This window comes from Lagenorhynchus albirostris, chromosome 10 (assembly GCF_949774975.1).
Source record: "Lagenorhynchus albirostris chromosome 10, mLagAlb1.1, whole genome shotgun sequence".
Lineage (NCBI taxonomy): Eukaryota > Metazoa > Chordata > Mammalia > Artiodactyla > Delphinidae > Lagenorhynchus > Lagenorhynchus albirostris.
Window position 1 is genome coordinate 80526838 of NC_083104.1, and position 68187 is coordinate 80595024.

Genomic DNA, 68187 nt, shown 5'->3' on the forward strand with positions numbered 1-68187 from the left:
GTTAGGCGACGGGGACGGTTTAGGGTCCAGGTGAGGGTACGACTACGCTTTAAGGGGAGCGTACGTGTGAGGGCGCGGGTTAGTGTTAGCGTACGGGTTAGGATTAGGGGACGTGTGAGGGTCAGGCTTCGGGGAGGGTAACGGTTAGGTTTCGGGCTAGGGTTATTGTTAGGGGACGGGGACGTCTTAGGGTCCAGGTGAGGGTACGACAACGCTTTAGGGGGAGCGTACGTGTGAGGGCGCGGGTTAGTGTTAGCGTACGGTTTAGGATTAGGGGACGGGTGAGTGTCAGGCTTCGGGGAAGGGTTAGGGTTAGGGTTCGGGCTAGGCTTAGGGTTAGGGGACGGGGACGGTTTAGGGTCCAGGTGAGGGTACGACAACGCTTTAGGGGGAGCGTACGTGTGAGGGCGCGGGTTAGTGTTAGCGTACGGGTTAGGATTAGGGGACGGGTGAGGGTCAGGCTTCGGGGAAGGGTTAGGTTTAGGGTTCGGGCTAGAGTTAGGGTTAGGGGACGGGGACGGTTTAGGGTCCAGGTGAGGGTACGACAACGCTTTAGGGGGAGCGTACGTTTAGGGCGTGGGTTAGTGTTAACGTACAGTTTAGGATTAGGGGACGTGTGAGGGTCAGGCTTCGGGGAAGGGTTAGGGTTAAGGTTCGGGCTAGGGTTAGGGTTAAGGGACGGGGAGGGTTTAGGGTCCAGGTGACGGTACGACAACGCTTTAGGGGGAGCGTACGTGTGAGGGCGCGGGTTAGTGTTAGCGTACGGGTTAGGATTAGGGGTCGGGTGAGGGTCAGGCTTCGGGGAAGGGTTAGGGTTAGGGTTCGGGCTAGGGTTAGGGTTAGGGGACGGGAGGGTTTAGGGTCCAGGTGAGGGTAGGACAACGCTTTAGGGGGAGCGTACATGTGAGGGTGCGGGTCAGTGTTAGCGTAAGGGTTAGGATGAGGGGACGTGTGAGGGTCAGGCTTCGGGGAAGGGTTAGGGTTAGGGTTCGGGCTAGGGTTATGGTTAGGGGACGGGGACGGTTTAGGGTCCAGGTGAGGTTACGACAATGCTTTAGGGGGAGCGTACGTGTGAGGGCACGGGTTAGTGTTAGCGTACGGGTTAGCATAAGGGGACGTGTGAGGGTCAGGCTTCGGGGAAGGGTTAGAGTTAGGGTTAGGTTTCGGGCTAGGGTTATGGTTAGGGGACGCGGACGTCTTAGGGTCCAGGTGAGGGTACGACAACGCTTTAGGGGGAGCGTACGTGTGAGGGCGCGGGTTAGTGTTAGCGTACGGTTTAGGATTAGGGGACGGGTGAGGGTCAGGCTTCGGGGAAGGCTTAGGGTTAGGGTTAGGCCTAGGGTTAGGGTTAGGGGACGGGGAGGGTTTAGGGTCCAGGTGAGGGTACGACAACGCTTTAGGGGGAGCGTACGTGTGAGGGTGCGGGTTAGAGTTAGCGTACGGGTTAGGATGAGGGGACGGGTGAGGGTCAGGCTTCGGGGAAGGGTTAGTGTTAGGGTTCGGGCTAGGGTTAGGGTTAGGCGATGGGGACAGTTTAGGGTCCATGTGAGGTTACGACAATGCTTTAGGGGGAGCGTACGTGTGAGGGCGCGGGTTAGTGTTAGCGTACGGGTTAGGATAAGGGTACGGGTGAGGGTCAGGCTTCGGGGAAGGGTTAGGGTTAGGGTTAGGGTTCGGGCTAGGGTTAGGGTTAGGGGACGGGGAGGGTTTAGGGTCCAGGTGAGGGTACGACAACGCTTTAGGGGGAGCGTATGTGTGAGGGCGCGGGTTAGTGTTAGCGTACGGATTATGATTAGGGGACCGGTGAGGGTCAGGTCGGGGAAGGGTTAGGGTTAGGGCTAGGGTTAGGGTTAGGGGACGGGAGGGTTTAGGGTCCAGGTGAGGGTACGACAACGCTTTAGGGGGTGCGTACGTGTGAGGGCGCAGGTTAGTGTTAGCGTACGGGTTAGGATTAGGGGACGGGTGAGGGTCAGGCTTCTGGGAAGTGTTAGGGTTAGGGTTCGGGCTAGGGTTAGGGGACGGGGACGGGGACGGTTTTGGGTCCAGGTGAGGGTACGACAACACTTTACGAGGAGGGTACGTGTGAGGGCGTGGGTTAGTGTTAGCGTACGGGTTAGGATTAGGGGACGGGTGAGGGTCAGGCTTCGGGGAAGGGTTAGGGTTAGGGTTCGGGCTAGGGTTAGGATTTGGGGACGGGAGGGTGTAGGGTCCAGGTGAGGGTAGGACAACGCTTTAGGGGGAGCGTACATGTGAGGGTGCGGGTCAGTGTTAGCGTACGGGTTAGGATGAGGGGACGGGTGAGGGTCAGGCTTCGGGGAAGGGTTAGGGTTAGGGTTCGGGCTAGGGTTATGGTTAGGGGACGGGGACGGTTTAGGGTCCAGGTGACGTTACAACAATGCTTTAGGGGGAGCGTACGTGTGAGGGCGCGGGTTAGTGTTAGCGTACGGGTTAGGATAAGGGGACGGGTGAGGGTCAGGCTTCGGGGAAGGGTTAGGGTTTGGGTTAGGGTTCGGGCTAGGGTTAGGGTTAGGGGACGGGGACGTCTTAGGGTCCAGGTGAGGGTACGAAAACGCTTTACGGGGAGCGTACGTGTGAGGGCGCGGGTTAGTGTTAGCGTACGGGTTAGGATTAGGGGACGGGTGAGGGTCAGGCTTCGGGAAGGGTTAGGGTTAGGGTTCGGGCTAGGGTTAGGGTTAGGGGACGGGGAGGGTTTAGGGTCCAGGTGAGGGTACTACAACGCTTTAGGGGGAGCGTACGTGTGAGGGCGCGGGTTAGTGTTACCGTACGGGTTAGGATTAGGGGACGGGTGAGGGTCAGGCTTCGGGGAAGTGTTAGGGTTAGGGTTCGGGCTAGGGTTAGGGTTAGGGGACGGGTAGGGTTTAGGGTCCAGGTGAGGGTACGACAACACTTTAGGGGGAGCGTACGTGTGAGGGCGCGGGTTAGTGTTAGCGTACGGGTTATGATTAGGTGACCGGTGAGGGTCACCTCGAGGAAGAGTTAGGGTTAGGGTTGGGGCTAGGGTTAGGGTTAGGGGACGGGAGGGTTTAGGGTCCAGGTGAGGGTACGACAACGCTTTAGGGGTAGCGTACGTGTGAGGGCGCGGGTTAGTGTTAGCGTACGGGTTAGGATTAGGGGACGGGTGAGGGTCAGGCTTCGGGGAAGTGTTAGGGTTAGGGTTCGGGCTAGGGTTAGGTTTAGGGATCGAGGACGGCTAAGGGTCCAGGTGAGGGTATGACAACGCTTTAGGGGGAGCGTACGTGTGAGGGCGCGGGTTAGTGTTAGCGTACGGGTTAGGATTAGGGGACGGGTGAGGGTCAGGCTTCGGGGAAGGGTTAGGGTTAGGGTTCGGGCTAGGGTTAGGGTTAGGGGACGGGGAGGATTTAGGGTCCAGGTGAGGGTACGACAACGCTTTAGGGGGAGCGTACGTGTGAGGACGCGGGTTAGTGTTAGTGTACGGTTTACGATTAGGGGACGGGTGAGGGTCAGGCTTCGGGGAAGGGTTAGGGTTAGGTTTAGGGTCGGGGCTAGGGTTAGGGTTAGGGGACGGGGACGGTTTAGGGTCCAGGTGAGGGTACGACTACGCTTTAAGGGGAGCGTACGTGTGAGGGCGCGGGTTAGTGTTAGCGTACGGGTTAGGATTAGGGGACGTGTGAGGGTCAGGCTTCGGGGAGGGTAACGGTTAGGTTTCGGGCTAGGGTTATTGTTAGGGGACGGGGACGTCTTAGGGTCCAGGTGAGGGTACGACAACGCTTTAGGGGGAGCGTACGTGTGAGGGCGCGGGTTAGTGTTAGCGTACGGGTTAGGATTAGGGGACGGGTGAGGGTCAGGCTTCGGGGAAGGGTTAGGGTTAGGGTTCGGGCTAGGCTTAGGGTTAGGGGACGGGGACGGTTTAGGGTCCAGGTGAGGGTACGACAACGCTTTAGGGGGAGCGTACGTGTGAGGGCGCGGGTTAGTGTTAGCGTACGGGTTAGGATTAGGGGACGGGTGATGGTCAGGCTTCGGGGAAGGGTTAGGTTTAGGGTTCGGGCTAGAGTTAGGGTTAGGGGACGGGGACGGTTTAGGGTCCAGGTGAGGGTACGACAACGCTTTAGGGGGAGCGTACGTGTTAGGGCGTGGCTTAGTGTTAACGTACAGTTTAGGATTAGGGGACGTGTGAGGGTCAGGCTTCGGGGAAGGGTTAGGGTTAGGGTTCGGGCTAGGGTTAGGGTTAAGGGACGGGGAGGGTTTAGGGTCCAGGTGACGGTACGACAACGCTTTAGGGGGAGCGTACCTGTGAGGGCGCGGGTTAGTGTTAGCGTACGGGTTAGGATTAGGGGACGGGTGAGGGTCAGGCTTCGGGGAAGGGTTAGGGTTAGGGTTCGGGCTAGGGTTAGGGTTAGGGGACGGGGAGGGTTTAGGGTCCAGGTGAGGGTACGACAACACTTTAGGGGGAGCGTACGTGTGAGGGCGCGGGTTAGTGTTAGCGTACGGGTTAGGATTAGGGGACGGGTGAGGGTCAGGCTTCTGGGAAGAGTTAGGGTTAGGGTTCGGGCTAGGGTTAGGGGACGGGGACGGGGACGGTTTCGGGTCCAGGTGAGGGTACGACAACACTTTACGAGGAGGGTACGTGTGAGGGCGTGGGTTAGTGTTAGCGTACGGGTTAGGATTAGGGGACGGGTGAGGGTCAGGCTTCGGGGAAGGGTTAGGGTTAGGGTTCGGGCTAGGGTTAGGATTTGGGGACGGGAGGGTGTAGGGTCCAGGTGAGGGTAGGACAACGCTTTAGGGGGAGCGTACATGTGAGGGTGCGGGTCAGTGTTAGCGTACGGGTTAGGATGAGGGGACGGGTGAGGGTCAGGCTTCGGGGAAGGGTTAGGGTTAGGGTTCGGGCTAGGGTTATGGTTAGGGGACGGGGACGGTTTAGGGTCCAGGTGAGGTTACGACAATGCTTTAGGGGGAGCGTACGTGTGAGGGCACGGGTTAGTGTTAGCGTACGGGTTAGGATAAGGGGACGTGTGAGGGTCAGGCTTCGGGGAAGGGTTAGGGTTAGGGTTAGGGTTCGGGCTAGGCTTATGGTTAGGGGACGCGGACGTCTTAGGGTCCAGGTGAGGGTACGACAACGCTTTAGGGGGAGCGTACGTGTGAGGGCGCGGGTTAGTGTTAGCGTACGGTTTAGGATTAGGGGACGGGTGAGGGTCAGGCTTCGGGGAAGGGATAGGGTTAGGGTTAGGCCTAGGGTTAGGGTTAGGGGTCGGGGAGGGTTTAGGGTCCAGGTGAGGGTACGACAACGCTTTAGGGGGAGCGTACGTGTGAGGGCGCGGGTTAGAGTTAGCGTACGGGTAAGGATGAGGGGACGGGTGAGGGTCAGGCATCGGGGAAGGGTTAGGGTTAGGGTTCGGGCTAGGGTTAGGGTTAGGGGACGGGGACGGTTTAAGGTCCATGTGAGGTTACGACAATGCTTTATGGGGAGCGTACGTGTGAGGGCGCGGGTTAGTGTTAGCGTACGGGTTAGGATAAGGGGACGGGTGAGGGTCAGGCTTCGGGGAAGGGTTAGGGTTAGGGTTAGGGTTGGGGCTAGGGTTAGGGTTAGGGGACGGGGACGTTTTAGGGTCCAGGTGAGGGTACGACTACGCTTTAGGGGGAGCGTACGTGTGAGGGCGCGGGTTAGTGTTAGCGTACGGGTTAGGATTAGGGGACGGGTGAGGGTCAGGCTTCGGGGAAGGGTTAGGGTTAGGGTTCGGGCTAGGGTTAGGGTTAGGGGACGGGGAGGATTTAGGGTCCAGGTGAGGGTACGACAACGCTTTAGGGGGAGCATACGTGTGAGGGCGCGGGTTAGTGTTAGTGTACGGTTTACGATTAGGGGACGGGTGAGGGTCAGGCTTCGGGGAAGGGTTAAGGTTAGGTTTAGGGTTGGGGCTAGGGTTAGGGTTAGGGGACGGGGACGGTTTAGGGTCCAGGTGAGGGTACGACTACGCTTTAGGGGGAGCGTACGTGTGAGGGCGTGGGTTAGTGTTAGCGTACGGGTTAGGATTAGGGGACGGGTGAGGGTCAGGCTTCGGGGAAGGGTTAGGGTTAGGGTTCGGGCTAGGGTTAGGGTTAGGGGATGGGGAGGATTTAGGGTCCAGGTGATGGTACGACAACGCTTTAGGGGGAGCGTACGTGTGAGGGCGCGGGTTAGTGTTAGTGTACGGTTTACGATTAGGGGACGGGTGAGGGTCAGGCTTCGGGGAAGGGTTAAGGTTAGGTTTAGGGTTGGGGCTAGGGTTAGGGTTAGGGGACGGGGACGGTTTAGGGTCCAGGTGAGGGTACGAGTACGCTTTAGGGGGAGCGTACGTGTGAGGGCGCGGGTTAGTGTTAGCGTACGGGTTAGGATTAGGGGACGTGTGAGGGTCAGGCTTCGGGGAGGGTTACGGTTAGGTTTCGGGCTAGGGTTATTGTTAGGGGACGGGGACGTCTTAGGGTCCAGGTGAGGGTACGACAACGCTTTAGGTGGAGCGTACGTGTGAGGGCGCGGGTTAGTGTTAACGTACGGGTTAGGATTAGGAGACGGGTGAGAGTCAGGCTTCGGGAAGGGTTAGGGTTAGGGTTCGGGCTAGGGTTAGGATTAGGGGACGGGGAGGGTTTAGGATCCAGGTGAGGGTACGACAACGCTTTAGGGGGAGCGTACGTGTGAGGGCGCGGGTTAGTGTTAGCGTACGGGTTAGGATTGGGGACGGGTGAGGGTCAGGCTTCGGGGAAGGGTTAGGGTTAGGGTTCGGGCTAGGGTTAGGGTTAGGGGACGGGGAGGCTATAGGGTCCAGGTGAGAGTACGACAACCCTTTAGGGGGAGCGTACATGTGAGGGCGTGGGTTAGTGTTAGCGTACGGGTTAGGATTAGGGGACGGGTGAGGGTCAGGCTTCGGGGAAGGTTTAGGGTTAGGGTTCCGGCTAGGGTTAGGGTTAGGGGACGGGGAGGGTTTAGGGTCCAGGTGAGGGTACGACAACGCTTTACGGGGAGCGTACCTGTGATGGCACGGGTTAGTATTAGTGTACGGTTTAGGATTAGGGGACTGGTGAGGGTCAGGCTTCGGGGAAGGGTTAGGGTTAGGGTTCGGGCTAGGGTTAGGGTTAGGGGACGGGGATGGTTTCGGGTCCAGGTGAGGGTACGACAACGCTTTAGGGGGAGCGTACGTGTGATGGCACGGGTTAGTGTTAGCGTACGGGTTAGGATTAGGGGATGGGTGAGGGTCAGGCTTCGGCGAAGGGTTAGGGTTACGGTTAGGGTTCGGGCTAGGGTTAGGGTTAGGGGACGGAGAGGGTTTAGGGTCCAGGTGAGGGTACGACAACGCTTTAAGGGAGCGTACATGTGAGGGCGCGGGTTTGTGTTAAAGTACGGTTTAGGATTAGAGGATGGGTGAGGGTCTGGCTTCGGGAAGGGTTAGGGTTAGGGTTCGGGCTAGGGTTAGGGTTAGGGGACGGGGAGGGTTTAGGGTCCAGGTGAGTGTACGAGAACACTTTACGGGGAGGGTACGATGAGGGTGCGGGTTAGTGTTAGCGTACGGGTTAGGATTAGGGGACGGGTGAGGGTCAGGCTTGTGGGAAGGTTTAGGGTTAGGGTTCAGGCTAGGGTTAGGAGACGGGGACGGGGACAGTTTCGGGTCCAGGTGAGGGTAAGACAACGCTTTAAGGGAGCGTACGTGTGAGGGCGCGGGTTAGTGTTAACGTACGGTTTAGGATTAGGGGACGGGTGAAGGTCAGGCTTCGGGAAGGGTTAGGGTTCGGGCTAGGGTTAGGGTTAGGGTTAGGGGACGGGAGGGTTTAGGGTCCAGGTGAGGGTACGACAAAGCTTTAGGGGGAGCGTACGTGTGAGGGCGCGTGTTAGTGTTAGCGTACAGGTTAGGATTCGGGGACAGGTGAGGGTCAGGCTTCGGGGAAGGGTTAGGTTTAGGGTTCGGGCTAGGGTTAGGGGATGGGGACGGGGACAGTTTCGGGTCCAGGTGAGGGTACGACAACACTTTACGGGGAGGGTACATGTGAGGGCGCGGGTTAGTGTTAGCGTACGGGTTAAGATTAGGGGACGGGTGAGGGTCAGGCTTCGGGGAAGGGTTAGGTTTACTGTTCGGGCTAGAGTTAGGGTTAGGGGACGGGGACGGTTTAGGGTCCAGGTGAGGGTACTACAACGCTTTAGGGGGAGCGTACGTGTTAGGGCGCGGGTTAGTGTTAACGTACGGTTTAGGATTAGGGGACGGGTGAGGGTCAGGCTTCGGGAAGGGTTAGGGTTAGGGCTCGGGCTAGGGTTAGGGTTAGCGGACGGGGAGGGTTTAGGGTCCAGGTGAGGGCACGACAACGCTTTAGGGGGAGTGTACGTGTGAGGGCGCGGGTTAGTGTTAGCGTACGGGTTAGGATTAGGGGACGGGTGAGGGTCAGGCTTCGGGGAAGGGTTAGGGTTAGGGTTCGGGCTAGGGTTAGGGTTAGGGGACAGGGACGGTTTAGGGTCCAGGTGAGGGTACGACAACGCTTTAGGGGGAGCGTAGGTGTGAGGGAGTGGGTTAGGGTTATCGTATGGGTTAGGATTAGGGGATGGGTGAGGGTCAGGCTTCGGGGAAGGGTTAGGGTTACGGTTCGGGCTAGGGTTAGGGTTAGTTGACGGGGAGGGTTTAGGGTCCAGGTGAGGGTACGACAACGCTTTAGGGGGAGCGTACGTGTGAGGGCGCGGGTTAGTGTTAGCGTACGGGTTAGGATTACGGGACGGGTGAGAGTGTGGCTTCGGGGAAGGGTTAGGGTTAGGGTTAGGGCTAGGGTTAGGGTTAGGGGACGGGGAGGGTTTAGGGTCCAGGTGAGGGTACGACAACGCTTTAGGGGGAGCGGACGTGTGAGGGCGCGGGTTAGTGTTAGCGTACAGGTTAGGATGAGGGGACGGTTGAGGGTCAGGCTTCGGGAAGTGTTAGGGTTAGGGTTCGGGCTAGGGTTAGGGTTAGGGGACGGGGACGGTTTAGGGTCCAGGTGAGGTTACGACAATGCTTTAGGGGGATCGTACGTGTTAGGGCGCGGGTTAGTGTTAGCGTACGGGTTAGGATTAGGGTACGGGTGAGAGTCAGGCTTCGGGAAGGGTTAGGGTTAGGGTTCGGGCTAGGGTTAGGGTTAGGGGACGGGGAGGGTTTAGGGTCAAGGTGAGGGTACGACAACGCTTTAGGGGGAGCGTACGTGTGAGGGCGCGGGTTAGTGTTAGCGTACGGGTTATGATTAGGGGACCGGTGAGGGTCAGCTCGAGGAAGGGTTAGGGTTAGGTTTCGGGCTAGGGTTAGGGTTAGGGGACGGGAGGGTTTAGGGTCCAGGTGAGGGTACGACAACGCTTTAGGGGGAGCGTACGTGTGAGGGCGCGGGTTAGTGTTAGCGTACGGGTTAGGATTAGGGGAAGGGTGAGGGTCAGGCTTCGGGGAAGGGTTAGGGTTAGGGTTAGGGCTAGGGTTAGGGTTAGGGGACGGGGACGGTTTAGGGTCCAGGTGAGGGTACGACAACGCTTTAGGGGGAGCGTAGGTGTGAGGGAGTGGGTTAGTGTTAGCGTACGGGTTAGGATTAGGGGATGGGTGAGGGTCAGGCTTCGGGGAAGGGTTAGGGTTACGGTTCGGGCTAGGGTTAGGGTTAGTTGACGGGGAGGGTTTAGTGTCCAGGTGAGGGTACGACAACGCTTTAGGGGGAGCGTACGTGTGAGGGCGCGGGTTAGTGTTAGCGTACGGGTTAGGATTACGGGACGGGTGAGAGTGTGGCTTCGGGGAAGGGTTAGGGTTAGGGTTCGGGCTAGGGTTAGTGTTAGGGGACGGGGACGGTTTAGGGTCCAGGTGAGGGTACGACAACGCTTTAGGGGGAGCGTACGTGTGAGGGCTCGTGTTAGTGTTAGCGTACGGGTTAGGATTAGGGGACGGGTGAGGGTCAGGCTTCGGGGAAGGGTTAGGGTAGGGTTAGGGCTAGGGTTAGGGTTAGGGGACGGGGAGGGTTTAGGGTCCAGGTGAGGGTACGACAACGCTTTAGTGGGAGCGGACGTGTGAGGGCGCGGGTTAGTGTTAGCGTACGGGTTAGGATGAGGGGACGGTTGAGGGTCAGGCTTCGGGGAAGGGTTAGAGTTAGGGTTCGGGCTAGCGTTAGGGTTAGGGGACGGGGACGGTTTAGGGTCCAGGTGAGGTTACGACAATGCTTTAGGGGGAGCGTACGTGTGAGGGCGCGGGTTAGTGTTAGCGTACGGGTTAGGATAAGTGGACGGGTGAGGGTCAGGCTTCGGGGAAGTGTTAGGGTTAGGATTAGGGTCGGGCTAGGGTTAGGGTTAGGGGACGGGTAGGGTTTAGGGTCCAGGTGAGGGTACGACAACGCTTTAGGGGGAGCGTACGTGTGAGGGCGCGGGTTAGTGTTAGCGTACGGGTTATGATTAGGTGACCGGTGAGGGTCACCTCGAGGAAGAGTTAGGGTTAGGGTTGGGGCTAGGGTTAGGGTTAGGGGACGGGAGGGTTTAGGGTCCAGGTGAGGGTACGACAACGCTTTAGGGGGAGCGTACGTGTGAGGGCGCGGGTTAGTGTTAGCGTACGGGTTATGATTAGGGGAAGGGTGAGGGTCAGGCTTCGGGGAAGGGTTAGGGTTAGGGTTAGGGCTAGGGTTAGGGTTAGGGGACGGGGACGGTTTAGAGTCCAGGTGAGGGTACGACAACGCTTTAGGGGGAGCGTACGTGTGAGGGAGTGGGTTAGTGTTAGCGTACGGGTTAGGATTAGGGGATGGGTGAGGGTCAGGCTTCGGGGAAGGGTTAGGGTTACGGTTCGGGCTAGGGTTAGGGTTAGTTGACGGGGAGGGTTTAGGGTCCACGTGAGGGTACGACAATGCTTTGGGGGGACCGTACGTGTGAGGGCGCGGGTTAGTGTTAGCGTACGGGTTAGGATTAGGGGACAGGTGAGGGTCAGGCTTCGGGGAAGGGTTAGGGTTAGGGTTCGGGCTAGGGTTAGGTTTAGGGAACGGGGACGGTTTAGGGTCCAGGTGAGGGTACGACAACGCTTTAGGGGGAGCGTACGTGTGAGCGCGCGGGTTAGTGTTAGCGTACGGGTTAGGATGAGGGGACGGGTGAGGGTCAGGCTTCCGGGAAGGGTTAGGGTTAGTGTTCAGGCTAGGGTTAGGGTTAGGAGACGGGGAGGGTTTAGGGTCCAGGTGAGGGTACGACAACGCTTAAGGGGGAGCGTACGTGTGAGGGCGCGGGTTAGTGTTAGTGTACGGGTTAGGATTAGGGGACGGGTGAGGGTCAGGCTTCGGGGAAGGGTTAGGGTTAGGGTTCGGGCTAGGGTTAGGGTTAGGGGACGGGGACGGTTTAGGGTCCATGTGAGGTTATGACAATGCTTTAGGGGGAGCGTACGTGTGAGGGCGCGGGTTAGTGTTAGCGTACGGGTTAGGATAAGGGGACGGGTGAGGGTCAGGCTTCGGGGAAGGGTTAGGGTTAGGGTTAGGGTTCGGGCTAGGGTTAGGGTTAGGGGACGGGGAGGGTTTAGGGTCCAGGTGAGGGTACGACAACGCTTTAGGGGGAGCGTACGTGTGAGGGTGCGGGTTAGTGTTAGCGTACGGGTTATGATTAGGGGACCGGTGTGGGTCAGGTCGGGGAAGGGTTAGGGTTAGGGTTCGGGCTAGGGTTAGGGTTAGGGGACGGGAGGGTTTAGGGTCCAGGTGAGGGTACGACAACGCTTTAGGGGGAGCGTACGTGTGAGGGCGCGGGTTAGTGTTAGCGTACGGGTTAGGATTATGGGACGGGTGAGGGTCAGGCTTCGGGAAGGGTTAGGGTTAGGGCTCGGGCTAGGGTTAGGGTTAGCGGACGGGGAGGGTTTAGGGTCCAGGTGAGGGCACGACAACGCTTTAGGGGGAGTGTACGTGTGAGGGCGCGGGTTAGTGTTAGCGTACGGGTTAGGATTAGGGGACGGGTGAGGGTCAGGCTTCGGGGAAGGGTTAGGGTTAGGGTTCGGGCTAGGGTTAGGGTTAGGGGACAGGGACGGTTTAGGGTCCAGGTGAGGGTACGACAACGCTTTAGGGGGAGCGTAGGTGTGAGGGAGTGGGTTAGGGTTATCGTATGGGTTAGGATTAGGGGATGGGTGAGGGTCAGGCTTCGGGGAAGGTTTAGGGTTACGGTTCGGGCTAGGGTTAGGGTTAGTTGACGGGGAGGGTTTAGGGTCCAGGTGAGGGTACGACAACGCTTTAGGGGGAGCGTACGTGTGAGGGCGCGGGTTAGTGTTAGCGTACGGGTTAGGATTACGGGACGGGTGAGAGTGTGGCTTCGGGGAAGGGTTAGGGTTAGGGTTAGGGCTAGGGTTAGGGTTAGGGGACGGGGAGGGTTTAGGGTCCAGGTGAGGGTACGACAACGCTTTAGGGGGAGCGGACGTGTGAGGGCGCGGGTTAGTGTTAGCGTACAGGTTAGGATGAGGGGACGGTTGAGGGTCAGGATTCGGGAAGTGTTAGGGTTAGGGTTCGGGCTAGGGTTAGGGTTAGGGGACGGGGACGGTTTAGGGTCCAGGTGAGGTTACGACAATGCTTTAGGGGGATCGTACGTGTTAGGGCGCGGGTTAGTGTTAGCGTACGGGTTAGGATTAGGGGACGGGTGAGAGTCAGGCTTCGGGAAGGGTTAGGGTTAGGGTTCGGGCTAGGGTTAGGGTTAGGGGACGGGGAGGGTTTAGGGTCAAGGTGAGGGTACGACAACGCTTTAGGGGGAGCGTACGTGTGAGGGCGCGGGTTAGTGTTAGCGTACGGGTTATGATTAGGGGACCGGTGAGGGTCAGCTCGAGGAAGGGTTAGGGTTAGGTTTCGGGCTAGGGTTAGGGTTAGGGGACGGGAGGGTTTAGGGTCCAGGTGAGGGTACGACAACGCTTTAGGGGGAGCGTACGTGTGAGGGCGCGGGTTAGTGTTAGCGTACGGGTTAGGATTAGGGGAAGGGTGAGGGTCAGGCTTCGGGGAAGGGTTAGGGTTAGGGTTAGGGCTAGGGTTAGGGTTAGGGGACGGGGACGGTTTAGGGTCCAGGTGAGGGTACGACAACGCTTTAGGGGGAGCGTAGGTGTGAGGGAGTGGGTTAGTGTTAGCGTACGGGTTAGGATTAGGGGATGGGTGAGGGTCAGGCTTTGGGGAAGGGTTAGGGTTACGGTTCGGGCTAGGGTTAGGGTTAGTTGACGGGGAGGGTTTAGTGTCCAGGTGAGGGTACGACAACGCTTTAGGGGGAGCGTACGTGTGAGGGCGCGGGTTAGTGTTAGCGTACGGGTTAGGATTACGGGACGGGTGAGAGTGTGGCTTCGGGGAAGGGTTAGGGTTAGGGTTCGGGCTAGGGTTAGTGTTAGGGGACGGGGACGGTTTAGGGTCCAGGTGAGGGTACGACAACGCTTTAGGGGGAGCGTACGTGTGAGGGCTCGTGTTAGTGTTAGCGTACGGGTTAGGATTAGGGGACGGGTGAGGGTCAGGCTTCGGGGAAGGGTTAGGGTAGGGTTAGGGCTAGGGTTAGGGTTAGGGGACGGGGAGGGTTTAGGGTCCAGGTGAGGGTACGACAACGCTTTAGTGGGAGCGGACGTGTGAGGGCGCGGGTTAGTGTTAGCGTACGGGTTAGGATGAGGGGACGGTTGAGGGTCAGGCTTCGGGGAAGGGTTAGAGTTAGGGTTCGGGCTAGCGTTAGGGTTAGGGGACGGGGACGGTTTAGGGTCCAGGTGAGGTTACGACAATGCTTTAGGGGGAGCGTACGTGTGAGGGCGCGGGTTAGTGTTAGCGTACGGGTTAGGATAAGTGGACGGGTGAGGGTCAGGCTTCGGGGAAGGGTTAGGGTTAGGATTAGGGTCGGGCTAGGGTTAGGGTTAGGGGACGGGGACGTCTTAGGGTCCAGGTGAGGATACGACAACGCTATAGGGGGAGCGTACGTGTGAGGGCGCGGGTTACTGTTAGCGTACGGGTTAGGATAAGGGGACGGGTGAGAGTCAGGCTTCGGGAAGGGTTAGGGTTAGGGTTCGGGCTAGGGTTAGGGTTAGGGGACGGGTAGGGTTTAGGGTCCAGGTGAGGGTACGACAACGCTTTAGGGGGAGCGTACGTGTGAGGGCGCGGGTTAGTGTTAGCGTACGGGTTATGATTAGGTGACCGGTGAGGGTCACCTCGAGGAAGAGTTAGGGTTAGGGTTGGGGCTAGGGTTAGGGTTAGGGGACGGGAGGGTTTAGGGTCCAGGTGAGGGTACGACAACGCTTTAGGGGGAGCGTACGTGTGAGGGCGCGGGTTAGTGTTAGCGTACGGGTTATGATTAGGGGAAGGGTGAGGGTCAGGCTTCGGGGAAGGGTTAGGGTTAGGGTTAGGGCTAGGGTTAGGGTTAGGGGACGGGGACGGTTTAGAGTCCAGGTGAGGGTACGACAACGCTTTAGGGGGAGCGTACGTGTGAGGGAGTGGGTTAGTGTTAGCGTACGGGTTAGGATTAGGGGATGGGTGAGGGTCAGGCTTCGGGGAAGGGTTAGGGTTACGGTTCGGGCTAGGGTTAGGGTTAGTTGACGGGGAGGGTTTAGGGTCCACGTGAGGGTACGACAATGCTTTGGGGGGACCGTACGTGTGAGGGCGCGGGTTAGTGTTAGCGTACGGGTTAGGATTAGGGGACAGGTGAGGGTCAGGCTTCGGGGAAGGGTTAGGGTTAGGGTTCGGGCTAGGGTTAGGTTTAGGGAACGGGGACGGTTTAGGGTCCAGGTGAGGGTACGACAACGCTTTAGGGGGAGCGTACGTGTGAGCGCGCGGGTTAGTGTTAGCGTACGGGTTAGGATGAGGGGACGGGTGAGGGTCAGGCTTCCGGGAAGGGTTAGGGTTAGTGTTCAGGCTAGGGTTAGGGTTAGGAGACGGGGAGGGTTTAGGGTCCAGGTGAGGGTACGACAACGCTTAAGGGGGAGCGTACGTGTGAGGGCGCGGGTTAGTGTTAGTGTACGGGTTAGGATTAGGGGACGGGTGAGGGTCAGGCTTCGGGGAAGGGTTAGGGTTAGGGTTCGGGCTAGGGTTAGGGTTAGGGGACGGGGACGGTTTAGGGTCCATGTGAGGTTATGACAATGCTTTAGGGGGAGCGTACGTGTGAGGGCGCGGGTTAGTGTTAGCGTACGGGTTAGGATAAGGGGACGGGTGAGGGTCAGGTTTCGGGGAAGTGTTAGGGTTAGGGTTAGGGTTCGGGCTAGGGTTAGGGTTAGGGGACGGGGAGGGTTTAGGGTCCAGGTGAGGGTACGACAACGCTTTAGGGGGAGCGTACGTGTGAGGGTGCGGGTTAGTGTTAGCGTACGGGTTATGATTAGGGGACCGGTGTGGGTCAGGTCGGGGAAGGGTTAGGGTTAGGGTTCGGGCTAGGGTTAGGGTTAGGGGACGGGAGGGTTTAGGGTCCAGGTGAGGGTACGACAACGCTTTAGGGGGAGCGTACGTGTGAGGGCGCGGGTTAGTGTTAGCGTACGGGTTAGGATTAGGGGACGGGTGAGGGTCAGGCTTCAGGGAAGGGTTAGGGTTAGGGTTCGGGCTAGGGTTAGGGGACGGGGACGGGGACGGTTTCGGGTCCAGGTGAGGGTACGACAACACTTTACGAGGAGGGTACGTGTGAGGGCGTGGGTTAGTGTTAGCGTACGGGTTAGGATTAGGGGACGGGTGAGGGTCAGGCTTCGGGGAAGGGTTAGGGTTAGGGTTCGGGCTAGGGTTAGGATTTGGGGACGGGAGGGTGTAGGGTCCAGGTGAGGGTAGGACAACGCTTTAGGGGGAGCGTACATGTGAGGGTGCGGGTCAGTGTTAGCGTACGGGTTAGGATGAGGGGACGGGTGAGGGTCAGGCTTCGGGGAAGGGTTAGGGTTAGGGTTCGGGCTAGGGTTATGGTTAGGGTACGGGGACGGTTTAGGGTCCAGGTGAGGTTACGACAATGCTTTAGGGGGAGCGTACGTGTGAGGGCACGGGTTAGTGTTAGCGTACGGGTTAGGATAAGGGGACGTGTGAGGGTCAGGCTTCGGGGAAGGGTTAGGGTTAGGGTTAGGGTTCGGGCTAGGCTTATGGTTAGGGGACGCGGACGTCTTAGGGTCCAGGTGAGGGTACGACAACGCTTTAGGGGGAGCGTACGTGTGAGGGCGCGGGTTAGTGTTAGCGTACGGTTTAGGATTAGGGGACGGGTGAGGGTCAGGCTTCGGGGAAGGGTTAGGGTTAGGGTTAGGCCTAGGGTTAGGGTTAGGGGTCGGGGAGGGTTTAGGGTCCAGGTGAGGGTACGACAACGCTTTAGGGGGAGCGTACGTCTGAGTGCGCGGGTTAGAGTTAGCGTACGGGTTAGGATGAGGGGACGGGTGAGGGTCAGGCATCGGGGAAGGGTTAGGGTTAGGGTTCGGACTAGGGTTAGGGTTAGGGTACGGGGACGGTTTAAAGTCCATGAGGTTACGACAATGCTTTAGGGGGAGCGTACGTGTGAGGGCACGGGTTAGTGTTAGCGTACGGGTTAGGATAAGGGGACGTGTGAGTGTCAGGCTTCGGGGAAGGGTTAGGGTTAGGGTTAGGGTTCGGGCTAGGCTTATGGTTAGGGGACGCGGACGTCTTAGGGTCCAGGTGAGGGTACGACAACGCTTTAGGGGGAGCGTACGTGTGAGGGCGCGGGTTAGTGTTAGCGTACGGGTTAGGATTAGGGGACGGGTGAGGGTCAGGCTTCGGGGAAGGGTTAGGGTTAGGGTTCGGGCTAGGGTTAGGGTTAGGGGACGGGGAGGATTTAGGGTCCAGGTGAGGGTACGACAACGGTTTAGGGGGAGCATACGTGTGAGGGCGCGGGTTAGTGTTAGTGTACGGTTTACGATTAGGGGACGGGTGAGGGTCAGGCTTCGGGGAAGGGTTAAGGTTAGGTTTAGGGTTGGGGCTAGGGTTAGGGTTAGGGGACGGGGACGGTTTAGGGTCCAGGTGAGGGTACGACTACGCTTTAGGGGGAGCGTACGTGTGAGGGCGTTCGTTAGTGTTATCGTACGGGTTAGGATTAGGGGACGGGTGAGGGTCAGGCTTCGGGGAAGGGTTAGGGTTAGGGTTCGGGCTAGGGTTAGGGTTAGGGGACGGGGAGGATTTAGGGTCCAGGTGAGGGTACCACAACGCTTTAGGGGGAGCGTACGTGTGAGGGCGCGGGTTAGTGTTAGTGTACGGTTTACGATTAGAGGACGGGTGAGGGTCAGGCTTCGGGGAAGGGTTAAGGTTAGGTTTAGGGTTGGGGCTAGGGTTAGGGTTAGGGGACGGGGACGGTTTAGGGTCCAGGTGAGGGTACGAGTACGCTTTAGGGGGAGCGTACGTGTGAGGGCGCGGGTTAGTGTTAGCATACGGGTTAGGATTAGGGGACGTGTGAGGGTCAGGCTTCGGGGAGGGTTACGGTTAGGTTTCGGGCTAGGGTTATTGTTAGGGGACGGGGACGTCTTAGGGTCCAGGTGAGGGTACGACAACGCTTTAGGGGGAGCGTACGTGTGAGGGCGCGGGTTAGTGTTAGCGTACGGGTTAGGATTGGGGACGGGTGAGGGTCAGGTTTCGGGGAAGGGTTAGGGTTAGGGTTCGGGCTAGGGTTAGGGTTAGGGGACGGGGAGGCTATAGGGTCCAGGTGAGAGTACGACAACCCTTTAGGGGGAGCGTACATGTGAGGGCGTGGGTTAGTGTTAGCGTACGGGTTAGGATTAGGGGACGGGTGAGGGTCAGGCTTCGGGGAAGGTTTAGGGTTAGGGTTCCGGCTAGGGTTAGGGTTAGGGGACGTGAGGGTTTAGGGTCCAGGTGAGGATACGACAACGCTTTAGGGGGAGCGTACGTGTGAGGGCGCGGGTTAGTGTTAGCGTACGGGTTAGGATTAGGGTACGGGTGAGGGTCAGGCTTCGGGGAAGGGTTAGGGTTAGGGTTCGGGCTAGGGTTAGTGTTAGGGGACGGGGACGGTTTAGGGTCCAGGTGAGGGTACGACAACGCTTTAGGGGGAGCGTACGTGTGAGGGCGCTGGTTAGTGTTAGCGTACGGGTTAGGATTAAGGGACGGGTGAGGGTCAGGCTTCGGGGAAGGGTTAGGGTTAGGGTTCGGGCTAGGGTTAGGGGACGGGGACGGGGACGGTTTCGGGTCCACTTGAGGGTACGAGAACACTTTACGGGGAGGGTACGATGAGGGTGCGGGTTAGTGTTAGCGTACGGGTTAGGATTAGGGGACGGGTGAGGGTCAGGCTTGTGGGAAGGGTTAGGGTTAGGGTTCGGGCTAGGGTTAGGTTTAGGGGACGGGGAGGGTTTAGGGTCCAGGTGAGGGTACGACAACGCTTTAGGGGGAGCGTACGTGTGAGGGCGCGGGTTAGTGTTAGCGTACGGGTTAGGATTAGGGGACGGGTGAGGGTCAGGCTTCGGGGAAGGGTTAGGGTTAGGGTTCGGGCTAGAGTTAGGGTTAGGGGACGGGGACGGTTTAGGGTCCAGGTGAGGGTACGACAACGCTTTAGGGGGAGCGTACGTGTTAGGGCGCGGGTTAGTGTTAACGTACAGTTTAGGATTAGGGGACGTGTGAGGGTCAGGCTTCGGGAAGGGTTAGGGTTAGGGCTCGGGCTAGGGTTAGGGTTAGGGGACGGGGAGGGTTTAGGGTCCAGGTGAGGGCACGACAACGCTTTAGGGGGAGCATACGTGTGAGGGCGTGGGTTAGTGTTAGCGTACGGGTTAGGATTAGGGGACGGGTGAGGGTCAGGCTTCATTGTAGGGTTAGGGTTAGGGTTAGGGTTCGAGCTACGGTTAGGGTTAGGGGACGGGGACGTCTTAGGGTCCAGGTGAGGGTACGACAACGCTTTAGGGGGAGCGTACGTGTGAGGGCGCGGGTTACTGTCAGCGTTCGGGTTAGGATTAGGGGACGGGTGAGGGTCAGGCTTCGGGGAAGTGTTAGGGTTAGGGTTCGGACTAGGGTTAGGGTTAGGGGACGGGGAGGGTTTAGGGTCCAGGTGAGGGTACGACAACACTTTAGGGGGAGCGTTCGTGTGAGGGCGCGGGTTAGTGTTAGCGTATGTGTTAGGATTACGGGACGGGTGAGGGTCAGGCTTCGGGGAAGGGTTAGGGTTAGGGTTCGGGCTAGGGTTAGGGTTAGGGGACGGGGACGGTTTAGGGTCCAGGTGAGGGCACGAGAACGCTTTAAGGGGAGCGTACGTGTGAGGGCGCGGGTTAGTGTTAGCGTACGGGTTAGGATTAGGGGACCGGTGAGGGTCAGGTCGGGGAAGGGTTAGGGTTAGGGTTCGGGCTAGGGTTAGGGTTAGGGGACGGGAGGGTTTAGGGTTCAGGTGAGGGTACGACAACGCTTTAGGGGGAGCGTACGTGTGAGGGCGCGGGTTAGTGTTAGCGTACGGGTTAGGATTAGGGGACGGGTGAGGGTCAGGTTTCGGGGAAGGGTTATGGTTAGGGTTCGGGCTAGGGTTAGGAGACGGGGACGGGGACAGTTTCGGGTCCAGGTGAGGGTAAGACAACACTTTACGGGGAGGGAACGTGTGAGGGCGCGGGTTAGTGTTAGCGTACGGGTTAGGATTAGGGGACGGGTGAGTGTCAGGCTTCGGGGAAGGGTTAGGGTTAGGGTTGGCGCTAGGGTTAGGGTTAGGGGACGGGGACGGTTTAGGGTCCAGGTGAGGGTACAACAACGCTTTAGGGGGAGCGTACGTGTTAGGGCACGGGTTAGTGTTAGCGTACGGGTTAGGATTAGGGGATGGGTGAGGGTCAGGCTTCGGGGAAGGTTTAGGGTTAGGGTACGGTCTAGGGTTAGGTTTAGGGGACGGAGAGGGTTTAGTGTCCAGGTGAGGTTAAGACAACGCTTTAAGGGAGCGTACGTGTGAGGGCGCGGGTTAGTGTTAACGTACGGTTTAGGATTAGGGGACGGGTGAAGGTCAGGCTTCGGGAAGGGTTAGGGTTCGGGCTAGGGTTAGGGTTAGGGGACGGGGAGGGTTTAGGGTCCAGGTGAGGGTACGACAACGCTTTAGGGGGAGCGTACGTGTGAGGGCGACGGTTAGTGTTAGCGTACGTGTTAGGATTAGGGGACCGGTGAGGGTCAGGTCGGGGAAGGGTTAGGGTTAGGGTTCGGGGTAGGGTTAGGGTTAGGGGACGGGAGGGTTTAGGGTCCAGGTGAGGTTACGACAAAGCTTTAGGGGGAGCGTACGTGTGAAGGCGCGTGTTAGTGTTAGCGTACAGGTTAGGATTCGGGGACAGGTGAGGGTCAGGCTTCGGGGAAGGGTTAGGTTTAGGGTTCGGGCTAGGGTTAGGGGACGGGGACGGGGATAGTTTCGGGTCCAGGTGAGGGTACGACAACACTTTACGGGGAGGGTACATGTGAGGGCGCGGGTTAGTGTTAGCGTACGGGTTAAGATTAGGGGACGGGTGAGGGTCAGGCTTCGGGGAAGGGTCAGGGTTAGGGTTCGGGCTAGGGTTAGGGTTAGGGGACGGGGAGGGTTTAGGGTCCAGGTGAGGGTACGACAACGCTTTAGGGGGAGCGTACGTGTGAGGGCGCGGGTTAGTGTTAGCGTACGGTTTAGGATTAGGGGACGGGTGAGGGTCAGGCTTCGGGGAAGAGTTAGGTTTACGGTTAGGGCTAGAGTTAGGGTTAGGGGACGGGGACGGTTTAGGGTCCAGGTGAGGGTACTACAACGCTTTAGGGGGAGCGTATGTGTTAGGGCGCGGGTTAGTGTTAACGTACGGTTTAGGATTAGGGGACGGGTGAGGGTCAGGCTTCGGGAAGGGTTAGGGTTACGGCTCGGGCTAGGGTGAGGGTTAGGGGACGGGGAGGGTTTAGGGTCCAGGTGAGGGCACGACAACGCTTTAGGGGGAGTGTACGTGTGAGGGCGCGGGTTAGTGTTAGCGTACGGGTTAGGATTAGGGGACGGGTGAGGGTCAGGCTTCGGGGAAGGGTTAGGGTTAGGGTTCGGGCTAGGGTTAGGGTTAGGGGACGGGGACGGTTTAGGGTCCAGGTGAGGGTACGACAACGCTTTAGGGGGAGCGTAGGTGTGAGGGAGTGGGTTAGTGTTATCGTACGGGTTAGGATTAGGGGATGGGTGAGGGTCAGGCTTCGGGGAAGGGTTAGGGTTACGGTTCGGGCTAGGGTTAGGGTTAGTTGACGGGGAGGGTTTAGGGTCCAGGTGAGGGTACGACAACGCTTTAGGGGGAGCGTACGTGTGAGGGCGCGGGTTAGTGTTAGCGTACGGGTTAGGATTACGGGACAGGTGAGAGTGTGGCTTCGGGGAAGTGTTAGGGTTAGGGTTCGGGCTAGGTTTAGGGTTAGGGTTAGGGGACGGTTTAGGGTCCATGTGAGGTTATGACAATGCTTTAGGGGGAGCGTACGTGTGAGGGCGCGGGTTAGTGTTAGCGTACGGGTTACGATAAGGGGATGGGTGAGGGTCAGGCTTCGGGGAAGGGTTAGGGTTAGGGTTAGGGTTCGGGCTAGGGTTATGGTTAGGGGATGGGGACGTCTTAGGGTCCAGGTGAGGGTACGACAACGCTTTAGGGGGAGCGTACGTGTGAGGGCGCGGGTTAGTGTTAGCGTACGGGTTAGGATTAGGGGACGGGTGAGGGTCAGGCTTCGGGGAAGGGTTAGGGTTAGGGTTAGGGCTAGGGTTAGTGTTAGGGGACGGGGAGGGTTTAGGGTCCAGGTGAGGGTACGACAATGCTTTAGGGGGAGCGTACGTGTGAGGGCGCGGGTTAGTGTTAGCGTACGGGTTAGGATTACGGGACGGGTGAGGGTCAGGCTTCGGGGAAGTGTTAGGGTTAGGGTTCTGGCTAGGGTTAGTGTTAGGGGACGGGGACGGTTTAGGGTCCAGGTGAGGTTACGACAACGCTTTAGGGGGAGCGTACGTGTGAGGGCTCAGTTTAGTGTTAGCGTACGGGTTAGGATTAGGGGACGGGTGAGGGTCAGGCTTCGGGAAAGGGTTACGGTTAGGGCTAGGGCTAGGGTTAGGGTTAGGGGACGGGGAGGGTTTAGGGTCCAGGTGAGGGTACGACAACGCTTTAGGGGGAGCGTACGTGTGAGGGTGCAGGTTAGAGTTAGCGTACGGGTTAGGATGAGGGGACGGGTGAGGGTCAGGCTTCGGGGAAGTGTTAGGGTTAGGGTTCGGGCTAGGGTTATTGTTAGGGGACGGGGACGGTTTAGGTTCCAGGTGAGGTTCCGACAATGCTTTAGGGGGAGCGTAGGTGTGAGGGCGCGGGTTAATGTTAGCGTACGGTTTAGGATAAGGGGACAGGTGAGGGTCAGGCTTCGGGGAATTGTTAGGGTTAGGGTTAGTGTTCGGGCTAGGGTTAGGGTTAGGGGACGGGGACGGTTTAGGGTCCAGGTGAGGGTACGACAACGCTTTAGGGGGAGCGTACGTGTGAGGGCGCGGGTTAGTGTTAACGTACGAGTTAGGATAAGGGGACGGGTGAGGGTCAGGCTTCGGGAAAGGGTTAGGGTTAGGGTTAGGGTTCGGGCTAGGGTTAGGGTTAGGGGACGGGAGGGTTTAGGGTCCAGGTGAGGGTACGACAACGCTTTAGGGGGAGCGTACGTGTGAGGGCGCGGGTTAGTGTTAGCGTACGGGTTAGGATTAGGGGACGGGTGAGGGTCAGGCTTCGGGGAAGGGTTAGGGTTAGGGTTCGGGCTAGGGTTAGGGGACGGAGACGGGGACAGTTTCGGGTCCAGGTGAGGGTACGACAACACTTTACGGGGAGGGTACGTGTGAGGGCGCGGGTTAGTGTTAGCGTAAGGGTTAGGAGTAGGGGACGTGTGAGGGTCAGGCTTCGGGGAAGGGTTAGGGTTAGGGTTCAGGCTAGGGTTAGGGTTAGGGGACGGGGAGGGTTTAGGGTCCAGGTGAGGGCACGACAACGCTTTAGGGGGAGCGTACGTGTGAGGGTGCTGGTTAGAGTTAGCGTACGTGTTAGGATGAGGGGACGGGTGAGGGTAAGGCTTCGGGGAAGGGTTAGGGTTAGGGTTCGGGCTAGGGTTAGGGTTAGGGGATGGGGACGGTTTAGGGTCCAGGTGAGGTTACGACAATGCTTTAGGGGGAGCGTACGTATGAGGGCGCGGGTTAGTGTTAGCGTACGGTTTAGGATAAGGGGACGGGTGAGGGTCAGGCTTCGGGGAAGGGTTAGGGTTAGGGTTAGGGTTCGGGCTAGGGTTAGGGTTAGGGGACGGGGACGTCTTAGGGTCCAGGTGAGGGTACGACAACGCTTTAGGGGGAGCGTACGTGTGAGGGCGCGGGTTACTGTTAGCGTACGGGTTAGGATTAGGGGACGGGTGAGGGTCAGGCTTCGGGAAGGGTTAGGGTTAGGGTTCGGGCTAGGGTTAGGGTAGGGGACGGGGAGGGTTTAGGGTCCAGGTGAGGGCACGACAACGCTTTAGGGGGAGCGTACGTGTGAGGGCGCGGGTTAGTGTTAGCGTACGGGTTAGGATTAGGGGACGGGTGAGGGTCAGGCTTCGGGGAAGGGTTAGGGTTAGGGTTCGGGCTAGGGTTAGGGTTAGGGGACGGAGAGGGTTTAGGGTCCAGGTGAGGGTAGGACAACGCTTTAGGGGGAGCGTACATGTGAGGGTGCGGGTCAGTGTTAGCGTACGGGTTAGGATGAGGGGACTGGTGAACGTCAGGCTTCGGGGAAGTGTTAGGGTTAGGGTTCGGGCTAGGGTTATGGTTAGGGGACGGGGACGGTTTAGGGTCCAGGTGAGGTTACGACAATGCTTTAGGGGGAGCGTACGTGTGAGGGCGCGGGTTAGTGTTAGCGTACGGGTTAGGATAAGGGGACGTGTGAGAGTCAGGCTTCGGGGAAGGGTTAGGGTTAGGGTTAGCGTTCGGGCTAGGGTTATGGTTAGGGGATGCGGACGTCTTAGGGTCCAGGTGAGGGTACGACAACGCTTTAGGGGGAGCGTACGTGTGAGGGCGCGGGTTAGTGTTAGCGTACGGTTTAGGATTAGGGGACGGGTGAGGGTCAGGCTTCGGGGAAGGGTTAGGGTTAGGGTTAGGCCTAGGGTTAGGGTTAGGGGACGGGGAGGGTTTAGGGTCCAGGTGAGGGTACGACAACGTTTTAGGGGGAGCGTACGTGTGAGGGTGCGGGTTAGAGTTAGCGTACGGGTTAGGATGAGGGGACGGGTGAGGGTCAGGCTTCGGGGAAGGGTTAGGGTTAGGGTTCGGGCTAGGGTTAGGGTTAGGGGACGGGGACGGTTTAGGGTCCAGGTGAGGTTACGACAATGCTTTAGGGGGAGCGTACGTGTGAAGGCGCGGGTTAGTGTTAGCGTACGGGTTAAGATAAGGGGACGGGTGATGATCAGGCTTCGGGGAAGGGTTAGGGTTAGGGTTAGGGTTAGGGTTCGGGCTAGGGTTAGGGTTAGGGGACGGGGAGGGTTTAGGTCCCAGGTGAGGGTACGACAACGCTTTAGGGGGAGCGTATATGTGAGCGCGCGGGTTAGTGTTAGCATACGGGTTATGATTAGGGGACCGGTGAGGTTCAGGTCGGGGAAGGGTTAGGGTTAGGGTTCGGGCTAGGCTTAGGGTTAGGGGACGGGAGGGTTTAGGGTCCAGGTGAGGGTACGACAACGCTTTAGGGGGAGCGTACGTGTGAGGGCGCGGGTTAGTGTTAGCGTACGGGTTAGGATTAGGGGACGGGTGAGGGTCAGGCTTCTGGGAAGGGTTAGGGTTAGGGTTCGGGCTAGGGTTAGGGTACGGGGACGGGGACGGTTTCGGGTCCAGGTGAGGGTACAACAACACTTTACGAGGAGGGTACGTGTGAGGGCGCGGGTTAGTGTTAGCGTACGGGTTAGGATTAAGGAACGGGTGAGTGTCAGGCTTCGGGGAAGTGTTAGGGTTAGGGTTTGGGCTAGGGTTAGGGTTAGGGGACGGGGAGGGTTTAGGGTCCAGGTGAGGGCACGACAACGCTTTAGGGGGAGCGTACGTGTGAGGGCGTGGGTTAGTGTTAGCGTACGGGTTAGGATTAGGGGACGGGTGAGGGTCAGGCTTCGGGGAAGTGTTAGGGTTGGTTTCGGGCTAGGGTTAGGATTTTGGGACGGGAGGTTTTAGGGTCTAGGTGAGGGTACGACAACGCTTTAGGGGGAGCGTACATGTGAGTGTGCGGGTTAGTGTTAGCGTACGGGTTAGGATTAGGGGACGGGTGAGGGTCAGGCTTCCGGGAAGGGTTAGGGTTAGGGTTCGGGCTAGGGTTAGGGTTAGGGGACGGGGAGGGTTTAGGGTCCAGGTGAGGGTACGACAACGCTTTAGGGGGAGCGTACGTGTGAGGGCACGGGTTATTGTTAGCGTACGGGTTAGGATTAGAGGACGGGTGAGGGTCAGGCTTCGGTGAAGGGTTAGGGTTAGGTTTAGGGTTGGGGCTAGGGTTAGGGTTAGGGGACGGGGACGGTTTACGGTCCAGGTGAGGGTACGACAACACTTTACGGGGAGGGTACGATGAGGGTGCGGGTTAGTGCTAGCGTACGGGTTAGGATTAGGGGACGGGTGAGGGTCAGGCTTCTGGGAAGGTTTAGGGTTAGGGTTCGGGCTAGGGTTAGGTTTAGGGGACGGGGAGGGTTTAGGGTCCAGGTGAGGTTACGACAACGCTTTAGGGGGAGCGTACGTGTGAGGGCGTGGGTTAGTGTTAGCGTACGGGTTAGGATTAGGGGACGGGTGAGGGTCAGGCTTCGGGGAAGGGTTAGGGTTAGGGTTAGAGCTAGGGTTAGGATTTGGGGACGGGAGGGTTTAGGGTCAAAATGAGGGTACGACAACGCTTTAGGGGGAGCGTACATGTGAGGGTGCGGGTTAGTGTTAGCGTACGGGTTAGGATTAGGGGACGGGTGAGGGTCAGGCTTCGGGGAAGGGTTAGGGTTAGGGTTAGGGTTCGAGCTAGGGTTAGGGTTAGGGGACGGGGACGTCTTAGGGTCCAGGTGAGGGTACGACAACGCTTTAGGGGGAGCGTAAGTGTGAGGGCGCGGGTTACTGTTAGCGTTCGGGTTAGGATTAGGGGACGGGTGAGGGTCAGGCTTCGGGGAAGGGTTAGGGTTAGGGTTCGGGCTAGGGTTAGGGTTAGGGGACGGTGAGGGTTTAGGGTCCAGGTGAGGGTACGACAACACTTTAGGGGGAGCGTACATGTGAGGGCGCGGGTTAGTGTTAGCGTACGGGTTAGGACTACGGGACGGGTGAGGGTCAGACTTCGGGGAAGGGTTAGGGTTAGGGTTCGGGCTAGGGTTAGTGTTAGGGGACAGGGACGGTTTAGGGTCCAGGTGAGGGTACGACAACGCTTTAGGGGGAGCGTACGTGTGAGGGTTCAGCTTAGTGTTAGCGTACGGGTTAGGATTAGGGGACGGGTGAGGGTCAGGCTTCGGGAAGGGTTAGGGTTAGGGTTCGGGCTAGGGTTAGGGTTAGGGGACGGGGACGGTTTAGGGTCCAGGTGAGGGCACGAGAACGCTTTAAGGGGAGCGTACGTGTGAGGCCGCGGGTTAGTGTTAGCGTACGGTTTAAGATTAGGGGACGGGTGAGGGTCAGGCTTCGGGGAAGGGTTAGGGTTAGGGTTCGGGCTAGGGTTACGATTAGGGGACGGAGAGGGTTTAGGGTCCAGGTGAGGGTACGAAAACGGTTTAAGGGAGCGTACGTGTGAGGGCGCGGGTTAGTGTTAACGTACGGTTTAGGATTAGGGGACGGGTGAGGGTCAGTCTTCGGGAAGGTTTAGGGTTAGAGTTCGGGCTAGGGTTAGGGTTCGGGGACGGGGAGGGTTTAGGGTACAGGTGAGGGTACGACAACGCTTTAGGGGGAGCGTACGTGTGAGGGCGCGGGTTAGTGTTAGCGTACGGGTTAGGATTATGGGACCAGTGAGGGTCAGGTCGAGGAAGGGTTAGGGTTAGGGTTCGGGCTAGGGTTAGGGTTAGGGGACAGGAGGGTTTAGGGTCCAGGTGAGGGTCGACAACGCTTTAGGGGTAGCGTACGTGTGAGGGCGCGGGTTAGTGTTAGCGTACAGGTTAGGATTAGGGGACGGGTGAGGGTCAGGCTTCGGGGAAGGGTTAGGGTTAGGGTTCGGGCTAGGGTTAGGGGACGGGGACGGGGACGGTTTCGGGTCCAGGTGAGGGTACGAGAACACTTTACGGGGAGGGTACGTGTGAGGGCGCGGGTTAGTGTTAGCGTACGGGTTAGGATTAGGGGATGGGTGAGGGTCAGGCTTCGGGGAAGGGTTAGGGTTAGGGTTAGGTTTCGGGCTAGAGTTAGGGTTAGGGGACGGAGAGTGTTTAGGGTCCAGGTGAGGGTACGACAACGCTTTAAGGGAGCGTAAGTGTGAGGGCGCGGGTTAGTGTTAACGTACGGTTTAGGATTAGAGGATGGGTGAGGGTCAGGCTTCGGGAAGGGTTAGGGTTAGGGTTCGGGCTAGGGTTAGGGTTAGGGGACGGGGAGGGTTTAGGGTCCAGGTGAGGGTACGACAACGCTTTAGGGGGAGCGTACGTGTGAGGGCGCGGGTTAGTGTTAGCGTACGGGTTAGGATTAGGGGACCGGTGAGGGTCAGGTCGGGGAAGGGTTAGGGTTAGGGTTCGGGCTAGGGTTAGGGTTAGGGGACGGGAGGGTTTAGGGTCCAGGTGAGGGTAGGACAACGCTTTAGGGGGAGTTACATGTGAGGGTGAGGGTTAGTGTTAGCGTACGTGTTAGGATGAGCGGACGGGTGAGGGTCAGGCTTCGGGGAAGGGTTAGGGTTAGGGTTCCGGCTAGGGTTAGGTTTAGGGGACGGGGACGGTTTAGGGTACAGGTGAGGTTACGACAATGCTTTACGGGGAGCGTACATGTGGGCGCGCGGTTTAGTGTTAGTGTACGGGTTAGGATAAGGGGACGGGTGAGGGTCAGGCTTCGGGGAAGGGTTAGGTTTAGGGTACGGGCTAGAGTTAGGGTTAGTGGATGGGGACGGTTTAGGGTCCAGGTGAGGGTACGACAACGCTTTAGGGGGAGCGTACGTGTTAGGGCGCGGGTTAGTGTTAACGTACGGTTTAGGATTAGGGGACGGGTGAGGGTCAGGCTTCGGGAAGGGTTAGGGTTAGGGCTCGGGCTAGGGTTAGGGTTAGGGGACGGGGAGGGTTTAATGTCCAGGTGATGGCACAACAACGCTTTAGGGGTAGCGTACGTGTGAGGGCGCGGGTTAGTGTTAGCGTACGGGTTAGGATTATGGGACGGGTGAGGGTCAGGCTTCGGGGAAGCGTTAGGGTTAGGGTTCGGGCTAGGGTTAGGATTTGGGGACGGGAGGGTTTAGGGTCCAGGTGAGGGTAGGACAACGCTTTAGGGGGAGCGTACATGTGAGGGTGCAGGTTAGTGTTAGCGTACGGGTTAGGATGAGGGGATGGGTGAGGGCGGGCTTCGGGGAAGGTTTAGGGTTAGGGTTCGGCTAGGATTAGGGTTAGGGGACGGGGACGGTTTAGGGTCCAGGTGAGGTTACGACAATGTTTAGGGGGAGCGTACGTGTGAGGGCGCGGGTTAGTGTTAGCGTACGGGTTAGGATAAGGGGACGGGTGAGGGTCAGGCTTCGGGGAAGCGTTAGGGTTAGGGTTAGGGTTCGGGCTAGGGTTAGGGTTAGGGGACGGGGACGTCTTACGGTCCAGGTGAGGCTACGACAACGCTTTAGGGGGAGCGTACGTGTGAGGGCGCGGGTTAGTGTTAGCGTACGGGTTAGGATTAGGGGACGGGTGAGGGTCAGGCTTCGGAAAGGGTTAGGGTTAGGGTTCGGGCTAGGGTTAGGGTTAGGGGACGGGGAGGGTTTAGGGTCCAGGTGAGGGCACGACAACGCTTTAGGGTGAGCGTACGTGTGAGGGCGCGGGTTAGTGTTAGCGTACGCGTTAGGATTAGGGGACGGGTGAGGGTCAGGCTTCGGGGAAGGGTTAGGGTTAGGGTTAGAGCTAGGGTTAGGATTTGGGGACGGGAGGGTTTAGGGTCTAAGTGAGGGTACGACAACGCTTTAGGGGGAGCGTACATGTGAGGGTGCGGGTTAGTGTTAGCGTACGGGTTAGGATTAGGGGACGGGTGAGGGTCAGGCTTCGGGGAAGGGTTAGGGTTAGGGTTCGGGCTAGGGTTAGGGTTAAGGGACGGGGAGGGTTTAGGGTCCAGGTGAGGTTACGAAAATGCTTTAGGGGGAGCGTACGTGTGAGAGCGCGGGTTAGTGTTAGCGTACGGGTTAGGATAAGGGGACGGGTGAGGGTCAGGCTTCGGGAAAGGGTTAGGGTTAGGGTTAGGGTTCAGGCTAGGGTTAGGGTTAGGGGACGGGGAGGGTTTAGGGTCCAGGTGAGGGCACGACAACGCTTTAGGGTGAGCGTACGTGTGAGGGCGCGGGTTAGTGTTAGCGTACGCGTTAGGATTAGGGGACGGGTGAGGGTCAGGCTTCGGGGAAGGGTTAGGGTTAGGGTTAGAGCTAGGGTTAGGATTTGGGGACGGGAGGGTTTAGGGTCTAAGTGAGGGTACGACAACGCTTTAGGGGGAGCGTACATGTGAGGGTGCGGGTTAGTGTTAGCGTACGGGTTAGGATTAGGGGACGGGTGAGGGTCAGGCTTCGGGGAAGGGTTAGGGTTAGGGTTCGGGCTAGGGTTAGGGTTAAGGGACGGGGAGGGTTTAGGGTCCAGGTGAGGTTACGAAAATGCTTTAGGGGGAGCGTACGTGTGAGAGCGCGGGTTAGTGTTAGCGTACGGGTTAGGATAAGGGGACGGGTGAGGGTCAGGCTTCGGGAAGGGTTAGGGTTAGGGCTCGGGCTATGGTTAGGGTTAGGGCACGGGGAGGGTTTAGGGTCCAGGTGTGGGTAGGACAACGCTTTAGGGGGAGTTACATGTGAGGGTGAGGGTTAGTGTTAGCGTACGGGTTAGGATGAGCGGACGGGTGAGGGTCAGGCTTCGGGGAAGGGTTAGGGTTAGGGTTCGGGCTAGGGTTAGGTTTAGGGGACGGGGACGGTTTAGGGTCCAGGTGAGGTTACGACAATGCTTTAGGGGGAGCGTACATGTGGGGGCGCGATTTAGTGTTAGCGTACGGGTTAGGATAAGGGGACGGGTGAGGGTCAGGCTTCGGGGAAGGGTTAGGTTTAGGGTTCGGGCTAGAGTTAGGGTTAGTGGATGGGGACGGTTTAGGGTCCAGGTGAGGGCACGACAATGCTTTAGGGGTAGCGTACGTGTGAGGGCGCGGGTTAGTGTTAGCGTACGTGTTAGGATTAGGGAACGGGTGAGGGTCAGGCTTCGGGGAAGGGTTAGGGTTAGGGTTCGGGCTAGGGTTAGGATGTGGGGACGGGAGGGTTTAGGGTCCAGGTGAGGGTAGGACAACGCTTTAGGGGGAGCGTACATGTGAGGGTGTGGGTTAGTGTTAGCGTACGGGTTAGGATAAGGGGAGGGGTGAGGGTCAGGCTTCGGGGAAGTGTTAGGGTTAGGGTTCGGGCTAGGGTTAGGGTTAGGGGACGGGGACGGTTTAGGGTCCAGGTGAGGTTACGACAATGCTTTAGGGGGAGCGTGCGTGTGAGGGCGTGGTTTAGTGTTAGCGTACGGGTTAGGATTAGGGGACGGGTGATGGTCATGCTTCGGGGAAGGGTTAGGGTTAGGGATCGGGCTAGGGTTAGGATTTGGGGACGGGAGGGTTTAGGGTCCAGGTGAGGGTAGGACAACGCTTTAGGGGGAGCGTACATGTGAGGGTGCGGGTCAGTGTTAGCGTACGGGTTAGGATGAGGGGACGGGTGAGGGTCAGGCTTCGGGGAAGTGTTAGGGTTAGGGTTCGGGCTAGGGTTAGGGTTAGGGGACGGGGAGGGTTTAGGGTCCAGGTGAGGGTACGACAATGCTTTAGGGGGAGCGTACGTGTGAGGGCGCGGGTTAGTGTTAGCTTTCGGGTTAGGATTACGGGACGGGTGAGGATCAGGCTTCGGGGAAGTGATAGGGTTAGGGTTCTGGCTAGGGTTAGTGTTAGGGGACGGGGAAGGTTTAGGGTCCAGGTGAGGTTACGACAACGCTTTAGGGGGAGCGTACGTATGAGGGCTCAGGTTAGTGTTAGCGTACGGGTTAGGATTAGGGGACGGGTGAGGGTCAGGCTTCGGGAAAGGGTTAGGGTTAGGGCTAGGGCTATGGTTAGGGTTAGGGGACGGGGAGGGTTTAGGGTCCAGGTGAGGGTACGACAAAGCTTTAGGGGGAGCGTACGTGTGAGGGTGCAGGTTAGAGTTAGCGTACGGGTTAGGATGAGGGGACGGGTGAGGGTCAGGCTTCGGGGAAGGGTTAGGGTTAGGGTTCGGGCTAGGGTTATTGTTAGGGGACGGGGACGGTTTAGGGTCCAGGTGAGGTTACGACAATGCTTTAGGGGGAGCGTACGTGTGAGGGTGAGGGTTAGTGTTAGCGTACGGGTTAGGATAAGGGGACAGGTGAGGGTCAGGCTTCGGGGAAGTGTTAGGGTTAGGGTTAGTGTTCGGGCTAGGGTTAGGGTTAGGGGACGGGGTCGTCTTTGGGTCCAGGTGAGGGTACGACAACGCTTTAGGGGGAGCGTAAGTGTGAGGGCGCGGGTTAGTGTTAGCGTACGGGTTAGGATTATGGGACGGGTGAGGGTCAGGTTTTGGGGAAGGGTTAGGGTTAGGGTTCGGGCTAGGGTTAGGGTTAGGGAACGGAGAGGGTTTAGAGTCCAGGTGAGGGTACAACAACGCTTTAAGGGAGCGTACATGTGAGGGCGCGGGTTAGTGTGAGCGTAAGTGTTAGGATTAGGGGACGGGTGAGGGTCAGGCTTCAGGAAGGGTTAGGGTTAGGGGACGGGAGGGTTTAGGGTCCAGGTGAGGGTACGACAACGCTTTAGGGGGAGCGTACGTGTGAGGGCGCGGGTTAGTGTTAGCGTACGGGTTAGGATTAGGGGACGGGTGAGGGTCAGGCTTCGGGGAAGTGTTAGGGTTAGGATTCGAGCTAGGGTTAGGGGATGGGGACGGGGTCGGTTTCGGGTCCAGGTGAGGGTACGACAACACTTTACGGGAAGGGTACGTGTGAGGGCGCGGGTTAGTGTTAGCGTACGGGTTAGGATTAGGGGACGGGAGAGGGTCAGGCTTCGGGGAAGGGTTAGGGTTTGGGTTCGGGCTAGGGTTAGGGTTAGGGGACGGGGAGGGTTTAGGGTCCAGGTGAGGGTACGACAACGCTTTAGGGGGAGCGTACGTGTGAGGGCGCGGGTTAGTGTTAGCGTACGGGTTAGGATTAGGGGACGGGTGAGGGTAAGGCTTCGGGGAAGGGTTAGGTTTAGGGTTCGGGCTAGAGTTAGGATTAGGGGACTGGGACGGTTTAGGGTCGAGGTGAGGGTACGACAACGCTTTAGGGGGAGCGTACATGTTAGGGCGCGGGTTAGTGTTAACGTACGGTTTAGAATTAGGGGACGGGTTAGGGTCAGGCTTCGGGGAAGTGTTAGGGTTAGGGTTCGAGCTGGGATTAGGGTTAGGGGACGGGAGGGTTTAGGGTCCAGGTGAGGGTACGACAACGCTTTAGGGGGAGCGTACGTGTGAGGGCTCGGGTTAGTGTTAGCGTACGGGTTAGGATTAGGGGACAGGTGAGGGTCAGGCTTCGGGGAAGGGTTAGGGTTAGGGTTCGGGCTAGGGTTAGGGTTAGGGGACGGGGAGGGTTTAGGGTCCAGGTGAGGGTACGACAACGCTTTAGGGGGAGCGGACGTGTGAGGGCGCGGGTTAGTGTTAGCGTACGGGTTAGGATGAGGGGACGGTTGAGGGTCAGGCTTCGGGGAAGGGTTAGGGTTAGGGTTCGGGCTAGGGTTAGGGTTAGGGGACGGGGACGGTTTAGGGTCCAGGTGAGGTTACAACAATGCTTTAGGGGGAGCGTACGTGTGAGGGCTCGGGTAAGTGTTAGCGTACGGGTTAGGATAAGTGGACGGGTGAGGGTCAGGCTTCGGGGAAGGGTTAGGGTTAGGGTTAGGGTTCGGGCTAGGGTTAGGGTTAGGGGACGGGGACGTCTTAGGGTCCAGGTGAGTATACGACAACGCTTTAGGGGGAGCGTACGTGTGAGGGCGCGGGTTAGTGTTAGCGTACGGGTTATGATTAGGGGACGGGTGAGAGTCAGGCTTCGGGAAGGGTTAGGGTTAGGGTTCGGGCTAGGGTTAGGGTTAGGGGATGGGGACGGATTAAGGTCCAGGTGAGGGTACGACAACGCTTTAGGGGGAGCGTACGTGTGAGGGCGCGGGTTAGTGTTAGCGTACGGGTTAGGATTAGGGGACGGGTGAGGGTCAGGCTTCGGGGAAGGGTTAGGGTTAGGGTTCGGGCTAGGGTTAGGGTTAGGGGACGGGGAGGATTTAGGGTCCAGGTGAGGGTACGACAACCCTTTAGGAAGAACGTACGTGTGAGGGCGCGGGTTAGTGTTAACGTACGGTTTAGGATTAGGGGATGGTTGAGTGTCAGGCTTCGGGAAGGTTTAGGGTTAGGGCTCGGGCTAGGGTTAGGGTTAGGGCACGGGGAGGGTTTAGGGTCCAGGTGAGGGCACGACAACGCTTTAGGGGTAGCGTACGAGTGAGGGCGCGGTGTAGTGTTAGCGTACGGTTTAGGATTAGGGGACGGGTGAGGGTCAGGCTTCGGGCAAGGGTTAGGGTTAGGGTTCGGGCTAGGGTTAGGATTTGGGGACGGGAGGGTTTAGGGTCCAGGTGAGGGTAGGACAACGCTTTAGCGGGAGCGTACATGTGAGGGTGCGGGTTAGTGTTAGCGTACGGGTTAGGATGAGGGGACGGGTGAGGTTCAGGCTTCGGGGAAGTGTTAGGGTTAGGGTTCGGGCTAGGTTTAGGGTTAGGGTTAGGGGACGGTTTAGGGTCCATGAGAGGTTACGACAATGCTTTAGGGGGAGTGTACGTGTGAGGGGGCGGGTTAGTGTTAGCGTACGGTTTAGGATAAGGGGATGGGTGAGGGTCAGGCTTCGGGGAAGTGTTAGGGTTAGGGTTAGGGTTCGGGCTAGGTTTATGGTTAGGGGACGGGGACGTCTTAGGGTCCAGGTGAGGGTACGACAACGCTTTAGGGGGAGCGTACGTTTGAGGGCGCGGGTTAGTGTTAGCGTACGGGTTAGGATTAGGGGACGGGTGAGGGTCAGGCTTCGGGGAAGGGTTAGGGTTAGGGTTAGGGCTAGGGTTAAGGTTAGGGGACGGGGAGGGTTTAGGGTCCAGGTGAGGGTACGACAATGCTTTAGGGGGAGCGTACGAGTGAGGGCGCGGTTTAGTGTTAGCGTACGGGTTAGGATTACGGGACGGGTGAGGATCAGGCTTCGGGGAAGTGTTAGGGTTAGGGTTCTGGCTAGGGTTAGTGTTAGGGGACGGGGACGGTTTAGGGTCCAGGTGAGGTTACGACAACGCTTTAGGGGGAGCGTACGTATGAGGGCTCATGTTAGTGTTAGCGTACGACTTAGGATTAGGGGACGGGTGAGGGTCAGGCTTCGGGAAAGGGTTAGGGTTAGGGCTAGGGCTATGGTTAGGGTTAGGGGACGGGGAGGGTTTAGGGTCCAGGTGAGGGTACGACAACGCTTTAGGGGGAGCGTACGTGTGAGGGTGCAGGTTAGAGTTAGCGTACGGGTTAGGATGAGGGGACGGGTGAGGGTCAGGCTTCGGGGAAGGGTTAGGGTTAGGGTTCGGGCTAGGGTTATTGTTAGGGGACGGGGACGGTTTAGGGTCCAGGTGAGGTTACGACAATGCTTTAGGGGGAGCGTACGTGTGAGGGCGCGGGTTAGTGTTAGCGTACGGGTTAGGATAAGGGGACAGGTGAGGGTCAGGCTTCGGGGAAGTGTTAGGGTTAGGGTTAGTGTTCGGGCTAGGGTTAGGGTTAGGGGACGGGGACGTCTTAGGGTCCAGGTGAGGGTACGACAACGCTTTAGGGGGAGCGTAAGTGTGAGGGCGTGGGTTAGTGTTAGAGTACGGGTTAGGATTAGGGGACGGGTGAGGGTCAGGCTTCGGGGAAGGGTTAGGTTTAGGGTTCGGGCTAGAGTTAGGGTTAGGGGACGGGGACAGTTTAGGGTCCAGGTGAGGGAAGACAACGCTTTAGGGGGAGGGTACGTGTTAGGGCGCGGGTTAGTGTTAACGTACGGTTTAGGATTAGGGGACGGTTGAGAATCAGGCTTCGGGAAGTGTTAGGATTAGGGCTCGGGCTAGGGTTAGGGTTAGGGGAGGGTTTACGGTCCAGGTGAGGGCACGACAACGCTTTAGGGGGAGCGTACGTGTGAGGGCGAAGGTTAGTGTTAGCGTACGGTTTAGGATTAGTGGACGGGTGAGGGTCAGGCTTCGGGGAAGGGTTAGGGTTAGGGTTCAGTCTAGGGCTAGTGTTAGGGGACGGGGACGGTTTAGGGTCCAGGTGAGGGTACGACAACGCTTTAGGGGGAGCGTACGTGTGAGGGTGCGGGTTAGAGTTAGCGTACGGGTTAGGATGAGGGGATGGGTGAGGGTCAGGCTTCGGGGAAGGGTTAGGGTTAGGGTTCGGTCTAGGGTTATTGTTAGGGGATGGGGACGGTTTAGGGTCCAGGTGAGGTTACGACAATGCTTTAGGGGGAGCGTACGTGTGAGGGCGCGGGTTAGTGTTAGCGTACGGGTTAGGATAAGGGGACGGGTGAGGGTCAGGCTTCGGGGAAGGGTTAGGGTTAGGGTTAGGGTTCGGGCTAGGGTTAGGGTTAGGGGACGGGGACGTCTTAGGGTCCAGGTGAGGGTACGACAACGCTTTAGGGGGAGCGTACGTGTGAGGGCGTGGGTTAGTGTTAGCGTATGGGTTAGGATTAGGGGACGGGTGAGGGTCAGGCTTCGGGAAGTTTTAGGGTTTGGGTTCGGGCTAGGGTTAGGGTTAGGGGATGGGGAGGGTTTAGGGTCTACGTGAGGGCACGACAACGCTTTAGAGGGAGCGTACGTGTGAGGGCGCGGGTTAGTGTTAGCGTACGGGTTAGGATTAGGGGACGGGTGAGGGTCAGGCTTCGGGGAAGGGTTGGGTTACGGTTCGGGCTAGGGTTAGGGTTAGGGGACGGGAGGGTTTAGGGTCCAGGTGAGGGTACGACAACGCTTTACGGGGAGCGTACGTGTGAGAGCGCGGGTTAGTGTTAGCGTACGGGTTAGGATTAGGGGACGGGTGAGGGTCAGGCTACGGGGAAGGGTTAGGGTTAGGGTTCGGTCTAGGGTTAGGGTTAGGGGACGGGGAGGGTTTAGGGTCCAGGTGAGGGTACGACAATGCTTTAGGGGGAGCGTGCGTGTGAGGGCGCGGTTTAGTGTTAGCGTAAGGGTTAGGATTAGGGGACAGGTGAGGGTCAGGCTTCGGGGAAGGATTAGGGTTAGGGTTCGGGCTAGGGTTAGGTTTAGGGGACGGGGACGGTTTAGGGTCCAGGTGAGGGTAGGTCAACGCTTTAGGGGGAGCGTACGTGTGAGGGCACGGGTTAGTGTTAGCGTACGGGTTAGGATTAGGGGACGGGTGAGGGTCAGGCTTCGGGGAAGGGTTAGGGTTAGGGTTCGGGCTAAGGTTAGGGGACGGGGACGGGGACGGTTTCGGGTCCAGGTGAGGGTACGACAACACTTTACGGGGAGGGTACGTGTGAGGGCGCGGGTTAGTGTTAGCGTACGGGTTAGGATTAGGGGTCGGGTGAGGGTCAGGCTTCGGGGAAGGGTTAGGGTTAGGGTTAGGGCTAGGGTTAGGGTTAGGGGACTGGGAGGGTTTAGGGTCCAGGTGAGGGTACGACAACGCATTAGGGGGAGCGTACGTGTGAGGGCGCGGGTTAGTGTTAGCGTACGGGTTAGGATTACGGGACGGGTGAGGGTCAGGCTTCGGGGAACGGTTAGGGTTAGGGTTCAGGCTAGGGCTAGTGTTAGGGGACGGGGACGGTTTAGGGTCCAGGTGAGGGTACGACAATGCTTTAGGGGGAGCGTACGTGTGAGGGTGCGGGTTAGAGTTAGCGTACGGGTTAGGATGAGGGGATGGGTGAGGGTCAGGCTTCGGGGAAGTGTTAGGGTTAGGGTTAGGGTTCGGGCTAGGGTTAGGGTTAGGGGACGGGGACGTTTTAGGGTGCAGGTGAGGGTACGACAACGCTTTAGGGGGAGCGTACGTGTGAGGGCGCGTGTTAGTGTTAGCGTACGGGTTAGGATTAGGGGACGGGTGAGGGTCAGGCTTCGGGAAGGGTTAGGGTTAGGGTTCGGGCTAGGGTTAGGTTTAGGGGATGGGGAGGGTTTAGGGTCCAGGTGAGGGCACGACAAAGTTTTAGGGGGAGAGTATGTGTGAGGGCGCGGGTTAGTGTTAGCGTACGGGTTAGGATTAGGGGACGGGTGAGGGTCAGGCTTCGGGGAAGGGTTAGGGTAAGGGTTCGGGCTAGGGTTAGGGTTAGGGGACGGAGAGGGTTTAGGGTCCAGGTGAGGGTACGACAAAGCTTTAAGGGAGCGTACGTGTGAGGGCACGGGTTAGTGTTAGTGTACGGGTTAGGATTAGGGGACGGGTGAGGGTCAGGCTTCGGGAAGGGTTAGGGTTAGGGCTCGGGCTAGGGTGAGGGTTAGGGGATGGGGAGGGTTTAGGGTCCAGGTGAGGGTACGACAACGCTTTAGGGGGAGCGTACGTGTGAGGGCGTGGGTTAGTGTTAGCGTACGGGTTATGATTAGGGGACCGGTGAGGGTCAGGTCGGGGAAGGGTTAGGGTTAGGGTTCGGGCTAGGGTTAGGGTTAGGGAACCGGAGGGTTTAGGGTCCAGGTGAGGGTACGACAACGCTTTAGGGGGAGCGTACGTGTGAGGGCGCGGGTTAGTGTTAGCGTACGGGTTAGGATTACGGGACGGGTGAGGGTCAGGCTTCGGGGATGGGTTAGGGTTAGGGTTCGGGCTAGGGTTAGGGGACGGAGACGGGGACAGTTTCGGGTCCAGGTGAGGGTACGACAAAACTTTACGGGGAGGGTACGTGTGAGGGCGCGGGTTAGTGTTAGCGTACGGGTTAGGATTAGGGGACGGGTGAGGGTCAGGCTTCGGGGAAGGGTTAGGGTAAGGGTTCGGGCTAGGGTTAGGGTTAGGGGACGGGGAGGGTTTAGGGTCCAGGTGAGGGTACGACAACGCTTTAGGGGGAGCGTACGTGTGATGGCGCGGGTTAGTGTTAGCGTACGGGTTAGGATTAGGGGACGGGTGAGGGTCAGGCTTCGGGGAAGGGTTAGGTTTAGGGTTCGGGCTAGAGTTAGGATTAGGGGACGGGGACGGTTTAGGGTCCAGGTGAGGGTACGACAACGCTTTAGGGGGAGCGTACGTGTTAGGGCGCGGGTTAGTGTTAACATACGGTTTAGGATTAGGGGACGGGTGAGGGTCAGGCTTCGGGAAGGTTTAGGGTTAGAGCTCGGGCTAGGGTTAGGGTTAGGGGACGGGGAGGGTTTAGGGTCCAGGTGAGGGCACGACAACGCTTTAGGGGGAGTGTACGTGTGAGGGCGCGGGTTAGTGTTAGCGTACGGGTTAGGATTAGGGGACGGGTGAGGGTCACGCTTCGGGGAAGGGTTAGGGTTAGGGTTCGGGTTAGGGTTAGGATTTGGGGACGGGAGGGTTTAGGGTCCAGGTGAGGGTACGACAACGCTTTAGGGGGAGCGTACGTGTGAGGGTGCGGGTTAGTGTTAGCGTACGGGTTAGGATTACGGGACGGGTGAGGGTCAGGCTTCGGGGAAGGGTTAGGGTTAGGGTTCGGGCTAGGGTTAGGGTTAAGGGACGGGGAGGGTTTAGGGTCCAGGTGAGGGTACGACAACGCTTTAGGGGGAGCGTACGGGTGAGTGCGTGGGTTAGTGTTAGCATACGGGTTAGGATTAGGGGACGGGTGAGGGTCAGGCTTCGGGGAAGTTTTAGGGTTAGGGTTCGGGCTAGGGTTAGGGTTAGGGGACGGGGAGGGTTTAGGGTCCTGGTGAGGGTATGACAACGCTTTAGGGGGAGCGTACGTGTGAGGGCGCGGGTTAGTGTTAGCGTACGGGTTAGGATTAGGGGACAGGTGAGGGTCAGGCTTCGGGGAAGGGTTAGGGTTAGGGTTCGGGCTAGGGTTAGTGTTCGGGGACGGGGACGGTTTAGGGTCCAGGTGAGGGTACGACCACGCTTTAGGGGGAGCGTACGTGTGAGGGCTCGGTTTAGTGTTAGCGTACGGGTTAGGATTAGGGGACGGGTGAGGTTCAGGCTTCGGGGAAGTGTTAGGGTTAGGGTTAGGGCTAGGGTTAGGGTTAGGGGCCGGGGAGGGTTTAGGGTCCAGGTGAGGGTACGACAACGCTTTACGGGGAGCGTACGTGTGAGCGCGCGGGTTAGTGTTAGCGTACGGGTTAAGATGAGGGGACGGGTGAGGGTCAGGCTTCGCGGAAGGGTTAGGGTTAGGGTTCGGGCTAGGGTTAGGGTTAGGGGACGGGGACGGTTTAGGGTCCAGGTTTGGTTACGACAATGCTTTAGGGGGAGCGTACGTGTGAGGGCGCAGGTTAGTGTTAGCGTTCGGGTTAGGATAAGGGGACGGGTGAGGTTCAGGCTTCGGAGAAGTGTTAGGGTTAGGGTTAGGGTTCGGGCTAGGGTTATGTTTAGGGGACGGGGACGTCTTAGGGTCCAGGTGAGGGTACGAGAACGCTTTAGGGGGAGCGTACGTGTGAGGGCGCGGGTTAGTGTTAACGTACGGTTTAGGATTAGGGGACGGGTGAGGGTCAGGTCGGGAAGGGTTAGGGTTAGGGTTCGGGCTAGGGTTAGGGTTAGGGGACGGGGAGGGTTTAGGGTCCAGGTGAGGGTACGACAACGCTTTTAGGGAGCGTACATGTGATGGCGCGTGTTAGTGTTAGCATACGGGTTATGATTAGGGGACCGGTGAGGGTCAGGTCGGGGAAGGGTTAGGGTTAGGGTTCAGTCTAGGGTTAGGGTTAGGGGACGGGAGGGTTTAGGGTCCAGGTGAGGGTACGACAACGCTTTAGGGGGAGCGTACGTGTGAGGGCGCGGGTTAGTGTCAGCGTACGGGTTAGGATTAGGGGACGGGTGAGGGTCAGGCTTTGGGGAAGTGTTAGGGTTAGGGTTCGGGCTAGGGTTAGGGGACGGGGACGGGGACGGTTTCGGGTCCAGGTGAGGGTACGACAACACTTTACGAGGAGGGTACGTGTGAGGGCGCGGGTTAGTGTTAGCGTACGGGATAGGATTAGGGGACGGGTGAGGGTCAGGCTTCGGGGAAGGGTTAGGGTTAGGGTTTGGGCTAGGGTTAGGGTTAGGGAACGGGGAGGGTTTAGGGTCCAGGTGAGGGTACGACAACGCTTTAGGGGGAGCGTACGTGTGAGGGCGCGGTTTAGTGTTAGCGTACGGGTTAGGATTAGGGGACGGTTGAGGGTCAGGCTTCGGGAAGGGTTAGGGTTAGGTTTCGGGCTAGGGTTAGGGTTAGGGGACGGGGAGGGTTTAGTTTCCAGGTGAGGGCACGACAACGCTTTAGGGGGAGCGTACGTGTGAGGGAGTGGGTTAGTGTTAGCGTACGGGTTAGGATTAGGTGATGGGTGAGGGTCAGGCTTCGGGGATGGGTTAGGGTTACGAATCGGGCTAGGGTTAGGGTTAGTTGACGGGGAGGGTTTAGGGTCCAGGTGAGGGTACGACAACGCTTTAGGGGGAGCGTACTTGTGAGGGCGCGGGTTACTGTTAGCGTACGGGTTAGGATTAGGGGACAGGTGAGCGTCAGTCTTCTGGGAAGGGTTAGGGTTAGGGTTCGGGCTAGGGTTAGGGTTAGGGGACGGGGAGGGTTTAGGGTCCAGGTGAGTGTACGACAACGCTTTAGGGGGAGCGTACGTGTGAGGGCGCGGGTTAGTGTTAGCGTACGGGTTAGGATTAGGGGACGGGTGAGGGTCAGGCTTCGGGGAAGGGTTAGGGTTAGGGTTCGGTCTAGGGTTAGGGTTAGGGGACGGGGACGGTTTAGGGTCCAGGTGAGGTTACGACAATGCTTTAGGGGGAGCGTACGTGTGAGGGCGCGTGTTAGTGTTAGCATACGGGTTAGGATAAGGGGACGGGTGAGGGTCAGGCTTTTGGAAGGGATAGGGTTAGGGTTAGGGTTCGGGCTAGTGTTAGGGTTAGGGGACGGGGACGTCTTAGGGTCCAGGTTAGGGTACGACAACGCTTTAGGGGGAGCTAACGTGTGAGGGCGCGGGTTAGTGTTAGCGTACGGTTAGGATTAGGGGACGGGTGAGGGTCAGGCTTCGGGAAGATTTAGGGTTAGGGTTCGGGCTAGGGTTATGGTTAGGGGACGGGGAGGGTTTAGGGTTCAGGTGAGGGCATGACAACGCTTTAGGGGGAGCGTACGTGTGAGGGCGCGGGTTAGTGTTAGCGTACGGTTTAGGATTAGGGGACGGGTGAGGGTCAGGCTACGGGGAAGGGTTAGGGTTAGGGTTCGGGCTAGGGTTAGGGTTAGGGGACGGGGAGGGTTTAGGGTCCAGGTGAGGGTACGACAACGCTTTAGGGGGAGCGTACGTGTGAGGGCGCGGGTTAGTGTTAGCATACGGGTTAGGATTAGAGGACGGGTGAGGGTCAGGCTTCGGGGAAGGGTTAGGGTTAGGGTTCGGGCTAGGATTAGGGGACGGGGACGGTTTCGGGTCCAGGTGAGGGTACGACAACACTTTACGGGGAGGGTACGTGTGAGGGCGCGGGTTAGTGTTAGCGTACGGGTTAGGATTAGGGGACGGGTGAGGGTCAGGCTTCGGGGAAGGGTTAGGGTTAGGGTTCGGGCTAGGGTTAGGGGACGGGGACGGGGACGGTTTCGGGTCCAGGTGAGGGTACGACAACACTTTACAGGGAGGGTACGTGTGAGGGCGCGGGTTAGTGTTAGAGTACGGGTTAGGATTAGGGGACGCGTGAAGGTCAGGCTTCGGGGAAGGGTTAGGGTTAGGGTTCGGGCTAGGGTTAGGTTTAGGGGACCGGGAGGGTTTAGGGTCCAGGTGAGGGTACGACAACGCCTTAGGGGGAGCGTTCGTGTGAGGGCGCGGGTTAGTGTTAGCGTATGTGTTAGGATTACGGGACGGGTGAGGGTCAGGCTTCGGGGAAGGGTTAGGGTTAGGGTTCGGGCTAGGGTTAGGGTTAGGGGACGGGGACGGTTTAGGGTCCAGGTGAGGGCACGAGAACGCTTTAAGGGGAGCGTACGTGTGAGGGCGCGGGTTAGTGTTAGCGTACGGGTTAGGATTAGGGGACCGGTGAGGGTCAGGTCGGGGAAGGGTTAGGGTTAGGGTTCGGGCTAGGGTTAGGGTTAGGGGACGGGAGGGTTTAGGGTTCAGGTGAGGGTACGACAACGCTTTAGGGGGAGCGTACGTGTGAGGGCGCGGGTTAGTGTTAGCGTACGGGTTAGGATTAGGGGACGGGTGAGGGTCAGGTTTCGGGGAAGGGTTATGGTTAGGGTTCGGGCTAGGGTTAGGAGACGGGGACGGGGACAGTTTCGGGTCCAGGTGAGGGTAAGACAACACTTTACGGGGAGGGAACGTGTGAGGGCGCGGGTTAGTGTTAGCGTACGGGTTAGGATTAGGGGACGGGTGAGTGTCAGGCTTCGGGGAAGGGTTAGGGTTAGGGTTGGCGCTAGGGTTAGGGTTAGGGGACGGGGACGGTTTAGGGTCCAGGTGAGGGTACAACAACGCTTTAGGGGGAGCGTACGTGTGAGGGCACGGGTTAGTGTTAGCGTACGGGTTAGGATTAGGGGATGGGTGAGGGTCAGGCTTCGGGGAAGGTTTAGGGTTAGGGTACGGTCTAGGGTTAGGTTTAGGGGACGGAGAGGGTTTAGTGTCCAGGTGAGGTTAAGACAACGCTTTAAGGGAGCGTACGTGTGAGGGCGCGGGTTAGTGTTAACGTACGGTTTAGGATTAGGGGACGGGTGAAGGTCAGGCTTCGGGAAGGGTTAGGGTTCGGGCTAGGGTTAGGGTTAGGGGACGGGGAGGGTTTAGGGTCCAGGTGAGGGTACGACAACGCTTTAGGGGGAGCGTACGTGTGAGGGCGACGGTTAGTGTTAGCGTACGTGTTAGGATTAGGGGACCGGTGAGGGTCAGGTCGGGGAAGGGTTAGGGTTAGGGTTCGGGGTAGGGTTAGGGTTAGGGGACGGGAGGGTTTAGGGTCCAGGTGAGGTTACGACAAAGCTTTAGGGGGAGCGTACGTGTGAAGGCGCGTGTTAGTGTTAGCGTACAGGTTAGGATTCGGGGACAGGTGAGGGTCAGGCTTCGGGGAAGGGTTAGGTTTAGGGTTCGGGCTAGGGTTAGGGGACGGGGACGGGGATAGTTTCGGGTCCAGGTGAGGGTACGACAACACTTTACGGGGAGGGTACATGTGAGGGCGCGGGTTAGTGTTAGCGTACGGGTTAAGATTAGGGGACGGGTGAGGGTCAGGCTTCGGGGAAGGGTCAGGGTTAGGGTTCGGGCTAGGGTTAGGGTTAGGGGACGGGGAGGGTTTAGGGTCCAGGTGAGGGTACGACAACGCTTTAGGGGGAGCGTACGTGTGAGGGCGCGGGTTAGTGTTAGCGTACGGTTTAGGATTAGGGGACGGGTGAGGGTCAGGCTTCGGGGAAGAGTTAGGTTTACGGTTAGGGCTAGAGTTAGGGTTAGGGGACGGGGACGGTTTAGGGTCCAGGTGAGGGTACTACAACGCTTTAGGGGGAGCGTATGTGTTAGGGCGCGGGTTAGTGTTAACGTACGGTTTAGGATTAGGGGACGGGTGAGGGTCAGGCTTCGGGAAGGGTTAGGGTTACGGCTCGGGCTAGGGTGAGGGTTAGGGGACGGGGAGGGTTTAGGGTCCAGGTGAGGGCACGACAACGCTTTAGGGGGAGTGTACGTGTGAGGGCGCGGGTTAGTGTTAGCGTACGGGTTAGGATTAGGGGACGGGTGAGGGTCAGGCTTCGGGGAAGAGTTAGGGTTAGGGTTCGGGCTAGGGTTAGGGTTAGGGGACGGGGACGGTTTAGGGTCCAGGTGAGGGTACGACAACGCTTTAGGGGGAGCGTAGGTGTGAGGGAGTGGGTTAGTGTTATCGTACGGGTTAGGATTAGGGGATGGGTGAGGGTCAGGCTTCGGGGAAGGGTTAGGGTTACGGTTCGGGCTAGGGTTAGGGTTAGTTGACGGGGAGGGTTTAGGGTCCAGGTGAGGGTACGACAACGCTTTAGGGGGAGCGTACGTGTGAGGGCGCGGGTTAGTGTTAGCGTACGGGTTAGGATTACGGGACAGGTGAGAGTGTGGCTTCGGGGAAGTGTTAGGGTTAGGGTTCGGGCTAGGTTTAGGGTTAGGGTTAGGGGACGGTTTAGGGTCCATGTGAGGTTATGACAATGCTTTAGGGGGAGCGTACGTGTGAGGGCGCGGGTTAGTGTTAGCGTACGGGTTACGATAAGGGGATGGGTGAGGGTCAGGCTTCGGGGAAGGGTTAGGGTTAGGGTTAGGGTTCGGGCTAGGGTTATGGTTAGGGGATGGGGACGTCTTAGGGTCCAGGTGAGGGTACGACAACGCTTTAGGGGGAGCGTACGTGTGAGGGCGCGGGTTAGTGTTAGCGTACGGGTTAGGATTAGGGGACGGGTGAGGGTCAGGCTTCGGGGAAGGGTTAGGGTTAGGGTTAGGGCTAGGGTTAGTGTTAGGGGACGGGGAGGGTTTAGGGTCCAGGTGAGGGTACGACAATGCTTTAGGGGGAGCGTACGTGTGAGGGCGCGGGTTAGTGTTAGCGTACGGGTTAGGATTACGGGACGGGTGAGGGTCAGGCTTCGGGGAAGTGTTAGGGTTAGGGTTCTGGCTAGGGTTAGTGTTAGGGGACGGGGACGGTTTAGGGTCCAGGTGAGGTTACGACAACGCTTTAGGGGGAGCGTACGTGTGAGGGCTCAGTTTAGTGTTAGCGTACGGGTTAGGATTAGGGGACGGGTGAGGGTCAGGCTTCGGGAAAGGGTTACGGTTAGGGCTAGGGCTAGGGTTAGGGTTAGGGGACGGGGAGGGTTTAGGGTCCAGGTGAGGGTACGACAACGCTTTAGGGGGAGCGTACGTGTGAGGGTGCAGGTTAGAGTTAGCGTACGGGTTAGGATGAGGGGACGGGTGAGGGTCAGGCTTCGGGGAAGTGTTAGGGTTAGGGTTCGGGCTAGGGTTATTGTTAGGGGACGGGGACGGTTTAGGTTCCAGGTGAGGTTCCGACAATGCTTTAGGGGGAGCGTAGGTGTGAGGGCGCGGGTTAATGTTAGCGTACGGTTTAGGATAAGGGGACAGGTGAGGGTCAGGCTTCGGGGAATTGTTAGGGTTAGGGTTAGTGTTCGGGCTAGGGTTAGGGTTAGGGGACGGGGACGGTTTAGGGTCCAGGTGAGGGTACGACAACGCTTTAGGGGGAGCGTACGTGTGAGGGCGCGGGTTAGTGTTAACGTACGAGTTAGGATAAGGGGACGGGTGAGGGTCAGGCTTCGGGAAAGGGTTAGGGTTAGGGTTAGGGTTCGGGCTAGGGTTAGGGTTAGGGGACGGGAGGGTTTAGGGTCCAGGTGAGGGTACGACAACGCTTTAGGGGGAGCGTACGTGTGAGGGCGCGGGTTAGTGTTAGCGTACGGGTTAGGATTAGGGGACGGGTGAGGGTCAGGCTTCGGGGAAGGGTTAGGGTTAGGGTTCGGGCTAGGGTTAGGGGACGGAGACGGGGACAGTTTCGGTTCCAGGTGAGGGTACGACAACACTTTACGGGGAGGGTACGTGTGAGGGCGCGGGTTAGTGTTAGCGTAAGGGTTAGGAGTAGGGGACGTGTGAGGGTCAGGCTTCGGGGAAGGGTTAGGGTTAGGGTTCAGGCTAGGGTTAGGGTTAGGGGACGGGGAGGGTTTAGGGTCCAGGTGAGGGCACGACAACGCTTTAGGGGGAGCGTACGTGTGAGGGTGCTGGTTAGAGTTAGCGTACGTGTTAGGATGAGGGGACGGGTGAGGGTAAGGCTTCGGGGAAGGGTTAGGGTTAGGGTTCGGGCTAGGGTTAGGGTTAGGGGATGGGGACGGTTTAGGGTCCAGGTGAGGTTACGACAATGCTTTAGGGGGAGCGTACGTATGAGGGCGCGGGTTAGTGTTAGCGTACGGTTTAGGATAAGGGGACGGGTGAGGGTCAGGCTTCGGGGAAGGGTTAGGGTTAGGGTTAGGGTTCGGGCTAGGGTTAGGGTTAGGGGACGGGGACGTCTTAGGGTCCAGGTGAGGGTACGACAACGCTTTAGGGGGAGCGTACGTGTGAGGGCGCGGGTTACTGTTAGCGTACGGGTTAGGATTAGGGGACGGGTGAGGGTCAGGCTTCGGGAAGGGTTAGGGTTAGGGTTCGGGCTAGGGTTAGGGTAGGGGACGGGGAGGGTTTAGGGTCCAGGTGAGGGCACGACAACGCTTTAGGGGGAGCGTACGTGTGAGGGCGCGGGTTAGTGTTAGCGTACGGGTTAGGATTAGGGGACGGGTGAGGGTCAGGCTTCGGGGAAGGGTTAGGGTTAGGGTTCGGGCTAGGGTTAGGGTTAGGGGACGGACAGGGTTTAGGGTCCAGGTGAGGGTAGGACAACGCTTTAGGGGGAGCGTACATGTGAGGGTGCGGGTCAGTGTTAGCGTACGGGTTAGGATGAGGGGACTGGTGAACGTCAGGCTTCGGGGAAGTGTTAGGGTTAGGGTTCGGGCTAGGGTTATGGTTAGGGGACGGGGACGGTTTAGGGTCCAGGTGAGGTTACGACAATGCTTTAGGGGGAGCGTACGTGTGAGGGCGCGGGTTAGTGTTAGCGTACGGGTTAGGATAAGGGGACGTGTGAGAGTCAGGCTTCGGGGAAGGGTTAGGGTTAGGGTTAGCGTTCGGGCTAGGGTTATGGTTAGGGGATGCGGACGTCTTAGGGTCCAGGTGAGGGTACGACAACGCTTTAGGGGGAGCGTACGTGTGAGGGCGCGGGTTAGTGTTAGCGTACGGTTAGGATTAGGGGACGGGTGAGGGTCAGGCTTCGGGGAAGGGTTAGGGTTAGGGTTAGGCCTAGGGTTAGGGTTAGGGGACGGGGAGGGTTTAGGGTCCAGGTGAGGGTACGACAACGTTTTAGGGGGAGCGTACGTGTGAGGGTGCGGGTTAGAGTTAGCGTACGGGTTAGGATGAGGGGACGGGTGAGGGTCAGGCTTCGGGGAAGGGTTAGGGTTAGGGTTCGGGCTAGGGTTAGGGTTAGGGGACGGGGACGGTTTAGGGTCCAGGTGAGGTTACGACAATGCTTTAGGGGGAGCGTACGTGTGAAGGCGCGGGTTAGTGTTAGCGTACGGGTTAAGATAAGGGGACGGGTGATGATCAGGCTTCGGGGAAGGGTTAGGGTTAGGGTTAGGGTTAGGGTTCGGGCTAGGGTTAGGGTTAGGGGACGGGGAGGGTTTAGGTCCCAGGTGAGGGTACGACAACGCTTTAGGGGGAGCGTATATGTGAGCGCGCGGGTTAGTGTTAGCATACGGGTTATGATTAGGGGACCGGTGAGGTTCAGGTCGGGGAAGGGTTAGGGTTAGGGTTCGGGCTAGGCTTAGGGTTAGGGGACGGGAGGGTTTAGGGTCCAGGTGAGGGTACGACAACGCTTTAGGGGGAGCGTACGTGTGAGGGCGCGGGTTAGTGTTAGCATACGGGTTAGGATTAGGGGACGGGTGAGGGTCAGGCTTCTGGGAAGGGTTAGGGTTAGGGTTCGGGCTAGGGTTAGGGTACGGGGACGGGGACGGTTTCGGGTCCAGGTGAGGGTACAACAACACTTTACGAGGAGGGTACGTGTGAGGGCGCGGGTTAGTGTTAGCGTACGGGTTAGGATTATGGAACGGGTGAGTGTCAGGCTTCGGGGAAGTGTTAGGGTTAGGGTTTGGGCTAGGGTTAGGGTTAGGGGACGGGGAGGGTTTAGGGTCCAGGTGAGGGCACGACAACGCTTTAGGGGGAGCGTACGTGTGAGGGCGTGGGTTAGTGTTAGCGTACGGGTTAGGATTAGGGGACGGGTGAGGGTCAGGCTTCGGGGAAGTGTTAGGGTTGGTTTCGGGCTAGGGTTAGGATTTTGGGACGGGAGGTTTTAGGGTCTAGGTGAGGGTACGACAACGCTTTAGGGGGAGCGTACATGTGAGTGTGCGGGTTAGTGTTAGCGTACGGGTTAGGATTAGGGGACGGGTGAGGGTCAGGCTTCCGGGAAGGGTTAGGGTTAGGGTTCGGGCTAGGGTTAGGGTTAGGGGACGGGGAGGGTTTAGGGTCCAGGTGAGGGTACGACAACGCTTTAGGGGGAGCGTACGTGTGAGGGCACGGGTTATTGTTAGCGTACGGGTTAGGATTAGAGGACGGGTGAGGGTCAGGCTTCGGTGAAGGGTTAGGGTTAGGTTTAGGGTTGGGGCTAGGGTTAGGGTTAGGGGACGGGGACGGTTTACGGTCCAGGTGAGGGTACGACAACACTTTACGGGGAGGGTACGATGAGGGTGCGGGTTAGTGCTAGCGTACGGGTTAGGATTAGGGGACGGGTGAGGGTCAGGCTTCTGGGAAGGTTTAGGGTTAGGGTTCGGGCTAGGGTTAGGTTTAGGGGACGGGGAGGGTTTAGGGTCCAGGTGAGGTTACGACAACGCTTTAGGGGGAGCGTACGTGTGAGGGCGTGGGTTAGTGTTAGCGTACGGGTTAGGATTAGGGGACGGGTGAGGGTCAGGCTTCGGGGAAGGGTTAGGGTTAGGGTTAGAGCTAGGGTTAGGATTTGGGGACGGGAGGGTTTAGGGTCAAAATGAGGGTACGACAACGCTTTAGGGGGAGCGTACATGTGAGGGTGCGGGTTAGTGTTAGCGTACGGGTTAGGATTAGGGGACGGGTGAGGGTCAGGCTTCGGGGAAGGGTTAGGGTTAGGGTTAGGGTTCGAGCTAGGGTTAGGGTTAGGGGACGGGGACGTCTTAGGGTCCAGGTGAGGGTACGACAACGCTTTAGGGGGAGCGTAAGTGTGAGGGCGCGGGTTACTGTTAGCGTTCGGGTTAGGATTAGGGGACGGGTGAGGGTCAGGCTTCGGGGAAGGGTTAGGGTTAGGGTTCGGGCTAGGGTTAGGGTTAGGGGACGGTGAGGGTTTAGGGTCCAGGTGAGGGTACGACAACACTTTAGGGGGAGCGTACATGTGAGGGCACGGGTTAGTGTTAGCGTACGGGTTAGGACTACGGGACGGGTGAGGGTCAGACTTCGGGGAAGGGTTAGGGTTAGGGTTCGGGCTAGGGTTAGTGTTAGGGGACAGGGACGGTTTAGGGTCCAGGTGAGGGTACGACAACGCTTTAGGGGGAGCGTACGTGTGAGGGTTCAGCTTAGTGTTAGCGTACGGGTTAGGATTAGGGGACGGGTGAGGGTCAGGCTTCGGGAAGGGTTAGGGTTAGGGTTCGGGCTAGGGTTAGGGTTAGGGGACGGGGACGGTTTAGGGTCCAGGTGAGGGCACGAGAACGCTTTAAGGGGAGCGTACGTGTGAGGCCGCGGGTTAGTGTTAGCGTACGGTTTAAGATTAGGGGACGGGTGAGGGTCAGGCTTCGGGGAAGGGTTAGGGTTAGGGTTCGGGCTAGGGTTACGATTAGGGGACGGAGAGGGTTTAGGGTCCAGGTGAGGGTACGAAAACGGTTTAAGGGAGCGTACGTGTGAGGGCGCGGGTTAGTGTTAACGTACGGTTTAGGATTAGGGGACGGGTGAGGGTCAGTCTTCGGGAAGGTTTAGGGTTAGAGTTCGGGCTAGGGTTAGGGTTCGGGGACGGGGAGGGTTTAGGGTACAGGTGAGGGTACGACAACGCTTTAGGGGGAGCGTACGTGTGAGGGCGCGGGTTAGTGTTAGCGTACGGGTTAGGATTATGGGACCAGTGAGGGTCAGGTCGAGGAAGGGTTAGGGTTAGGGTTCGGGCTAGGGTTAGGGTTAGGGGACAGGAGGGTTTAGGGTCCAGGTGAGGGTCGACAACGCTTTAGGGGTAGCGTACGTGTGAGGGCGCGGGTTAGTGTTAGCGTACAGGTTAGGATTAGGGGACGGGTGAGGGTCAGGCTTCGGGGAAGGGTTAGGGTTAGGGTTCGGGCTAGGGTTAGGGGACGGGGACGGGGACGGTTTCGGGTCCAGGTGAGGGTACGAGAACACTTTACGGGGAGGGTACGTGTGAGGGCGCGGGTTAGTGTTAGCGTACGGTTTAGGATTAGGGGATGGGTGAGGGTCAGGCTTCGGGGAAGGGTTAGGGTTAGGGTTAGGTTTCGGGCTAGAGTTAGGGTTAGGGGACGGAGAGTGTTTAGGGTCCAGGTGAGGGTACGACAACGCTTTAAGGGAGCGTAAGTGTGAGGGCGCGGGTTAGTGTTAACGTACGGTTTAGGATTAGAGGATGGGTGAGGGTCAGGCTTCGGGAAGGGTTAGGGTTAGGGTTCGGGCTAGGGTTAGGGTTAGGGGACGGGGAGGGTTTAGGGTCCAGGTGAGGGTACGACAACGCTTTAGGGGGAGCGTACGTGTGAGGGCGCGGGTTAGTGTTAGCGTACGGGTTAGGATTAGGGGACCGGTGAGGGTCAGGTCGGGGAAGGGTTAGGGTTAGGGTTCGGGCTAGGGTTAGGGTTAGGGGACGGGAGGGTTTAGGGTCCAGGTGAGGGTAGGACAACGCTTTAGGGGGAGTTACATGTGAGGGTGAGGGTTAGTGTTAGCGTACGTGTTAGGATGAGCGGACGGGTGAGGGTCAGGCTTCGGGGAAGGGTTAGGGTTAGGGTTCCGGCTAGGGTTAGGTTTAGGGGACGGGGACGGTTTAGGGTACAGGTGAGGTTACGACAATGCTTTAGGGGGAGCGTACATGTGGGCGCGCGGTTTAGTGTTAGTGTACGGGTTAGGATAAGGGGACGGGTGAGGGTCAGGCTTCGGGGAAGGGTTAGGTTTAGGGTTCGGGCTAGAGTTAGGGTTAGTGGATGGGGACGGTTTAGGGTCCAGGTGAGGGTACGACAACGCTTTAGGGGGAGCGTACGTGTTAGGGCGCGGGTTAGTGTTAACGTACGGTTTAGGATTAGGGGACGGGTGAGGGTCAGGCTTCGGGAAGGGTTAGGGTTAGGGCTCGGGCTAGGGTTAGGGTTAGGGGACGGGGAGGGTTTAATGTCCAGGTGATGGCACAACAACGCTTTAGGGGTAGCGTACGTGTGAGGGCGCGGGTTAGTGTTAGCGTACGGGTTAGGATTATGGGACGGGTGAGGGTCAGGCTTCGGGGAAGCGTTAGGGTTAGGGTTCGGGCTAGGGTTAGGATTTGGGGACGGGAGGGTTTAGGGTCCAGGTGAGGGTAGGACAACGCTTTAGGGGGAGCGTACATGTGAGGGTGCAGGTTAGTGTTAGCGTACGGGTTAGGATGAGGGGATGGGTGAGGGCGGGCTTCGGGGAAGGTTTAGGGTTAGGGTTCGGCTAGGATTAGGGTTAGGGGACGGGGACGGTTTAGGGTCCAGGTGAGGTTACGACAATGTTTAGGGGGAGCGTACGTGTGAGGGCGCGGGTTAGTGTTAGCGTACGGGTTAGGATAAGGGGACGGGTGAGGGTCAGGCTTCGGGGAAGCGTTAGGGTTAGGGTTAGGGTTCGGGCTAGGGTTAGGGTTAGGGGACGGGGACGTCTTACGGTCCAGGTGAGGCTACGACAACGCTTTAGGGGGAGCGTACGTGTGAGGGCGCGGGTTAGTGTTAGCGTACGGGTTAGGATTAGGGGACGGGTGAGGGTCAGGCTTCGGAAAGGGTTAGGGTTAGGGTTCGGGCTAGGGTTAGGGTTAGGGGACGGGGAGGGTTTAGGGTCCAGGTGAGGGCACGACAACGCTTTAGGGTGAGCGTACGTGTGAGGGCGCGGGTTAGTGTTAGCGTACGCGTTAGGATTAGGGGACGGGTGAGGGTCAGGCTTCGGGGAAGGGTTAGGGTTAGGGTTAGAGCTAGGGTTAGGATTTGGGGACGGGAGGGTTTAGGGTCTAAGTGAGGGTACGACAACGCTTTAGGGGGAGCGTACATGTGAGGGTGCGGGTTAGTGTTAGCGTACGGGTTAGGATTAGGGGACGGGTGAGGGTCAGGCTTCGGGGAAGGGTTAGGGTTAGGGTTCGGGCTAGGGTTAGGGTTAAGGGACGGGGAGGGTTTAGGGTCCAGGTGAGGTTACGAAAATGCTTTAGGGGGAGCGTACGTGTGAGAGCGCGGGTTAGTGTTAGCGTACGGGTTAGGATAAGGGGACGGGTGAGGGTCAGGCTTCGGGAAAGGGTTAGGGTTAGGGTTAGGGTTCAGGCTAGGGTTAGGGTTAGGGGACGGGGAGGGTTTAGGGTCCAGGTGAGGGCACGACAACGCTTTAGGGTGAGCGTACGTGTGAGGGCGCGGGTTAGTGTTAGCGTACGCGTTAGGATTAGGGGACGGGTGAGGGTCAGGCTTCGGGGAAGGGTTAGGGTTAGGGTTAGAGCTAGGGTTAGGATTTGGGGACGGGAGGGTTTAGGGTCTAAGTGAGGGTACGACAACGCTTTAGGGGGAGCGTACATGTGAGGGTGCGGGTTAGTGTTAGCGTACGGGTTAGGATTAGGGGACGGGTGAGGGTCAGGCTTCGGGGAAGGGTTAGGGTTAGGGTTCGGGCTAGGGTTAGGGTTAAGGGACGGGGAGGGTTTAGGGTCCAGGTGAGGTTACGAAAATGCTTTAGGGGGAGCGTACGTGTGAGAGCGCGGGTTAGTGTTAGCGTACGGGTTAGGATAAGGGGACGGGTGAGGGTCAGGCTTCGGGAAGGGTTAGGGTTAGGGCTCGGGCTATGGTTAGGGTTAGGGCACGGGGAGGGTTTAGGGTCCAGGTGAGGGTAGGACAACGCTTTAGGGGGAGTTACATGTGAGGGTGAGGGTTAGTGTTAGCGTACGGGTTAGGATGAGCGGACGGGTGAGGGTCAGGCTTCGGGGAAGGGTTAGGGTTAGGGTTCGGGCTAGGGTTAGGTTTAGGGGACGGGGACGGTTTAGGGTCCAGGTGAGGTTACGACAATGCTTTAGGGGGAGCGTACATGTGGGGGCGCGATTTAGTGTTAGCGTACGGGTTAGGATAAGGGGACGGGTGAGGGTCAGGCTTCGGGGAAGGGTTAGGTTTAGGGTTCGGGCTAGAGTTAGGGTTAGTGGATGGGGACGGTTTAGGGTCCAGGTGAGGGCACGACAATGCTTTAGGGGTAGCGTACGTGTGAGGGCGCGGGTTAGTGTTAGCGTACGTGTTAGGATTAGGGAACGGGTGAGGGTCAGGCTTCGGGGAAGGGTTAGGGTTAGGGTTCGGGCTAGGGTTAGGATGTGGGGACGGGAGGGTTTAGGGTCCAGGTGAGGGTAGGACAACGCTTTAGGGGGAGCGTACATGTGAGGGTGTGGGTTAGTGTTAGCGTACGGGTTAGGATAAGGGGAGGGGTGACGGTCAGGCTTCGGGGAAGTGTTAGGGTTAGGGTTCGGGCTAGGGTTAGGGTTAGGGGACGGGGACGGTTTAGGGTCCAGGTGAGGTTACGACAATGCTTTAGGGGGAGCGTGCGTGTGAGGGCGTGGTTTAGTGTTAGCGTACGGGTTAGGATTAGGGGACGGGTGAGGGTCATGCTTCGGGGAAGGGTTAGGGTTAGGGATCGGGCTAGGGTTAGGATTTGGGGACGGGAGGGTTTAGGGTCCAGGTGAGGGTAGGACAACGCTTTAGGGGGAGCGTACATGTGAGGGTGCGGGTCAGTGTTAGCGTACGGGTTAGGATGAGGGGACGGGTGAGGGTCAGGCTTCGGGGAAGTGTTAGGGTTAGGGTTCGGGCTAGGGTTAGGGTTAGGGGACGGGGAGGGTTTAGGGTCCAGGTGAGGGTACGACAATGCTTTAGGGGGAGCGTACGTGTGAGGGCGCGGGTTAGTGTTAGCTTTCGGGTTAGGATTACGGGACGGGTGAGGATCAGGCTTCGGGGAAGTGATAGGGTTAGGGTTCTGGCTAGGGTTAGTGTTAGGGGACGGGGAAGGTTTAGGGTCCAGGTGAGGTTACGACAACGCTTTAGGGGGAGCGTACGTATGAGGGCTCAGGTTAGTGTTAGCGTACGGGTTAGGATTAGGGGACGGGTGAGGGTCAGGCTTCGGGAAAGGGTTAGGGTTAGGGCTAGGGCTATGGTTAGGGTTAGGGGACGGGGAGGGTTTAGGGTCCAGGTGAGGGTACGACAAAGCTTTAGGGGGAGCGTACGTGTGAGGGTGCAGGTTAGAGTTAGCGTACGGGTTAGGATGAGGGGACGGGTGAGGGTCAGGCTTCGGGGAAGGGTTAGGGTTAGGGTTCGGGCTAGGGTTATTGTTAGGGGACGGGGACGGTTTAGGGTCCAGGTGAGGTTACGACAATGCTTTAGGGGGAGCGTACGTGTGAGGGTGAGGGTTAGTGTTAGCGTACGGGTTAGGATAAGGGGACAGGTGAGGGTCAGGCTTCGGGGAAGTGTTAGGGTTAGGGTTAGTGTTCGGGCTAGGGTTAGGGTTAGGGGACGGGGTCGTCTTAGGGTCCAGGTGAGGGTACGACAACGCTTTAGGGGGAGCGTAAGTGTGAGGGCGCGGGTTAGTGTTAGCGTACGGGTTAGGATTATGGGACGGGTGAGGGTCAGGTTTTGGGGAAGGGTTAGGGTTAGGGTTCGGGCTAGGGTTAGGGTTAGGGAACGGAGAGGGTTTAGAGTCCAGGTGAGGGTACAACAACGCTTTAAGGGAGCGTACATGTGAGGGCGCGGGTTAGTGTGAGCGTAAGTGTTAGGATTAGGGGACGGGTGAGGGTCAGGCTTCAGGAAGGGTTAGGGTTAGGGGACGGGAGGGTTTAGGGTCCAGGTGAGGGTACGACAACGCTTTAGGGGGAGCGTACGTGTGAGGGCGCGGGTTAGTGTTAGCGTACGGGTTAGGATTAGGGGACGGGTGAGGGTCAGGCTTCGGGGAAGTGTTAGGGTTAGGATTCGGGCTAGGGTTAGGGGATGGGGACGGGGTCGGTTTCGGGTCCAGGTGAGGGTACGACAACACTTTACGGGAAGGGTACGTGTGAGGGCGCGGGTTAGTGTTAGCGTACGGGTTAGGATTAGGGGACGGGAGAGGGTCAGGCTTCGGGGAAGGGTTAGGGTTTGGGTTCGGGCTAGGGTTAGGGTTAGGGGACGGGGAGGGTTTAGGGTCCAGGTGAGGGTACGACAACGCTTTAGGGGGAGCGTACGTGTGAGGGCGCGGGTTAGTGTTAGCGTACGGGTTAGGATTAGGGGACGGGTGAGGGTAAGGCTTCGGGGAAGGGTTAGGTTTAGGGTTCGGGCTAGAGTTAGGATTAGGGGACTGGGACGGTTTAGGGTCGAGGTGAGGGTACGACAACGCTTTAGGGGGAGCGTACATGTTAGGGCGCGGGTTAGTGTTAACGTACGGTTTAGAATTAGGGGACGGGTTAGGGTCAGGCTTCGGGGAAGTGTTAGGGTTAGGGTTCGAGCTGGGATTAGGGTTAGGGGACGGGAGGGTTTAGGGTCCAGGTGAGGGTACGACAACGCTTTAGGGGGAGCGTACGTGTGAGGGCTCGGGTTAGTGTTAGCGTACGGGTTAGGATTAGGGGACAGGTGAGGGTCAGGCTTCGGGGAAGGGTTAGGGTTAGGGTTCGGGCTAGGGTTAGGGTTAGGGGACGGGGAGGGTTTAGGGTCCAGGTGAGGGTACGACAACGCTTTAGGGGGAGCGGACGTGTGAGGGCGCGGGTTAGTGTTAGCGTACGGGTTAGGATGAGGGGACGGTTGAGGGTCAGGCTTCGGGGAAGGGTTAGGGTTAGGGTTCGGGCTAGGGTTAGGGTTAGGGGACGGGGACGGTTTAGGGTCCAGGTGAGGTTACAACAATGCTTTAGGGGGAGCGTACGTGTGAGGGCTCGGGTAAGTGTTAGCGTACGGGTTAGGATAAGTGGACGGGTGAGGGTCAGGCTTCGGGGAAGGGTTAGGGTTAGGGTTAGGGTTCGGGCTAGGGTTAGGGTTAGGGGACGGGGACGTCTTAGGGTCCAGGTGAGTATACGACAACGCTTTAGGGGGAGCGTACGTGTGAGGGCGCGGGTTAGTGTTAGCGTACGGGTTATGATTAGGGGACGGGTGAGAGTCAGGCTTCGGGAAGGGTTAGGGTTAGGGTTCGGGCTAGGGTTAGGGTTAGGGGATGGGGACGGATTAAGGTCCAGGTGAGGGTACGACAACGCTTTAGGGGGAGCGTACGTGTGAGGGCGCGGGTTAGTGTTAGCGTACGGGTTAGGATTAGGGGACGGGTGAGGGTCAGGCTTCGGGGAAGGGTTAGGGTTAGGGTTCGGGCTAGGGTTAGGGTTAGGGGACGGGGAGGATTTAGGGTCCAGGTGAGGGTACGACAACCCTTTAGGAAGAACGTACGTGTGAGGGCGCGGGTTAGTGTTAACGTACGGTTTAGGATTAGGGGATGGTTGAGTGTCAGGCTTCGGGAAGGTTTAGGGTTAGGGCTCGGGCTAGGGTTAGGGTTAGGGACGGGGAGGGTTTAGGGTCCAGGTGAGGGCACGACAACGCTTTAGGGGTAGCGTACGAGTGAGGGCGCGGTGTAGTGTTAGCGTACGGTTTAGGATTAGGGGACGGGTGAGGGTCAGGCTTCGGGCAAGGGTTAGGGTTAGGGTTCGGGCTAGGGTTAGGATTTGGGGACGGGAGGGTTTAGGGTCCAGGTGAGGGTAGGACAACGCTTTAGCGGGAGCGTACATGTGAGGGTGCGGGTTAGTGTTAGCGTACGGGTTAGGATGAGGGGACGGGTGAGGTTCAGGCTTCGGGGAAGTGTTAGGGTTAGGGTTCGGGCTAGGTTTAGGGTTAGGGTTAGGGGACGGTTTAGGGTCCATGAGAGGTTACGACAATGCTTTAGGGGGAGTGTACGTGTGAGGGGGCGGGTTAGTGTTAGCGTACGGTTTAGGATAAGGGGATGGGTGAGGGTCAGGCTTCGGGGAAGTGTTAGGGTTAGGGTTAGGGTTCGGGCTAGGTTTATGGTTAGGGGACGGGGACGTCTTAGGGTCCAGGTGAGGGTACGACAACGCTTTAGGGGGAGCGTACGTTTGAGGGCGCGGGTTAGTGTTAGCGTACGGGTTAGGATTAGGGGACGGGTGAGGGTCAGGCTTCGGGGAAGGGTTAGGGTTAGGGTTAGGGCTAGGGTTAAGGTTAGGGGACGGGGAGGGTTTAGGGTCCAGGTGAGGGTACGACAATGCTTTAGGGGGAGCGTACGAGTGAGGGCGCGGTTTAGTGTTAGCGTACGGGTTAGGATTACGGGACGGGTGAGGATCAGGCTTCGGGGAAGTGTTAGGGTTAGGGTTCTGGCTAGGGTTAGTGTTAGGGGACGGGGACGGTTTAGGGTCCAGGTGAGGTTACGACAACGCTTTAGGGGGAGCGTACGTATGAGGGCTCATGTTAGTGTTAGCGTACGACTTAGGATTAGGGGACGGGTGAGGGTCAGGCTTCGGGAAAGGGTTAGGGTTAGGGCTAGGGCTATGGTTAGGGTTAGGGGACGGGGAGGGTTTAGGGTCCAGGTGAGGGTACGACAACGCTTTAGGGGGAGCGTACGTGTGAGGGTGCAGGTTAGAGTTAGCGTACGGGTTAGGATGAGGGGACGGGTGAGGGTCAGGCTTCGGGGAAGGGTTAGGGTTAGGGTTCGGGCTAGGGTTATTGTTAGGGGACGGGGACGGTTTAGGGTCCAGGTGAGGTTACGACAATGCTTTAGGGGGAGCGTACGTGTGAGGGCGAGGGTTAGTGTTAGCGTACGGGTTAGGATAAGGGGACAGGTGAGGGTCAGGCTTCGGGGAAGTGTTAGGGTTAGGGTTAGTGTTCGGGCTAGGGTTAGGGTTAGGGGACGGGGACGTCTTAGGGTTCAGGTGAGGGTACGACAACGCTTTAGGGGGAGCGTAAGTGTGAGGGCGTGGGTTAGTGTTAGAGTACGGGTTAGGATTAGGGGACGGGTGAGGGTCAGGCTTCGGGGAAGGGTTAGGTTTAGGGTTCGGGCTAGAGTTAGGGTTAGGGGACGGGGACAGTTTAGGGTCCAGGTGAGGGAAGACAACGCTTTAGGGGGAGGGTACGTGTTAGGGCGCGGGTTAGTGTTAACGTACGGTTTAGGATTAGGGGACGGTTGAGAATCAGGCTTCGGGAAGTGTTAGGATTAGGGCTCGGGCTAGGGTTAGGGTTAGGGGAGGGTTTAGGGTCCAGGTGAGGGCACGACAACGCTTTAGGGGGAGCGTACGTGTGAGGGCGAAGGTTAGTGTTAGCGTACGGTTTAGGATTAGTGGACGGGTGAGGGTCAGGCTTCGGGGAAGGGTTAGGGTTAGGGTTCAGTCTAGGGCTAGTGTTAGGGGACGGGGACGGTTTAGGGTCCAGGTGAGGGTACGACAACGCTTTAGGGGGAGCGTACGTGTGAGGGTGCGGGTTAGAGTTAGCGTACGGGTTAGGATGAGGGGATGGGTGAGGGTCAGGCTTCGGGGAAGGGTTAGGGTTAGGGTTCGGTCTAGGGTTATTGTTAGGGGATGGGGACGGTTTAGGGTCCAGGTGAGGTTACGACAATGCTTTAGGGGGAGCGTACGTGTGAGGGCGCGGGTTAGTGTTAGCGTACGGGTTAGGATAAGGGGACGGGTGAGGGTCAGGCTTCGGGGAAGGGTTAGGGTTAGGGTTAGGGTTCGGGCTAGGGTTAGGGTTAGGGGACGGGGACGTCTTAGGGTCCAGGTGAGGGTACGACAACGCTTTAGGGGGAGCGTACGTGTGAGGGCGTGGGTTAGTGTTAGCGTATGGGTTAGGATTAGGGGACGGGTGAGGGTCAGGCTTCGGGAAGTTTTAGGGTTAGGGTTCGGGCTAGGGTTAGGGTTAGGGGATGGGGAGGGTTTAGGGTCTACGTGAGGGCACGACAACGCTTTAGAGGGAGCGTACGTGTGAGGGCGCGGGTTAGTGTTAGCGTACGGGTTAGGATTAGGGGACGGGTGAGGGTCAGGCTTCGGGGAAGGGTTGGGTTACGGTTCGGGCTAGGGTTAGGGTTAGGGGACGGGAGGGTTTAGGGTCCAGGTGAGGGTACGACAACGCTTTACGGGGAGCATACGTGTGAGAGCGCGGGTTAGTGTTAGCGTAGGGGTTAGGATTAGGGGACGGGTGAGGGTCAGGCTACGGGGAAGGGTTAGGGTTAGGGTTCGGTCTAGGGTTAGGGTTAGGGGACGGGGAGGGTTTAGGGTCCAGGTGAGGGTACGACAATGCTTTAGGGGGAGCGTGCGTGTGAGGGCGCGGTTTAGTGTTAGCGTAAGGGTTAGGATTAGGGGACAGGTGAGGGTCAGGCTTCGGGGAAGGATTAGGGTTAGGGTTCGGGCTAGGGTTAGGTTTAGGGGACGGGGACGGTTTAGGGTCCAGGTGAGGGTAGGTCAACGCTTTAGGGGGAGCGTACGTGTGAGGGCACGGGTTAGTGTTAGCGTACGGGTTAGGATTAGGGGACGGGTGAGGGTCAGGCTTCGGGGAAGGGTTAGGGTTAGGGTTCGGGCTAAGGTTAGGGGATGGGGACGGGGACGGTTTCGGGTCCAGGTGAGGGTACGACAACACTTTACGGGGAGGGTACGTGTGAGGGCGCGGGTTAGTGTTAGCGTACGGGTTAGGATTAGGGGTCGGGTGAGGGTCAGGCTTCGGGGAAGGGTTAGGGTTAGGGTTAGGGCTAGGGTTAGGGTTAGGGGACTGGGAGGGTTTAGGGTCCAGGTGAGGGTACGACAACGCATTAGGGGGAGCGTACGTGTGAGGGCGCGGGTTAGTGTTAGCGTACGGGTTAGGATTACGGGACGGGTGAGGGTCAGGCTTCGGGGAACGGTTAGGGTTAGGGTTCAGGCTAGGGCTAGTGTTAGGGGACGGGGACGGTTTAGGGTCCAGGTGAGGGTACGACAATGCTTTAGGGGGAGCGTACGTGTGAGGGTGCGGGTTAGAGTTAGCGTACGGGTTAGGATGAGGGGATGGGTGAGGGTCAGGCTTCGGGGAAGTGTTAGGGTTAGGGTTCGGGTTCGGGCTAGGGTTAGGGTTAGGGGACGGGGACGTTTTAGGGTGCAGGTGAGGGTACGACAACGCTTTAGGGGGAGCGTACGTGTGAGGGCGCGTGTTAGTGTTAGCGTACGGGTTAGGATTAGGGGACGGGTGAGGGTCAGGCTTCGGGAAGGGTTAGGGTTAGGGTTCGGGCTAGGGTTAGGTTTAGGGGATGGGGAGGGTTTAGGGTCCAGGTGAGGGCACGACAAAGTTTTAGGGGGAGAGTATGTGTGAGGGCGCGGGTTAGTGTTAGCGTACGGGTTAGGATTAGGGGACGGGTGAGGGTCAGGCTTCGGGGAAGGGTTAGGGTAAGGGTTCGGGCTAGGGTTAGGGTTAGGGGACGGAGAGGGTTTAGGGTCCAGGTGAGGGTACGACAAAGCTTTAAGGGAGCGTACGTGTGAGGGCACGGGTTAGTGTTAGTGTACGGGTTAGGATTAGGGGACGGGTGAGGGTCAGGCTTCGGGAAGGGTTAGGGTTAGGGCTCGGGCTAGGGTGAGGGTTAGGGGATGGGGAGGGTTTAGGGTCCAGGTGAGGGTACGACAACGCTTTAGGGGGAGCGTACGTGTGAGGGCGTGGGTTAGTGTTAGCGTACGGGTTATGATTAGGGGACCGGTGAGGGTCAGGTCGGGGAAGGGTTAGGGTTAGGGTTCGGGCTAGGGTTAGGGTTAGGGAACCGGAGGGTTTAGGGTCCAGGTGAGGGTACGACAACGCTTTAGGGGGAGCGTACGTGTGAGGGCGCGGGTTAGTGTTAGCGTACGGGTTAGGATTACGGGACGGGTGAGGGTCAGGCTTCGGGGATGGGTTAGGGTTAGGGTTCGGGCTAGGGTTAGGGGACGGAGACGGGGACAGTTTCGGGTCCAGGTGAGGGTACGACAAAACTTTACGGGGAGGGTACGTGTGAGGGCGCGGGTTAGTGTTAGCGTACGGGTTAGGATTAGGGGACGGGTGAGGGTCAGGCTTCGGGGAAGGGTTAGGGTAAGGGTTCGGGCTAGGGTTAGGGTTAGGGGACGGGGAGGGTTTAGGGTCCAGGTGAGGGTACGACAACGCTTTAGGGGGAGCGTACGTGTGATGGCGCGGGTTAGTGTTAGCGTACGGGTTAGGATTAGGGGACGGGTGAGGGTCAGGCTTCGGGGAAGGGTTAGGTTTAGGGTTCGGGCTAGAGTTAGGATTAGGGGACGGGGACGGTTTAGGGTCCAGGTGAGGGTACGACAACGCTTTAGGGGGAGCGTACGTGTTAGGGCGCGGGTTAGTGTTAACATACGGTTTAGGATTAGGGGACGGGTGAGGGTCAGGCTTCGGGAAGGTTTAGGGTTAGAGCTCGGGCTAGGGTTAGGGTTAGGGGACGGGGAGGGTTTAGGGTCCAGGTGAGGGCACGACAACGCTTTAGGGGGAGTGTACGTGTGAGGGCGCGGGTTAGTGTTAGCGTACGGGTTAGGATTAGGGGCCGGGTGAGGGTCACGCTTCGGGGAAGGGTTAGGGTTAGGGTTCGGGTTAGGGTTAGGATTTGGGGACGGGAGGGTTTAGGGTCCAGGTGAGGGTACGACAACGCTTTAGGGGGAGCGTACGTGTGAGGGTGCGGGTTAGTGTTAGCGTACGGGTTAGGATTACGGGACGGGTGAGGGTCAGGCTTCGGGGAAGGGTTAGGGTTAGGGTTCGGGCTAGGGTTAGGGTTAAGGGACGGGGAGGGTTTAGGGTCCAGGTGAGGGTACGACAACGCTTTAGGGGGAGCGTACGGGTGAGTGCGTGGGTTAGTGTTAGCATACGGGTTAGGATTAGGGGACGGGTGAGTGTCAGGCTTCGGGGAAGTTTTAGGGTTAGGGTTCGGGCTAGGGTTAGGGTTAGGGGACGGGGAGGGTTTAGGGTCCTGGTGAGGGTATGACAACGCTTTAGGGGGAGCGTACGTGTGAGGGCGCGGGTTAGTGTTAGCGTACGGGTTAGGATTAGGGGACAGGTGAGGGTCAGGCTTCGGGGAAGGGTTAGGGTTAGGGTTCGGGCTAGGGTTAGTGTTCGGGGACGGGGACGGTTTAGGGTCCAGGTGAGGGTACGACCACGCTTTAGGGGGAGCGTACGTGTGAGGGCTCGGTTTAGTGTTAGCGTACGGGTTAGGATTAGGGGACGGGTGAGGTTCAGGCTTCGGGGAAGTGTTAGGGTTAGGGTTAGGGCTAGGGTTAGGGTTAGGGGCCGGGGAGGGTTTAGGGTCCAGGTGAGGGTACGACAACGCTTTACGGGGAGCGTACGTGTGAGCGCGCGGGTTAGTGTTAGCGTACGGGTTAAGATGAGGGGACGGGTGAGGGTCAGGCTTCGCGGAAGGGTTAGGGTTAGGGTTCGGGCTAGGGTTAGGGTTAGGGGACGGGGACGGTTTAGGGTCCAGGTTTGGTTACGACAATGCTTTAGGGGGAGCGTACGTGTGAGGGCGCAGGTTAGTGTTAGCGTTCGGGTTAGGATAAGGGGACGGGTGAGGTTCAGGCTTCGGAGAAGTGTTAGGGTTAGGGTTAGGGTTCGGGCTAGGGTTATGTTTAGGGGACGGGGACGTCTTAGGGTCCAGGTGAGGGTACGAGAACGCTTTAGGGGGAGCGTACGTGTGAGGGCGCGGGTTAGTGTTAACGTACGGTTTAGGATTAGGGGACGGGTGAGGGTCAGGTCGGGAAGGGTTAGGGTTAGGGTTCGGGCTAGGGTTAGGGTTAGGGGACGGGGAGGGTTTAGGGTCCAGGTGAGGGTACGACAACGCTTTTAGGGAGCGTACATGTGATGGCGCGTGTTAGTGTTAGCATACGGGTTATGATTAGGGGACCGGTGAGGGTCAGGTCGGGGAAGGGTTAGGGTTAGGGTTCAGTCTAGGGTTAGGGTTAGGGGACGGGAGGGTTTAGGGTCCAGGTGAGGGTACGACAACGCTTTAGGGGGAGCGTACGTGTGAGGGCGCGGGTTAGTGTCAGCGTACGGGTTAGGATTAGGGGACGGGTGAGGGTCAGGCTTTGGGGAAGTGTTAGGGTTAGGGTTCGGGCTAGGGTTAGGGGACGGGGACGGGGACGGTTTCGGGTCCAGGTGAGGGTACGACAACACTTTACGAGGAGGGTACGTGTGAGGGCGCGGGTTAGTGTTAGCGTACGGGATAGGATTAGGGGACGGGTGAGGGTCAGGCTTCGGGGAAGGGTTAGGGTTAGGGTTTGGGCTAGGGTTAGGGTTAGGGAACGGGGAGGGTTTAGGGTCCAGGTGAGGGTACGACAACGCTTTAGGGGGAGCGTACGTGTGAGGGCGCGGTTTAGTGTTAGCGTACGGGTTAGGATTAGGGGACGGTTGAGGGTCAGGCTTCGGGAAGGGTTAGGGTTAGGTTTCGGGCTAGGGTTAGGGTTAGGGGACGGGGAGGGTTTAGTTTCCAGGTGAGGGCACGACAACGCTTTAGGGGGAGCGTACGTGTGAGGGAGTGGGTTAGTGTTAGCGTACGGGTTAGGATTAGGTGATGGGTGAGGGTCAGGCTTCGGGGATGGGTTAGGGTTACGAATCGGGCTAGGGTTAGGGTTAGTTGACGGGGAGGGTTTAGGGTCCAGGTGAGGGTACGACAACGCTTTAGGGGGAGCGTACTTGTGAGGGCGCGGGTTACTGTTAGCGTACGGGTTAGGATTAGGGGACAGGTGAGCGTCAGTCTTCTGGGAAGGGTTAGGGTTAGGGTTCGGGCTAGGGTTAGGGTTAGGGGACGGGGAGGGTTTAGGGTCCAGGTGAGTGTACGACAACGCTTTAGGGGGAGCGTACGTGTGAGGGCGCGGGTTAGTGTTAGCGTACGGGTTAGGATTAGGGGACGGGTGAGGGTCAGGCTTCGGGGAAGGGTTAGGGTTAGGGTTCGGTCTAGGGTTAGGGTTAGGGGACGGGGACGGTTTAGGGTCCAGGTGAGGTTACGACAATGCTTTAGGGGGAGCGTACGTGTGAGGGCGCGTGTTAGTGTTAGCATACGGGTTAGGATAAGGGGACGGGTGAGGGTCAGGCTTTTGGAAGGGATAGGGTTAGGGTTAGGGTTCGGGCTAGTGTTAGGGTTAGGGGACGGGGACGTCTTAGGGTCCAGGTTAGGGTACGACAACGCTTTAGGGGGAGCTAACGTGTGAGGGCGCGGGTTAGTGTTAGCGTACGGTTAGGATTAGGGGACGGGTGAGGGTCAGGCTTCGGGAAGATTTAGGGTTAGGGTTCGGGCTAGGGTTATGGTTAGGGGACGGGGAGGGTTTAGGGTTCAGGTGAGGGCATGACAACGCTTTAGGGGGAGCGTACGTGTGAGGGCGCGGGTTAGTGTTAGCGTACGGTTTAGGATTAGGGGACGGGTGAGGGTCAGGCTACGGGGAAGGGTTAGGGTTAGGGTTCGGGCTAGGGTTAGGGTTAGGGGACGGGGAGGGTTTAGGGTCCAGGTGAGGGTACGACAACGCTTTAGGGGGAGCGTACGTGTGAGGGCGCGGGTTAGTGTTAGCATACGGGTTAGGATTAGAGGACGGGTGAGGGTCAGGCTTCGGGGAAGGGTTAGGGTTAGGGTTCGGGCTAGGATTAGGGGACGGGGACGGTTTCGGGTCCAGGTGAGGGTACGACAACACTTTACGGGGAGGGTACGTGTGAGGGCGCGGGTTAGTGTTAGCGTACGGGTTAGGATTAGGGGACGGGTGAGGGTCAGGCTTCGGGGAAGGGTTAGGGTTAGGGTTCGGGCTAGGGTTAGGGGACGGGGACGGGGACGGTTTCGGGTCCAGGTGAGGGTACGACAACACTTTACAGGGAGGGTACGTGTGAGGGCGCGGGTTAGTGTTAGAGTACGGGTTAGGATTAGGGGACGCGTGAAGGTCAGGCTTCGGGGAAGGGTTAGGGTTAGGGTTCGGGCTAGGGTTAGGTTTAGGGGACCGGGAGGGTTTAGGGTCCAGGTGAGGGTACGACAACGCCTTAGGGGGAGCGTACGTGTGAGGGCGAGGGTTAGTGTTAGCGTACGGGTTAGGATTAGGGGACGGGTGAGGGTCAGGCTTCGGGGAAGGGTTAGGGTTAGGGTTCGGGCTAGGGTTAGGGTTAAGGGACGGGGAGGGTTTAGGGTCCAGGTGAGGGTACGACAACGCTTTAGGGGGAGCGTACGGGTGAGTGCGCGGGTTAGTGTTAGCATACGGGTTAGGATTAGGGAACGGGTGAGGGTCAGGCTTCGGGGAAGTTTTAGGGTTAGGGTTCGGGCTAGGGTTAGGGTTAGGGGACGGGGAGGGTTTAGGGTCCTGGTGAGGGTATGACAACGCTTTAGGGGGAGCGTACGTGTGAGGGCGCGGGTTAGTGTTAGCGTACGGGTTAGGATTAGGGGACAGGTGAGGGTCAGGCTTCGGGGAAGGGTTAGGGTTAGGGTTCGGGCTAGGGTTAGTGTTCGGGGACGGGGACGGTTTAGGGTCCAGGTGAGGGTACGACCACGCTTTAGGGGGAGCGTACGTGTGAGGGCTCGGGTTAGTGTTAGCGTACGGGTTAGGATTAGGGGACGGGTGAGGTTCAGGCTTCGGGGAAGTGTTAGGGTTAGGGTTAGGGCTAGGGTTAGGGTTAGGGGCCGGGGAGGGTTTAGGGTCCAGGTGAGGGTACGACAACGCTTTACGGGGAGCGTACGTGTGAGCGCGCGGGTTAGTGTTAGCGTACGGGTTAAGATGAGGGGACGGGTGAGGGTCAGGCTTCGCGGAAGGGTTAGGGTTAGGGTTCGGGCTAGGGTTAGGGTTAGGGGACGGGGACGGTTTAGGGTCCAGGTTTGGTTACGACAATGCTTTAGGGGGAGCGTACGTGTGAGGGCGCAGGTTAGTGTTAGCGTTCGGGTTAGGGTAAGGGGACGGGTGAGGTTCAGGCTTCGGAGAAGTGTTAGGGTTAGGGTTAGGGTTCGGGCTAGGGTTATGTTTAGGGGACGGGGACGTCTTAGGGTCCAGGTGAGGGTACAACAACGCTTTAGGGGGAGCGTACGTGTGAGGGCGCGGGTTAGTGTTAACGTACGGTTTAGGATTAGGGGACGGGTGAGGGTCAGGTCGGGAAGGGTTAGGGTTAGGGTTCGGGCTAGGGTTAGGGTTAGGGGACGGGGAGGGTTTAGGGTCCAGGTGAGGGTACGACAACGCTTTTAGGGAGCGTACATGTGATGGCGCGTGTTAGTGTTAGCATACGGGTTATGATTAGGGGACCGGTGAGGGTCAGGTCGGGGAAGGGTTAGGGTTAGGGTTCAGTCTAGGGTTAGGGTTAGGGGACGGGAGGGTTTAGGGTCCAGGTGAGGGTACGACAACGCTTTAGGGGGAGCGTACGTGTGAGGGCGCGGGTTAGTGTCAGCGTACGGGTTAGGATTAGGGGACGGGTGAGGGTCAGGCTTTGGGGAAGTGTTAGGGTTAGGGTTCGGGCTAGGGTTAGGGGACGGGGACGGGGACGGTTTCGGGTCCAGGTGAGGGTACGACAACACTTTACGAGGAGGGTACGTGTGAGGGCGCGGGTTAGTGTTAGCGTACGGGATAGGATTAGGGGACGGGTGAGGGTCAGGCTTCGGGGAAGGGTTAGGGTTAGGGTTTGGGCTAGGGTTAGGGTTAGGGAACGGGGAGGGTTTAGGGTCCAGGTGAGGGTACGACAACGCTTTAGGGGGAGCGTACGTGTGAGGGCGCGGTTTAGTGTTAGCGTACGGGTTAGGATTAGGGGACGGTTGAGGGTCAGGCTTCGGGAAGGGTTAGGGTTAGGTTTCGGGCTAGGGTTAGGGTTAGGGGACGGGGAGGGTTTAGTTTCCAGGTGAGGGCACGACAACGCTTTAGGGGGAGCGTACGTGTGAGGGAGTGGGTTAGTGTTAGCGTACGGGTTAGGATTAGGTGATGGGTGAGGGTCAGGCTTCGGGGATGGGTTAGGGTTACGGTTCGGGCTAGGGTTAGGGTTAGTTGACGGGGAGGGTTTAGGGTCCAGGTGAGGGTACGACAACGCTTTAGGGGGAGCGTACTTGTGAGGGCGCGGGTTACTGTTAGCGTACGGGTTAGGATTAGGGGACAGGTGAGCGTCAGTCTTCTGGGAAGGGTTAGGGTTAGGGTTCGGGCTAGGGTTAGGGTTAGGGGACGGGGAGGGTTTAGGGTCCAGGTGAGTGTACGACAACGCTTTAGGGGGAGCGTACGTGTGAGGGCGCGGGTTAGTGTTAGCGTACGGGTTAGGATTAGGGGACGGGTGAGGGTCAGGCTTCGGGGAAGGGTTAGGGTTAGGGTTCGGTCTAGGGTTAGGGTTAGGGGACGGGGACGGTTTAGGGTCCAGGTGAGGTTACGACAATGCTTTAGGGGGAGCGTACGTGTGAGGGCGCGTGTTAGTGTTAGCATACGGGTTAGGATAAGGGGACGGGTGAGGGTCAGGCTTTTGGAAGGGATAGGGTTAGGGTTAGGGTTCGGGCTAGTGTTAGGGTTAGGGGACGGGGACGTCTTAGGGTCCAGGTTACGGTACGACAACGCTTTAGGGGGAGCTAACGTGTGAGGGCGCGGGTTAGTGTTAGCGTACGGTTAGGATTAGGGGACGGGTGAGGGTCAGGCTTCGGGAAGATTTAGGGTTAGGGTTCGGGCTAGGGTTATGGTTAGGGGACGGGGAGGGTTTAGGGTTCAGGTGAGGGCATGACAACGCTTTAGGGGGAGCGTACGTGTGAGGGCGCGGGTTAGTGTTAGCGTACGGTTTAGGATTAGGGGACGGGTGAGGGTCAGGCTACGGGGAAGGGTTAGGGTTAGGGTTCGGGCTAGGGTTAGGGTTAGGGGACGGGGAGGGTTTAGGGTCCAGGTGAGGGTACGACAACGCTTTAGGGGGAGCGTACGTGTGAGGGCGCGGGTTAGTGTTAGCATACGGGTTAGGATTAGAGGACGGGTGAGGGTCAGGCTTCGGGGAAGGGTTAGGGTTAGGGTTCGGGCTAGGGTTAGGGGACGGGGACGGTTTCGGGTCCAGGTGAGGGTACGACAACACTTTACGGGGAGGGTACGTGTGAGGGCGCGGGTTAGTGTTAGCGTACGGGTTAGGATTAGGGGACGGGTGAGGGTCAGGCTTCGGGGAAGGGTTAGGGTTAGGGTTCGGGCTAGGGTTAGGGGACGGGGACGGGGACGGTTTCGGGTCCAGGTGAGGGTACGACAACACTTTACAGGGAGGGTACGTGTGAGGGCGCGGGTTAGTGTTAGAGTACGGGTTAGGATTAGGGGACGCGTGAAGGTCAGGCTTCGGGGAAGGGTTAGGGTTAGGGTTCGGGCTAGGGTTAGGTTTAGGGGACCGGGAGGGTTTAGGGTCCAGGTGAGGGTACGACAACGCCTTAGGGGGAGCGTACGTGTGAGGGCGAGGGTTAGTGTTAGCGTACGGGTTAGGATTAGGGGACGGGTGAGGGTCAGGCTTCGGGGAAGGGTTAGGTTTAGGGTTCGGGCTAGAGTTAGGGTTAGGGGACGGGGACGGTTTAGGGTCCAGGTGAGGGTACGACAACGCTTTAGGGGGAGCGTACATGTGAGGGCGCGGGTTAGTGTTAGCGTACGGGTTAGGATT